The sequence below is a fragment of the Sebastes fasciatus genome, chromosome 3, assembly GCF_043250625.1.
Source record: "Sebastes fasciatus isolate fSebFas1 chromosome 3, fSebFas1.pri, whole genome shotgun sequence".
NCBI classification, from domain to species: domain Eukaryota; kingdom Metazoa; phylum Chordata; class Actinopteri; order Perciformes; family Sebastidae; genus Sebastes; species Sebastes fasciatus.
The window spans coordinates 25,037,128-25,106,511 of NC_133797.1; the positions used below are offsets into that span (position 1 = coordinate 25,037,128).

The 69,384-nt window shown below is 39.5% G+C and overlaps 2 protein-coding genes, 1 long non-coding RNA gene and 1 pseudogene across 4 annotated transcripts in view; 3 read left to right on the forward strand and 1 right to left on the reverse strand.

Moving 5' to 3' along the window:
• Positions 1-3,521, forward strand: part of LOC141764517 (NACHT, LRR and PYD domains-containing protein 3-like) — a 13,344-nt pseudogene extending 9,823 nt beyond the window's left edge.
• Positions 1-8,215, forward strand: part of LOC141764523 (uncharacterized) — a 20,742-nt gene extending 12,527 nt beyond the window's left edge. The window contains exon 2 of the long non-coding RNA XR_012593274.1: positions 7,972-8,215. This is a non-coding gene — a long non-coding RNA (uncharacterized LOC141764523). The remainder of the gene's footprint in view (positions 1-7,971) is intronic.
• Positions 5,479-8,215, forward strand: LOC141764521 (uncharacterized). The gene is made up of 2 exons (XM_074629818.1): positions 5,479-5,621; positions 6,399-8,215. The coding sequence occupies exon 2, from the start codon at positions 6,409-6,411 to the stop codon at positions 6,568-6,570; it is 162 nt and encodes a 53-aa protein (XP_074485919.1). The 5' UTR covers positions 5,479-5,621; positions 6,399-6,408; the 3' UTR covers positions 6,571-8,215.
• A 15,323-nt stretch (positions 8,216-23,538) lies between these two features.
• On the reverse strand, positions 23,539-59,581 carry LOC141764514 (protein jagged-1a-like). Of its 2 annotated transcripts, none has more exons than XM_074629811.1 (26): positions 59,239-59,581; positions 55,827-56,129; positions 44,720-44,777; positions 41,525-41,782; positions 40,643-40,703; positions 40,149-40,279; positions 39,808-39,927; positions 38,471-38,584; positions 38,264-38,377; positions 37,397-37,510; positions 36,812-36,858; positions 35,601-35,774; positions 34,023-34,173; positions 32,630-32,794; positions 31,954-32,067; positions 31,728-31,841; positions 30,776-30,889; positions 30,578-30,694; positions 29,578-29,605; positions 28,860-28,945; positions 28,187-28,300; positions 27,737-27,846; positions 26,961-27,068; positions 25,823-25,954; positions 25,275-25,422; positions 23,539-24,734 (listed from the first exon to the last, which is right to left on the reverse strand). In XM_074629811.1, the coding sequence occupies exons 1-26, from the start codon at positions 59,308-59,310 to the stop codon at positions 24,199-24,201; spliced, it is 3,603 nt and encodes a 1,200-aa protein (XP_074485912.1). In that variant the 5' UTR covers positions 59,311-59,581; the 3' UTR covers positions 23,539-24,198. The 2 variants fall into 2 exon arrangements, with proteins under 2 accessions (XP_074485912.1, XP_074485910.1); XM_074629809.1 differs by having other exon boundaries at positions 24,049-24,737.
• Between the last annotated feature and the right edge of the window lie 9,803 nt (positions 59,582-69,384).

A 69,384-nucleotide genomic window follows, 5' to 3' on the forward strand; every position in this document is an offset into this window, starting at 1 on the left:
ACAATCATCCAGGAGACTCGGGAGTGAAGCTGCTTTCTGCTGGACTGGAGGATCCACACTGGAGACTAGAAACTCTCAGGTATGAGCAAACAACAAGAACTCACACACCGTCTCTCTGTCACACTGACAAGCTGAGGACTGTTGGTTCACAGTCTGTAACAGCAGCACTGCTGATAACAGTGAAGGCAGTCACTGATGTTACTGAGAGTCCCTGTCCCCACTGAGACTGACCTCCTAACTGGTCTAATACCGGATCAGGATTCAGTGGTGGTTATACAACAACAACAACTATGACTCTCAGGATTTCTGTTGTGACTGTGAGTTTTAAGTCAGTGATATCATTAGAAAAGTATATATAAGACATATTTTTATTACTATCAGTCATGTAGCTTATCTCAGGACTTTGTTCAGACTGCAGCATTCTGAATGAGCTGCAGATATCTGATTTTGTTTTAAAGAGACTGACTCCTGTCCTAAATCTGAGAGAAGGTTTATGAAGATCATTGATGAGGAAGCTTCTGAAGGTTCATTCTGACTTTGTTTCTTCCTCCAGGATGGAAGATGGTGGAGAGCAGAGGCTGAAACCTGGTCTGAGGAAGTGTAAGTGTGTGTTCACTTTAACCCTCTGAGATCCATTGGTACCAACCATGTCACGTTAGCTTGTCGGGAAGGAGGTTAAATAACGCTCCAAAGTTTTGGTGAGGAAAAACTGGCATGGCCATTTTCAAAGGGGTTCCTTGACCTCTGACCTCAAGGTATGCGTATGCGTGCAGAATAAATGTGCCTATTCTAAAAATGGTGTATTTGAATGGGGTCCCTAAACAGTCTTTGAATTACATAAATTGGGTATCACTGTAAAAAGGAGACTTGTGAATCCAATGAGCCCAACTGTATTATGATGTTAGTCCCCATAGTAACCATTTCAATGTAGTGAGACCATATTTTGAAACTTGACCTCACTGTATAAACTGACCTGTGGTGACCTCTAGGATAATCACAGCCTCATGAAACTTTACAACCACAAACTACAGACCTAGAGCATTCAGAGGATGGATGGCTCCCCTAGGTAGATTGACATTAAGGGGGTTTCCGAGCAGTTTCCAGAACAGAAGTGCTTGCCATCCAATTGCCGAAAATTGCAGTTATTGCAGAAATCTCCAACTGTCAAAAGTTTTTGAAACCAAATCACAGCATGGACTTTTTCTATGGTGTTCCTCAAGGTCTTGGTGTCATAATGTGGTATTTTGGAGGGATTATTGATCATTTTTATCAATTCTCGAGTAATGGTTAAATTTAGCACAAAATCTGTGTAACAAATGGTATCGACCCAAAAATTGTTCTAAACCCTTATACACATTTACAACTTATTTTAATTAATTAATTAAATTGTGTTTATTTCTGATTCATGATGAGAAGAACTTGACACAGTGCTGAGCTGGGTGCTGGCATCCCCCCAAAAAGACAAAAAACTGGTCTATTGTGGGTCTCAGAGGGTAGTTTAAATCAAAAGTTGTGTATCTGCATTCAATCCTTAGTTTGAAGACCCAAAACAATGAGTCTTTGTGAAGTTTTGATTTAATAGTCAGTCTGTTAATAAAGCAGCAAATAAACCCATCAGGTGTGTTGGATGATAAACTGCTGCTGTATCGTGTCTTGTTCTCTCTATCAGATGCCTGTGAACTCACACTGGACACAAACACAGTAAACAGAAACCTCAAACTGTCTGACAACAACAGGAAGGTGACAGCAGTGACAGAGGAACAGCCATATCCTGATCATCCAGATAGGTTTGACTACTGGCCTCATGTTATGTGTAGAAATAGTCTGACTGGTCGCTGTTACTGGGAGGTCGAGTGGAGAGGAAGGGGTAATATATCAGTGAGTTACAGAAGAATCAGGAGGAGAGGAACAAGAGGTCACTGCAGGTTGGGAGGGAAGGATCTGTCCTGGAATCTGTTGTACTCTGATGTTGAAGGTTACTCTGTCAGTCACAACACGAAAAGTACATGCCTCCCCTCCTCCTCCTTCTCATCATCCTCGTCCTCCTCATCTTCTGTCTCTAACAGAGTAGGAGTGTATGTGGACTGTCCTGCTGGCATTCTGTCCTTCTACAGAGTCTCCTCTGACACACTGATCCACCTCTACACCTTCAACACCACATTCACCAAACCTCTTTATCCTGGGTTTGGGTTTGGGCTTGGGTTATTCTCATATAGTCCTTCAGTGTCTCTGTGTTCACTGTAGGAGGGAGAATCTCCTCCTGTGTGGTGAAACACTCACACTGCTGACAAACACACACACACTTTTTGAAAGTCATGCTTACTCATAATTACAAGAAAACATCCGTCTTCCTTTTCTCTTTCCAGTAAATACACTGCATATCTCTGATTTTAAATACCTTGAAATACCTTTCAAGAATGTTTTCATTTAGATTTTTGGTGTAAAGATGTTTTAGTACAGTATCTATTTTCAATAAAGGTTCCACACACACATGAGAATATCAAAAAATTAATGTTTTTCATCTTACTTTGTAAAAATATGATTCCTCAGTGTTTTGTATTTAGTATTTAGATTAGATCCTGATGGGCAAAGTTGGCACCTTGCATGGCAGCCTCTGCCATCAGTGTATGAATGGGTGAATGCTGACATGTAGTGTAAAGCGCTTTGAGTGGTAGGAAGACTAGAAAAGCGCTATATAAATGCTATATAAAAGTCCATTTACCATTTACATATAATGGAAATGCTCAAGTAAAGTACTTCAGAACAGTATTTGAGAAGCCAATTTACTTTGTTAGGCCTACTCTCCACTCCCAAAGCTAAACCATGGATGTATTAAAGATACTGTTTGTAACTTTTTAAGCGTATAAATGTACCGGGTCGGGACTAAGACTGAGATTTAATGTTGATCACAATAACTGCAACTTTTGTGAGACTGAGAGTGAAACTACTGATCATCTGTTTTTCCACTGTATATATTCTGTATAGCCTACATTCTGGGAAGATTTGCAGGACTGGCTGTCAACCAAAATCCAACTATGTGCCCCTCTCACAAGGGAAAATATTGTGTTTGGTATTAACATGAAGGACATTAAGAATGACTTGATATTGAACAATCTGATACTGCTGGCAAATTTTTTCATCCATGCATCCAAATGGAGGAAAATGAAACCCCTAATTTCCGTTTTCAAAAGGGATCTTGTGGACAATCATCTCAATGCTTTAAGGCTAATGAAAGGACAACATGCAAAGTCTCTCCTCAGAGCTTATGAAGAACTGAACATGTACAGTATGATGATGACCAGAGCTACTGTGGAAGAGTGCAGTCTTATTACTATTTAGTTATGCATTTCTTTTTTGGTCCTTGAATTATTTTCTACCTCCTCTTTTATTTTTGTTATTATATATATATTTGTTTTATAATTTAAGTTATCTTTCCTATCCAATTGTGCCTTGTATGTTAGAAGTATTGAGTTTAGATTACAATGCCTTAAAGTTTGTAAATTAATTATTTTCAATAAAAACATTTTTTTTAAATAATCAATGAGCCATGTTGTTTGTAAATTTGAATTTGTTCAATAAAAAAAAAAAAAAAAATTAGACAAAAAAATCTCCCATAAACTATCTGGAAAGACATGTGACCGTTATAGGCTTCTACACTGTTGCCTGACTGCAAAAGGTTATAAAATCACCAACGCGTTTTAGGCTTTGTTTGATTTGACATTTTAGTGAATTTTTTATGTACACTATATAACGGCAAACGTGCTTTATATTTCATAATATGGTTTTTGAACCGCTACCTGAAACGCTGCTGATCAAATTGTTCAGGCAGCTGGTCGGCCGCCTCGATCTGGACACCTCCACTGGTAGTGGCTAGAAGGGGAGCCCGCAAACTGGGGTAAGCTATCGCGAGATTTGTTAAGGTTAGGCGTTGACCTCGAATTGTCGATAGGTTCGCCGGGCAGCGAGTCTCGCGAGAGTTTTCGCAAGTTTCTGCGAGCGCCCTTCTAGCCTCTACCACCACATCATGGTCGGAGCAGGAGAAACAGCTGATCTCTGAAGGTGAGAGCTGCTCAGTTACATCATCACAGGTTCGTTTATTGTTTTAATTGTTTGGTAAAGTTTGATTTCTGCTGCTCAGCTGTGTAAAGGGACAATCAAAGAGTCTGAGTTGGCAGCTAACAGTCTGTTAACAAGCCTCATCTCACTGCTGGCTTTGTTATCTTACACAACTGCTGGCAGGTTAGATCACTGCTGTAGCTGTTAAACATGCTTGATTAGTGTCACAGTGTTTGTTATGATGTCGTGTTATTAAATGAGAGGATGTAGCTAGTTAGTTAATGCTGCCCTGGTGTCTTTACCTTGCTCACAGGCGTTTATATTATACATTTAGGTACACCCAGCTAACACTAAGGCAGTCTAATACCAGTGGTATGTAGACACATTTCTACTAATACCAGTGTTATTAGACTACATTAGTGTAGAAATGTGTATACGGGCACATTATATCAATGTGGAGTAGAGTCACCTGGCCAGTTTCTCTTACTCTTCTATTTGTTTAAGAGTATCTTGACAAGTAATACATCTGTATGAGTGAGTTACTCACACCTTTTTACTAATTTTGAGTCTCCTTGAGGTTTCATGTATGAAACAAAGTTATATTAAGTTCTTTTTTATTTGTTTGAAATAATATATAATGTATAGATATGTATTATTTGTATGTGATGCTTGAATTTAGTGGGGGTGAGATGTAACATATGCCTTTTGCATGTTACATTAGATACATCATTTAAGCTTTAATAAATTGTTACTCTTGTTACTATTCATATTTTTAGTAACAAGAGTAAGAATTTATTTGTTACTCTTGTTACTATTCATATTTTTAGTAACAAGAGTAAGAATTTATTAAAGCTTAAATGATGTATCTAATGTAACATGCAAGAGGCATATGTTACATTAGCTAGGTGGATAGTAGACCACTTACACACCACAAAACTGACAATAACCTGATATTTTCAGGTGGAATTTCATTCATTCATTAATTTCATTCTCACTGTGAAATATCATTTTCCACTTGTGCAATTTTGTTAATAGTCTGTTTATTGTCAATACTGTATTTACTGCTCCTATTTTTATACTTCCTTCTATTTAAATGGTTCATATTTTGTTACACTTTTTTTTTTTTACTGTGTTAGCTTGTTTTTTGCACTATCCCCTTTGCTGCTGTACACTGCAAATGTCCCCACTGCGGGACTAATGAAGGAATATCTTATCTTGTCTTATCTTATATGATTTTTTTGTTTTTGATGTTTTTGGTTATTGGGGAAAATGACACCAATAGATCCAGATCAATATCCCATATGAGCTGACATTCATCCTTGTTTATGTTTCCCAGCTCAGTGCCTGTCAGTCATGGGTCTGCGGGAGTTCTGGAAGAACTACAAAGTCTTGATTGTGATGGGCACGAGTCTGGGGTTGATCCACTGGGGCTGGTACAATCTGAAGGCAAACCCACAACTGCACAAAGCCAGAGAGGAGTACATTCCTGAGCCCGGCATCGTCGCTTACGTTTCATCTCCTGTTGCTTCTCCTGCCGCTGCCAAGAGCAAGTAACCCGGACTGAGGTATGAAACTCTGGCCCAATTCTAATCCGGTCTCTAACACCCTCAAAATTTTGGCGAGGAAAAAATGTCATGGACATTTTCATAGGGGGTCACTTTGACCTCTGACCTCAGTATAATTTTGTGTTGTTAATTGCTTTCCAATAATAAATATATGCACACATTTGCATAAAGCAGCATATTTGCCCACTCCCATGTTAATATTTTAATCGATTGACAGCCTTAATATAAACATAGCTCAGGGAAATTATATGAAAATAACAGCAATAAGCTTGTAAAAAATATGTGCATAACATATGGAAAAAATATGAATAAGAAATATGTATAACAACAGTGTAAATAATAATGCTGAAAATGGGATCTATTATCAAGTGTATGAAAATGCAAGAATAGTATGAATAAATAAATAAATAAGAATATTAGTTTAAATGTACTGTATAAATAAATACAGGGTTAATGCCAGAGTAAAGCAGATCATTGCACAGTTTAATTATTGCATTAAATCTCTGCTGTTAAGTCAGTATTGCACGGTTGAAGATATAATAAGTTTTGGGGTTATAGCTGCTGATAAGGATAAAAAAAGGATATGTTGTATAAATGTATAACACTTGACAATCAAATGAACACGTCTACTTTTTCTGGTCGAAGTACATCTAATCTCCTAACTAGATGCACTTCTCTAGTGTCTCCCCATGCTGATAGTTTTGGTCTCTTAGAGACTGTTGGTCAGCATTTAAACCTGCATATAAATAAAGTTGTTGTGTCTTCTTCCCCCTGCAGCGGTGTCAGTATGAAGCCTCAGAGCTGGCTCAGGAGGAACTGGATGTGGGCGGCCGGCGGGGCGTTCGTCACCATCCACCTGGCCACCTGGCTGATGCAGAGAGCCATGAGGAGCGCTGTGCGCTCTGAGGCTACACTCAAACAGAGTACTGCTGAAGAAAGACTGGACTGACGTTTAGTCACTTTTTCATACAATTCAAAAGGGGACAGGAACCAGCTTGTGTTGAACTCAGAGGAGGACTGTGACCAACACAACGATTGATTAGCACTCACAGATAATCGACCCACTGTGTCCCCTTGATTCTGACTTAGAATATTAAATTGTGAATCACATAACTGCAGTGAAAAGTCTGCTTCGTTGGACAGTTGTTGTGATTTCATCTCTATATAATTTAATGGTTGGGTGATGAGTGAGTTGTGATTTACTGTAAATTAAGGCTGTCAATCGATTAAAATATTTAATCACAAATTAATCACACATTTTTTATCTGTTCAAAATGTACCTTAAAGGGAGATTTGTCAAGAATTTAATACTCCTATCAACATGGGAGTGGGCAAATATGCTTGCTTTATGTAAATGTATGTACAGTATATAAAAAATATGCTGAAATCATAACATGGCAAACTGCAGCCCAACAGGCAACAACAGCTGTCAGTGTGTCAGTGTGCTGACTTGACTATGACTTGCCCCAAACTGCATGTGATTATCATAAAGTGGGCATGTCTGTAAAGGGGAGACTCGTGGGTACCCATAGAACCCATTTCCATTCACATATCTTGAAGTCAGAGGTCAAGGAACCCCTTTGAAAATGGCCATGACAGTTTTTCCTCGCCAAAATTTAGCATAAGTTTGGAGCGTTATTTAACCTCCTTCGTGACAAGCTAGCATGACATGGTTGGTACCAATGGATTCCTTAGGTTTTTTTAGTTTCATATCTTGATGAAGCTGTGAAATGTATTGCCAAAATATTCACTCAATTTCACAGTGTTAAAGATACGTCTGGTCATATTCTATACTTTTCTTCATGTTCAGACTCAAACCTGCAGTGAATGTATCTACTAACAAGTATTGTGTGTGTGTGTGTGTGTGTATCAAATCTGATGTATCTTATTCCATACATTTTATTTATACAGTTAACTGAAGAGTTATACCTCCTGTGAATTAAACTTCCCGACATGAAGGTGGAAGTGCTGTTTTAAAACCTTCACACTGAGGGAGTTAAATTAATGTACACAAATCTCCTGTTCAGACTCAAACCAATAACATGTTAGTCCATCTCTCAATACTTTCTGACTTCCTGTCTGTGGCTCTCGGCTCATTAGTTCCTACTTTAAAACCCAAATATACAGTATAGTTTAATTTAACTAGAAGCTCAGACTCCTAAATCAGCTGCTCGCTGTAGTTTTTAATCAAATGAACAGGAGGAAATAGTGCATAATGTTGGGGACTATTTTCAGCGGCGGATTAATCCACATGTGGTGCTCTAGTGAGTGTTAGTGGCAGCAGGATGGTGTATGTGGGATTGAGTCAAAATAAACTACAGTGTGTGTGTTCATGGTGATGAAGGAACAGGTCACCCAGTGACACAGTGAGACTCATTGATGTGTTTGTAATAGTTGTTGGACAACAATGGAGCTCTATGGCTCAGAATATATATCAGGCTTCGATACACACACAATACTTGTTATTAGAGATACTGTTGGTTGAGTCTTTTCATGAGATTTGTTGACTTATACTTTATATGTGTATATGTGTTGAGTCTAAAAATATTGAAATCAGCCTATTAAATGTCCACCATGTGCCTTTTAAAAAAAAATTAAAAGTTGATTAAACTCCCAAAGCTCCAGGAAAAAAAGGACATAGCTGAGATAGTAAAATAAAACTGCTCATAGTTATATGTATTTTATGAAAAGTATTCTGGGAAATTGTAATTAGTAAATTTTGATCCATTTATAGATTTCTAAAAATACTAGAATACCTTATGTTTCTGCATTGTTACTCTGAATCTCTTCTGTTTATTCTTTCAACTTTAAACATGAAGATGTGAAGAAGGAAAAAAATGTCCAGAGAGGTCAAAGTGTGGAAAAACATTTAGTCACCTCCTGGACTTTTGCACAGACTCTCCCATTTTAAAGGAGGTCTTACGTAAGCAAGAGCCACTAAATAGCTATTGGATGGACTAAATGTCCATCCAATAGTTGAGTTATTTCAGTCTGGACCAAAGCGGAGGACAGACCAACATCCATAGAGCCGTGCTGCTAGCAGGGCTAGACATGTTTTTACCAGAAAAGCAGTTTGAAGTTGTTAAAACTTTTCTGCATTTGCTTTATTTTCCAAATCAATAGCTTAACAAGGTCCCATAATTACACTGCAGGTTGTGTTTTGCTGAATCAGAATACAATTATTCATTATCATTTACAGGCGTCCAGAGAAACAATTACAGTCATTGATCATCCTCGCACCTGCAGACGTATGCTAACCACCAGCTGCAACATGTGTGAAATAGTCCATGTTTCCTATTTTCTTCATGTTACTGTATCTTGGATCAATGTATGACTGTAATGTGATCCCATACAGGAGCCTGCATAATGTTCATAATGTTCTTAAGACTGCGAGACCTGCTATTAAGTGTTTATTGTTTTTCAAGCAGATTATAGATTTAAGTCCCAGGATACATCCGTGTAAGCACATACAAAATCATGGTATACTTATATGAAGCATGGCATGGAAGAGGAAATTAAAAAGACAATAACAATGTTAAAGTGAAATAAAAAAATATATATAATAATACATATAAAAACATTTTTTTTTAAAAAAGGGCTCTAAGTTTTATTGAAAAGCACAGGTTTATATCTAGTGGCAAATTTATTTTTGTCTTGTTTAAGGTTATATAAAACATCTCACACCCATCGGCAGGAAAATGGTGGAGGGGGCCAACTTCCAATTTAAAGCTGGAGTAGGCAGATTGGAGCAAATATGATTCAAAAAAAATTATTTTTATAAAACGGTCACTATATCCTGACTGTAGTGCATGACACGGGTATCTGAAAAAAATTGCGTGTGTCCTCCGATGCTCCTATCAACTCGGATCAAACGGTCAAACTAGGCAGCGCTGATCAAATATGAATCAATATTCTGTTACGTTAATGCCTATTTTTCTCCTCAAATATTTTTTTGGAAACATCTTGTAGTGGACTGTTTAGCTGTAAAATCAGAAAGTGGTGCAGAAGTCTAGTTTTCTCTCAGAACTCTTGAATTACAATATGCTGAAAGGTTATTATGGATTTTTTGCCCAATGATACAAAAAATATACTGCCTCTACCTATCTACCTATCTATCTATCTAGATTGCATCTCTCCAATTCTTGGACACGTAAGAGCAGATTGAATGGTGAAGAACATTTATTGAATCTTGAGTTGATTTTTCTTATTTTTTCTCTTAACAGAAAATATAAGAGAAATTTAAGAGAATGTTGCTGCTTGAGGCCCATTAAGTGCATCCTTGAGCTCTAACAATCAAACATGTTGATAGTATTTAAAAGCTATTTGTTTACATTTTGCGTTCTTGACATCCATGTTTGCCTTTTTTGGTGCATGAGACAAAAAAAAAAAAACTACTCATGAAAAAAAAGGTCCAAAACTCCACAGGGAACCTTTAAGCGATCCTTTCCTACAACACGCTTGCAATGTAAGTAATAGGGTATAAAATCCACATGTATAAAGATACTCCAAAGTTTATCTGAAGATGAGACTTCAGCAACCTCATCTTTTTTGTGTAGTCTTAAATTTTGAAAAATAAATAAACAAATAAAAAGAAGGACGGCGCCTCGGCAGACAGAACCAGTCTTGTGCAGGGGACCACACATCCTGATAAACACAGTAGTACAAGGCCAGGTTAGACAAAGGTTGCCGGCTGTGGCCATAACACCAGGGTTGACTGCCGTGGTGAAAAAACACCTAAACATTTTGACCACTACGCTGACAAGATGACAAAACAACCATTCATTTTGGTGGCGTTGGCCAACTTACTGACACAATAACTGGGTTTTGAAGCATGACTGAAGTGTTTTGGGTGAGTTGCTATCTTTTGCAAGTATGCAATAGAGTTGAGATGTCCAATCAAACAGTTGTGACAATTGTATTTACAGTTGAGAGAAAGTTAAGACTGTTTCGAAAAATGAGCCAAAGCGATTTAGAAAAACTGTAAACAAAGAAGAAAGCTGCGAGAACACATGTTAGTCTCTGAGTCGATACCTGCAGTTTTGATGTATTATGTGGGTCCTATGCAGTGTTTTTTGGGGTTAAATAATCAGTCTAAAAAGACATGAAATTAAGTCAATACAACTTTTCTATCTGTTTAACAGTTTGACGTCCAGTCTGAAAACTTCAAACCCCTTTTTCTCAGCTCCACTGCATCTGTAGTTACTGCTCTCTGCCTGTGTGGGGCAGTAATGTTTCAAATGTTTATTGGCTGATATTATGGGCACTGCAGGAAATAATCTGCAAACAGATTGAGGATTTGAACCAGTAATCAGTTTTATCTTGATTTTATCCTCTTTTAACCTCTCAGCATTAAGAGTTGAAATGATCCTTCTGTTGATCCTGTTAACCAGCCTTAAAGTAGCAATAATCAATACTTTAATGTGAAGTGACAAACATTCATACTCAGATGTTTTACTTTTACTTCCACTAAACATAGAAATACTACAGTGTAAAAATACTCTTCTACGAGTCCTGCATTAAAAAAATTTACTGTACTAAAAGTACAGAAGTATCAGCATCAAAATATACTTAAAGTACCAATAGAAAAAAATAGGCATTTTACAGAATGGCTCATTTCAGAATAATATACTGTACATCATATTTTACATTATAATTATTGATGCTTTAATGTGTTCATCACTTTAATGTTGCAGCTGGTAATGGTGGAGCCATTTTAAAGGGGACCTATTGTGCTTTTGGGCTTTTTTCCTTTCCTTTTAGTGTGTTATATTTTTTTGTGCATGTAAAAGGTTTGCAAAGTTACAAATCCCAAAGTCCACGCCAAAGGGAGTTACTCTCCCCCACAGAAACACTGTTCCTGAACTGCGAAGGCTGAAACGCAAAGTCCCGCCTTTTCTTGGTGATGTCACCAAGTAACACATTTGCATAACCGCTAGTTTGGCACTCCCTCAAACAAAGCTAGTTAGAGCGGAGCTGAAGGGGAGTGGGAAAATTTGTATTCTGCTTTTTGAACATTAAAGCATGTAAACATATTCTAGTAGAAACCCAAAATACAGTACAATTATGCACCTGAAAACACGCATAATAGATCTTCTTTAATTACTTAATATACTGCTGGTTAGCTCGCCCTATACATCATATTTAATTGGTTGATTGTATTTTGTATTATTAATCAGAATCTGCAAAGTAACTAATGCTCAACAATAAATGTAGTGGAGTAAAGAGTACAATATTTGCCTCTGAATTGCAGAAGTATAAAGTAGCAGGAAGTGGAAATACTCAAGTAAGTACCTCAAATAAAAAAAAAAATAAAAAAAATAGTGGAGCATTTAGCAGCTAAAGAGACAGATATTTTCCTCAGGAGTTGGTGGAGACTAAACACAGAGCTAAAAGAGAATACATATTGGATTCAGTAGGTGAACAGAACCACCACTCATCACTGAGCTTGGTTGTTGTAGCTTGAACCTCGGTCTATTTGGCCTAAGCAAAGAGGAAGACTGAGCTGAAGGAAGCTGTGTTGTAGGCCTTCCTCTGCTTAAAAGCTTCTGTTACAGAAAAGCATTTTTTCTTCCTGTTGTGGTTTTCTTTGTCATCTTTGGCTTTTGCTTTTACTCGGCTTTGTTTGAACTCTCCCCACTTTTATTAGGTTTGTCCGAGCTGTTTTGACTTTTATGACTTTTATCGGCTTTGGTTGAATGGGTTCTCTGCCTTTTTTTTCTCCCCCGTGCTTTCGCCTGATCCTTTTACTTCCCAGCAGAATAACTGAGCCTCAGTTTAATCAGTGTTTTGGTTTATAGGTTCGGGGAGGAGGATGATGGGAAGTGAACGGCCCTGGTCTCTCCACAGGATGAAGGATAACTGGGTTGACTTGTCTCTGACAAACCAGCAGCAGCAGTGTTCAGGGTAAGAGCCTGTATTTCTGATTGACTTTTTAAAGAAGGTGAACAGTAGAACCGGTTTTGACCAATGACAGTTTTACTTTTGGTTTGAAATTTGAGGCTGCCGATTGCTTTTCTTAAAGGCTGACTTCTATATCGACAAAAAGGACTTATCTCACCACATCAAGGGAAACAGAAAGTCATTAAAACTAAGACAAATAAGATATAATTTGTTAATCAGTGAGCTTTAGAGATACTGGTAAGCTGATAGTGTGAGCTTCGAACAAGGCCAGGCTAGCTGTTTCCCCCTGTTTCCAGTCTTTATGCTAAGCTAAGCTAACCTGCTGCTGGCTGTAGCTTCATATTTACTGTACAGATATGAGAGTGGTATCAATCTTCTCTTCTAACTCCTGGCAAGAAAGCAAATGAGCATATTTCCCAAAATGTCGAACTATCCCTGTAAATTAAATAGAGATGCAACAATTAACAGGGCTTGACATTAACGCTTGCCCGCCTGCCGGGACAAGTAAACTCTGGCAAGTGGAATGCTTCATGCAGTTGTCCGATTGGGTAAGTGAGAAATAAATGTGATCTTTATTAGGGATGCCCCGATATTTGGCATTAATGCTTTCATTCGAGTGCCCAGAGTGGGCTCCGTCACTCCGAGAGTGAGGTGCTCTGAATAACTGAATGGTAAGGTTATACTCCAACAGCGCTCCGAATTTACAAGCAGTCCAGAGTGCGCTCTGGCGCTTGGAGTGACTATTTACGAATGCACCCATAGCGTGAAGCTACACAGTGAACAACAAATCTGTGTTGAAATCGGCAGAAGGAGAGCGAGTTAACATTAGGTCTTTCTGCCAGAACAGGTTTATTTTAACCTAAGCCATGATCTTTTCCTAAACCTCACTGACAAGGTTTGTTTCCTAAACCTGACAGAAAAGGCTTTCTGTCAGAAATCCCTGAAAGCAAACGTTTCCCATGTAAATATGGCACCTAACGGCTAAAGTTAACGGATGTTCCATTGGGTTACATTATGGTGCATTCAATATCTGCTCAATAAAAATGAGCATTAGGTGAAGGTAAATTATAACACTACCTTGATGTGTTCAAATGTAATCTTGTAAAATGTAGTTTTTGGATAAATCCAGTTGTCTGAAGGACGTAAAATTACTGTTTGGAGTCTGGTGGCTTTGAGGAGAGCATATTGTTTGTATGTTTTGTATGTTAATAAATTCAAGCCCTGATTAACCGGACAATATTTTGATAATCAGTGAATCGTTTGAACCATTTTTCAAGCAAATGAATAATTGTTTGACAAAGTAATCGGCAGATTAATTTATAATGAAAACAACTGTTAGTTGAAGCCGGGAAGTTTGTGAGTATTCATGCAGAGCTTTGGAAATACTGTATCTGAATGGTCAAACAAGCAATTTAGAATTTAATAGAGAGGTTGTCATCCTTATGTAAAACATCAATGATCTATTTTCAGTTATCTCACTCTTCAAATATTAATTTAAAAGATTTGATGTAGGTGGGCTGATTGCTGTGAGGATGAAATATTAGTTTCTCGAACTAAACTTTCCTCTTGGAGCAAATTTGTGATTCCCTTCACATCAGCAGCAGTAATTAGTCCCACATCTCTGAGAGAGTTAACACGCCGTAAAGATTGCAGCATGTTTGCCAGTTTAATTTGATATTGATCTGCTGGTTTGGTCTCTCAGAGGGAAAAAGAGGGTGCGTTCGTTTTAGTCAGTAGGACACACACAGCTGAATAATGAGCAATTATTATGGTGCCATTTGAAAGCAGCTTTAAATCATTTAAGGTCCATGTTCCTTCTTTTCTTTCCACTTTCCTTCAGCTTTTTTCTTCCCTGTGGGTAGGCTACATGAGCCAGGCTTTAATATGTGTTTTTATTATCTCGTTTTCTAATAGAGGTTATTCTGATTATGAGTGGAATAAAAAGCTCCATGTAAATGTAGTTGGCCTGTATTGTGCATTGGCCTTAAATATGTTTTAATTCTTTAAAGTCCTGTCCAGCTGTAAAAGTCAGTTCTTTAGCAGTTCAACTGTCCATTTTATAGAGAGGCGAAGTTCCGCCCCTTCTGAGGGACCACCATGGGACTTTATTTCGGAAAAATACATACGATAGTCAATGGTGAGAGACAAATATTTTTTTTCAAAATAAGGTCCCATGGTGGTCCACCGGAAGGGGCGGGACTTTGCCTCTCTATTACTCTGACTACACCTACGCTCTGCCCACAAAAATCCGTCATCATGTGTACTAACAGAAAAGGGGTCTATAGAAACTTAAAGGGACTGTTTGTAAGAATTAGAAATGCTTGTTAACAGCGACACCTGTGGCCGTTAAGTCAACGAAAGTCAGCGTCGGGCTCGCGCTTGTGCTTGCTCTACATAGACATGAACAAGCATCGCTCAAAACAGTGAGGCGACACACGTCAGCTAAAACCACAATATCACTCTTCACGTGCTTGGCAGTAATGTTAGCTAACCAGACGAAGGTCTCTCCATGAATCAATGCTGATCCTAGTGTTGGCTTATCCTGCCTCAGCCTCCCGACCGCGGCCGGTCAGAGACGATAACGTTTCTCTCTGAGGAGCCCCGTCACTTCAGAAGACACGGAAAATCTCTGTTGGTCTGGAGGAGCTGCAGCATTTATTTCTGCACAAACGTCCACTGTACATTCACTAGATATTCTCAGAGCTACTAACTCTTCTGCAGTGTGGAGTGTACGCGCATGAATGTGAGGTGGAGCAAGAACGAGCGCAGTGTGTGAGTGAAAGCAAGCAGGCAGGCAGAGGAGCAGAGTACAGCAGAGACTCCGGCCCTGGAGACCAAAGCTACAGTCTCCCCCGCGGACTACGACCGTGGCCAACACTGTTTTGCAAGATGGGATTCACTAGATATAACTTTGCGGTTTTGGTGCTTCCGTGTAGTTTGTGTTGGAGTCTTGTCTGAACAGCGTAGCCACACGCGAGCGCGCATGGGAAACGGACCCGGTTGATTTATACCTGTAAGAAGTTACAAACAGTCCTTTTCATGACAATGTGACCGATGGACAGATTATAGTCTAAGCTTTACAATGATATATGACTTCATGACATTGTGTGTTGGTTACCCTCTTTTATACTGGATCTATGTGTAAAATGACGAAAAAAGATGGGGAAATTTGAATGATGGAGGGATGAAAAAAGGCGTGATAGCACATAGAAAGCTACCATTGCTGCAATGCTATCATGCATTTCCCAACACTAGGGACATAGACCTTTAAAAAAATCACCATAAGACTTGGTCCCTCCAAAGTGGCACGACCAACCCCCTGGCTCATGGACTATCCCTTTTAAAGGAACAGTCCGACATTCTTCTCCAGAGAAGATAGGAATCAGTTTAATCTCTCTGCGTATCCCAGTACAGATGGTCCAGGACGTGTTTAGCCTAGTTTAGCACAAAACTGGAAGCAGCAGGAAACTCTTAGCCTAGCTCCATCAACAAACACCTTCCAGCGACTCCAAGTCTGTCTGATTTACATGTTGTATCGTATTTTGTATATTGAAAAGGTGTAGAAATGTTAATGTGAAAAGGAGACATAGTGGTTTTAGCAGCAGTTAGCATAGCCAACAACCGCTGGGAGCCGTGACCAAAGAACCAAAGAAGTGAAAGTCATTTGTTTGTTCCATTGCAACATCAGCGCCCAGCAGTAAAGCTACGCTTCCGCCATTTTGGACTGAACGCGACTACCGGTCGCCCTGACTTGTCTTGTCGATGATGGACAGATTGTGCAGACTGACTCGCTGACTTTTTGGTTATCATGCGTCTCTCAAACCACCAGACCACCCTGCTTACTGCCTGACCTCGCGTTGAGCTTGCAATGCTAATTTCCATTTTCTGACTTTGATCCTGACTTTGCCGTAACCATTTCACTTTCCTTTTTTTAACCACAACTCATTCATAAAACCCCAGTTCGTTCAGCCAAAACGCCGCTAATGCAGTTGGTGTCAAACTCATTTACATTTCTGCTCAAAGGATGTTGGTGTGTTGTGCATACCGTGGCTTGGCGGCCCGCAGTCCGCCCTCCCACGTGGCTTTCTTCCAGCTTTAGGATCCCTGCGGCTGGTGAGCAACACCGCAGATGTTTAACCCAAAACCAAAGCAGAGAAACTGCATCCTAAGCAATACTTTTCCTGTCAACGCTACCTACTGGTCCGTTTGGGAACAGTGAACCAGGCTGAACTCAGAGCAGTGGATTTGCATCTTTGTTCGAAGCAACAGACCACCCAAACCGGACTGATTCAAGTCATAACAGCGTTAGATAGTCAGTTTAGAAATGCCACCAAATTCACTGGCAGCAGACAGTTTAACAATGATTCATTTCAGCTGCTGAAGTTTAAATTGTGTTGTTCTTCATCATGTGGCTTTGGAGATGCACACACTTCAAAATCCAGCCATTATCTCATGAGTCAGACTGGAAACATACTCTGACACAAACACTCAGGTCGACACACAGCAGCATGTGGTAGTCATTACACCCGAAACTATCAAATACACACACACTCTCTGGGATGAGAATTCATGGTATGTATACGAGAGTCTCTGCTGTGGGTTCAGATTTAGAGTTTGGACGAGATGATCTGGCTTCAGGTCAGCTGGAGCAAAACTGTTGGCCTCAACACTCGAGTTTAGATTATTAGGAATTTTATTAATTATCAAAGGAGAAACTCTGTAGTTATCAATATGAATAGTAGAAAGAGTGCTGGACATAACACTGAAGATTAAACAGCAAATAATTATAATAAGACTAAAAGTCTAAAGCGCTACTAGTGTTCCCATAGAGGCTGCAGGGTTCATTATAGCTGTGATATAAAAGTGTTGGGCTGTTCTTGGATCCTCTAAGGGTCAAAATTTTCCCAAAGTTTTGGACACAATCTGCAGCTGACCTACTTCAACCATAAATGCATGAATCATTTTCAAAAGAGACCCAATCTGAAAGGTTCAGTCAGACCCAGGCGGGAACCTATGGTTCTGAAAAATGAAGTCAATGCTGAAGTGCCTTCAACTTGCATTCTTTCTAATAGCCAGCAGGGGGCGACTCCTCTGGTTGCAAAAACAAGTCTGATTGTATAGAAGTCTATGAGAAAATGAGCCTACTTCTCACTTGATTTATTACCTCAGTAAACATTGTAAACATGAGTTTATGGTCTCAATCGCTAGTTTCAAGTCTTCTTCAATACAGCATGACGTTCATTTAGTAAATTATGGTCCCATTTAGAGTCAAATAGACCATAAAGCAGGGTATGCTTTAGGGCGTGGCTACCTTGTGATTGACAGGTTGCTACCACGGCGTTGTCCAGTCTGTGAGTCGTCCGTGTTTTCGTCGTAGAACTTTAACCCTTTCACTGTGTTTTCAGTTCATGAAAGTTAATTGTAACTTATTGGCCACCCAAATATGTCTTATTCAGCGTTCAGTTGTACTCTCATGTCACTTCTGATTACAAAAACCAAGATGGCGACGACCAAAATGTCGAACTCGAGGCTTCAAAACCGTAGTCCACAAACCAATGGGTGACGTCACGGTGACTAAATCCACTTCTTATGATGATCAGACTCGGTCTGTAGAGGATAATTAGACCAATTATATCCAAAATGTGGTGCTTGATGCTCCACCAGTTAATTGTTTAATAATTTTTCTTGTCTTTTTTTGCTCTGCTATGCCTGCTGCCCATCTGAAAGATGCTGCAAGTGTTCATATAACAGTTCATAAGCTCCACCTCCACCCCAGCATCCACCTGCGTTCAATCCAAAGCCACTCTGAGTGTCACTGTCCTCAGAGGCAGGAGGAAAAACTATCTTGACCGAACTGATTGTCAGCAGAAATTTACTGAACTAAAGTTTATTTCAAGTGGGCTCCAGGAGGAGAATACAAGAAGTTGTAATTGATTCAGTGGAGTAAAAAAACACATGTCCTGTAGTCTGTGTGGTTGTAACAAGTCTCTTCCCCAGGTGAGCTGTGCTCAGCCTGGTGTATCCTTGCAGGGAGTGGTGAGGTCAGAGCCTAGAGGCCAAACATGAACTCTTATTACATATTTTGTAATCGCGTAACAATCCGCTCCATGTGAGTTGGCTGACTGAAATAAAATTCCTCCTACCTCCATTGTATGGGGGGTGAAGGCAGAAGTCTCAGCAGCAGAGAACTCTGTACGCCAAAAGTCAGAAGACAGTTTGATACTTGCCGATGAGGACAAATTTCAGGTTACAGAAAAGTATTGATATTCAGTACCCCAGCCTGAGGCGTGGCGTGGCGTGGCATGACGTCTCAGTTTGACCAGTTCAATACAAGAAAAAGAAACGTAAACCAAACTACTGCATGTAGAAGAAAGAAGTGTTTCTGAGGCGTTTTGCCTGTAACATGTGTTTATCCTCTGTGGGAGGTTTTTCTCAGAGAACGAGCTTCTTTGTGCAGACTTCTTTTTTTTGTTGTTTGCAGATTTGATTGTGAGAAATTGAGTCAAGATGTTAGAACTTTTTAGAAAACACAGACAGAAACGGAGCAAAGAGAACAAGAGTGCGACAATAAAACATGTCAGGAGGAATCGTGATGGGATCCTGAATCGCTGTTGTTTCATTTACTCCTCTGTGTTCAGCCTGCAGGGAGTTGACGTCAGTCCCTTTCTCCTCGCTGTCTCCAGACTCCTGCAGTTCCCACAACTGTTTCTGCACAGCTGAGTCATACTGCCGCACACACACACACACACACACACACACACACACACTTCAACCACACCCCTTACAGGGCAATTTGTGAAAACACTGAGTTCTTAAATTACAACATCCATAACAACCAGACTGGAGTTGAACTTTGAATCGATCCTCTCGGGGTTGAAACCTTACAGCTCCACATCTGTTCACATTATTAGTGCAGTTGGTCACAGCGGGCATTGCACCCCCAACCCCTTTGGCAGCGTTAGTGCCTTGCTCCACAGAGACTTGTAGCATCAAACCTTGCTCTCCAACCTTTAATGTCTCCGTTGAAATAAAGCGTCTGGCAGCTCCTTTCCTCTCCGTGTTCGACATAAAGGCGGACTCGGGTTTCTCAGAAGGATTAGTGGAACGTTGTGGAGGCGGGCAGGCGTTGGTGATCCTAACGATCACGTTAGCTCTGCTTTGCCAACTGCTTTGAAGCAGAGGTTCAGATTTCATGACTCGGACCATTAAAAACACCAAAAAAAAACGAAGGGACACTGGACTGAGTTTGGTGACTGGTGGAGCTGGCTTGAACAAAAGCACACACACAAGGCTGGGCTGTGTGAGAGAGAGAGAGTATGTGTGTGTGTGTGTGGTAGAGACAGTTGGGTTTAACCACCATGTTTTTGAGTGCCAAACGCTACTGATAGCTGGTGTTTCGTTCCAGATTCTGTATTAAACCAGTGTTGTTCAGCCACAAATAACATGTGTTTTACATTATTGATGATTTCAGATGTGTTTTCCAACCTTCCAGGCAGCCATTGATTTGCATTTACTTTAGTACACCATGAAAATCAACTTGCAGCAGACAATAGATTTATTTGTTTTTCACTCAGACTTGAGGACGGGGATTTCCGGTCTGTTGGTCCACAGCAAAATGTCTCGACTGTCCTGATTTCCATGATATCTGCTGTGGCTGTTCATGGTCTGCAGATGATGGATGCTGATGGATTTCGGTGACCTCTGACCTTTCCTCTGCTACTGGTAAGCCTGTACGATCAGCTAAACTCTCCACATGCTGTTTATCTGACAAACACGTTCATAATTTGGGGTTTAATGAATAGGGGTTGGTTCTGATAGACAATTCTGTTTCGGATCTAGTTCAAGGTTCCAAATAACATGTACTGTAAATCACAGTGCTCCCAATGCTGATTACCAAAACAACCATAAAATAAAACCATAGATAAAAACAAAACACCATATTCCATAACTTTTGAGGTTGCTAAAATACCCAACATTTTTGTTTTAAGACTAATTCTAAAATCGCTGCCAAAATTAACGCTGATATAAATGGCTCATTCTGAGGTAACAAAAACACGATTCTTATTATCAGGTTATTATACACTAAGGAAAACATACTCATTAATATTATATTCCATTTCTGCCAATAGATCCTCCTAATTGTTACACGCTGGCCCTTTTTGAAAGGACATTATCCTTGTGCTGGGATTCAATGCACACTCAGGTTAACCCTGATTCTCTGCTGTATTATAAATCAACCAATTAAAGGCTTACTGTGATGGATTATCTATCTGGAACATGTTTCGAGTTTGCCCGTTAAATGACGTGAATCCAGCAGCTGCCCTGACGAAAGAAAAACACATTTAAAATCTAACAACTCTGACAAAATTGTAGAATTGTAATTTGAATTTGGCTAAAACATGCAAAAAATTGTATATTCAGTCGTTCAAATATGTCAATAAAGTAAAACATATAAAAGTATTTTCCTCTGAAATAGATTTTCTTTGTCAAAGAAACGTAGACAGAAAGAGACGGAGTCTAAGAGTGGAAGTTGTGGTGTGGACCATAATGGCAGAGCGAGAGGAAGGGGAGGAGGGAAGATTGGCATCTTGTAGTAACTCAGAGCATGAAAACACACAGCGGTCACAAAACAATCCAAATGATCGGCCACATAAAACCCCTCTCTTATTCACTGATGGCGACTTTCTTTGCTTATCAGCATCTGATTTGGATTCCCCTCAGCCTCTGTTTGAAAATCACAAAGTTTGCATAACTTCAGAAGAATGCAAATAAACACGGCCTTCCTCTCTGAACCGACCACACTGGAGCAGTTTGGAGGAGCGGGGTTGTGGTTCCCCGAGCTCTGTTTGTTAGGATCAAAGTTTGGGTACCGGGGCAGAAATTCCTGCAGGAAAAGCAATTATTCAAAATGTCCCATGTTGTTTATCTGTGAGGGATGGTCAGTTGTGCTGTGTACAGATCTTTTATAAATGCTCTCGCATGTCTGCAGAGGACAGTGTGTGATAGAGATGAAGATCAGAGGATGGCTGGACAAACAGAGACAAATGACGTCTGTTCTCCGCCTCTGATAAACGCCTGTATGAGGCGAGATGTCTGTCTGGGTCAAAAGAGCAACAAACATCAACCAAACACATGAATGAAATTATGGATAGGATGGAGATGGAGACTCTGCTTTTCAATAGTGAATGTCTGGACTTCATAGAATGAGCTCAGTACTATCACTAGCTGACAGTATCTAGACATAAGCATGTATTGGTACAGTATTACAGTAAAATAGTGTTTTTATGTATTGGATCAGGCAGAATTTAATAAGATAAAAAGTTGGGGCAGATAGAATTTGAAAAAATCTTAGTCACTATCAAATATTCTCATTTAATCAGAACACTTGAAAACCGATTTAAAGGACCAGTGTGTAATATATTTACTGTAATAAATCATAAAATGACCATGATGTGTCATCAGACATACTATACTTTGTTGATAAAAAAGTAAAAAAAAGTCACAGAATAGTATGTCGAAAAAATTACAAAAAAGGTCATAGTATAGTATGTCAAAAAAGTCATACTGTAGTATGTTGAAAAAAAGTCATAGTATATACAGTAATATATTTATATACTATAGACTTTTTTTGGGACTTTTTTCAACATACTATGTCGATAAAAAAAAAAAAAAAAAAGTCATAGTATGTCTAAAAATAGTCATTGTATATTATGTCGGGAAAAAAAGTCATAGTATAGTATGTCAAAAGATTTCATTAAAAAAGTCATAGTATTGCATGTCGAAAAATATTATGAAAAAAAGGCACAGTATAATATATTGCCAAAAACTCAATGTTATTTCATAAAAATGTTACAAAAGTCATACTATAGTATGTTGAACATTTTTTTTAAAAAAAGTCACAGTATAGTAAATCGAAAAAAAGTTAAAAAAAAAATAGTGATAGTGATGATATATTTAGAAAAGAAAGTGATAGTATACTATGTCGAAAAAAAAGTCATAGTATAGTATATCAAAAAAGTCATCATATAATATGTCGAAAAGAGTATAAAAAGTCATAGTATTGTATGTTATAAAATTGTATAAGAAAAAGTCATAGTATATGATACTATATTATACCTTTTTTATATACTGTATCTCGTAAAAAAGTCATAGTATATAATATGACATAACATTTCATAGTATAGTATGTTGTATATGTGTGTAGTTGGTGAAGATGTTTCCTTAATTTGCAATGCGTTGAGCTCTAAGGGCCACTGTAGTAGAGTGGACTTCTAGCTTCAGGAATGGCATGTGAATCGTTTCTATCAAACTGGCAGAATCAACTGGAGATAGAAGAAGAAAATATTTCTTAAGACCACATATTTAGGAAATATATTTATCCAAAAAATAACAATTCACTGTTGCCAGTAACAAACGCAAAGAATTTTATTTGTCAATAAAGTGAAATGTAGGAGAAAAACATGTTTTATCATGAACTTCCATCATAAACTAAAGGGGCTGACGACTGGAATCAAACATGGTTTCACAGCCTTTCTTCAACCTCCAAATCAACAACAGGTAACATGTAACAAAGTTATTGTTGAACTCTCTTCAAGTTCTTCCTAAAAGGATCCCTGTGGAGTTTCAGATCTTTTGTTAGTTTTCACATGATGAGTAACACTGAATGTAAACTTTAAAACTTTACAAGAAAACTCCACAGGGCTCCTTTAATTACGCAGGTTTGATCTTTCAGATTGTTACAAACATGGAAACAGGATCGAAAGCCTGTTCTCAACTCTTTTTTTACACAGTACAAAATGTACAAATTAATAAAAAAAAAAGTTGCGTTCCTTGAAGAATTTATTTTCAGTAGCAAAAGCAATATATCTGCCACTATGTTGGTTTGTATAAAAAGACTCTGCAGCAGCAAAATCTGTCTCTGTAACCACCCATCTTTCATCCCGCAACCTCTCCATTTACGCCAACAGAACATCCTGGTAAACATACCAACAAAACAATGTACAAAACATTTAGTTGAGGCACAAAAAATGCCCAAATCCAAAAGGCTAAAAATAAACTATTCTTTAAAGAACACTTTTGGCGTTAAAAATATAAAAAAAAAAATATTTTCATCAAGAAGTCATGAGCTTACAAAGCCTCGACTCGAAACAATACTCATAAATTAAAAAAAGGAATATCTTAAGGCTCTTGACGATTAACTTAATAAATCAAATATACACAATGATTAATTAAAAAATATTTACACATCTATACAGAAACATTCTACGTGGACGATTCTTCATATTGACTCAAATATCCCCCGCAAGAAAAACAAAATAAATATTTTTTTTTCCCAAATTGGTCAGGTGCTGTGGTGCAACAAGGCAACAGCACATTCAAAAACAAAACTCATTCTTGTATCAAAGATGCTAATCGTGCACGCGAGTCTTTTAGGAACGTTCCGGCACGTCCAAATTCTGTCCTTAACGAAGGCGTCCACAAACTCGGAGATCCAGCCAACCGCAGTGGACCGTTCAGACCAGCGTCATAAATTAAACAAAAAATCCATCTGGAAATTCAGTCCTGATCAAAAGAAGAACGACATAAAGAAGACAAATAAAAAAAGTCCACCACCGGGGAGGGTCGAGGGGAGGGGTTCTGATCTCTGTGGACATCCAGTCATTCTGAGCCCCGTTGGTTATACAATATACTCCATCCTGTTCACACTCTGTGACTGCAGTTGCCTGTTGTCCTGTTTGCTAGTCCAGTGTGGGGGTTTGCCTGTAGTATGGTGGGGGGGTTGTTCCTCCCAGTCTACCAGCGAGTACGCCGGCGGTGCTCGGGGGAACCTCGCCTTCTGCAGCCTCTTATCCACCTCATCCTCCTCTGATTGGCTCCCAGTGTCCGACTTCCTGATCTTGGCGTTGACGGAGTTCTTGTCCTCGCAGAGGTGGTGATGGAGGAGTAGTTGGTGGTGTTGATGGTTCGGTGTGTTTTTCTCGATGGGGTTCTTGATGTGGTTGAGCTGCTCGCGGGCGGTGCTGACGCTGTTGTGGAGGGCGTTGTTGTCCTCGGCTGCCGGTGCCAAAGACACCGACGCCAACGCTGCCTGCGTGCTGACCCCCGTGTGGGAGCTCTGCTTCCTCCGCCTCCTCACGCACCACAGCAACATCAAGGCGATCGCCAACGCCCAGACAACGATCACCGCGGAAACCAGCAGGGGCACGAGGTAGTCTGCTGGACGGAAAGAAAAACAGAGGTCAGTTAACAACTCACACTTGATTAAAAACTCAACTAAAAAAATCTGTACGTCGCTTTGGACAAAAGTGTAATGTGAGGGGCCGTACACAGCTGGCGTTTTCCACGCATTTTTAGACGCGGCATGTGTACGGCCCCTAAAGGAACAGTTTGACATTTTGGGAATTTGTTTGCTGCTTTAGCCAACGTCACATAAGAAGATGGATATCTGTTTCATCTCTTAACTCAAAATCCAATTCCAAGATTTTTCTGGGGCTATCAACCACATCCCATGGTCTTAGCAGATGGAGCTGGCTCAGTAAATAGGTATCACATGGCTTAAGTGTGGAACTTTGGTACATGGGATGAGATTGAAACTGTTCAAGAATAGTCTTTGGCGTCAAAAAAGCCACTAAGTGCTCCTTTTTGTTTTGATATTTTGTCAAACTACAATTCCCAAAGTCAAGAATGAAGTTTCACGCTCAAATACATAAGAGTGTTGTAAAGCGTCGATGTTCTTTCGATTTAGTGGCTCACCGTTGGGGTTGCTCTGTCGTCTCTGGATCCGAACCTCGGCGATGGCGCTGATGATGGTGCTGTTGGCGCTCCTCTTGCTGACCAAATCCATGATTCTGTCTGTTATTTCCTTGACAAAGGTCAGATCTCTCCTCTGGTCCTCTGTTGACTGAAATATTCAACAGAAAAACCCCATTATGGTCTGTTTATCTGTGACATTTCAGTCTAAATAAATGCTCATGTTGGTACCCTCTAATCACTGATTCATGCAACACAATAAGTCATGAAAGCTTTTCCATTCCCAAGAAGAATCGTCTGGCCTACTGGATGCATTTTATTTTTCTGGCTGCAGTAGCGACAGTGTTGATGCTCTTATCTCCAAATCCCTGCTCCTTTTCCTTTTTATAATTCTAGACTTTTGGTAAATGTTAATGTGATCTACTGGAAATGAGAGGAAATCAACCAGATCATATCAGCTGATGACGGCTGTATAATCATTACACTGGACCACAAAGTGTTGTTTCTTAAACAACTAAAAATGATTGATTTTCAGACCAGACGTGACTCACGATGGCTACGTGGATCTCCTTGTTGGTGCTGAGCGACGGCTCGCAGGTCATGGAGACGGACGAGTCGGAGGACAGATTCTTGACAACGTAGAGGCTTCTGAGCTCACGACAAACCTGCTCCACCGTCACACCCTGTAACACCACACCAGAGGAACAACATCAGCAACTACAACAGCATGGGGGTATCAAATATTCTGTGTGATAGTAACTGCCAGTGGTGGACAAAGTATTCAGAGCCTTTACTAAAGTAAAAGTACTAATACCACACTGAAAATACTCAGGCCTTTTAATGTCCTGCATTTAGCTCCTGCAAGTATCTGTCAACATCAGGAACGTCAGGAGCGTGTGAAGGCTGCGTTACCCGTTTGGTTTTATGTTCGACGCGAAAAAACACGCGTCTCTTCTAGAGATTCGAGGTCTCGCCCATTTTTAACGCGAGCCGCGTGGCAGCCAGCAGCAACAGACAGTGAAAGTGATATTTTGACAGTATATTGACATGATACCAGCTACATTACTACAGTTTTGATGTCTCGACATCTGTAGAATATGTCACAGACAGTGAAGGTGATCTTTTGACTGTATATTGACATCAAATCAGCAGCATTACTTCACTTTCCATGTCTATATCTGTAGAATATGTCACAGACATGAAAAAAAGTAAAGATTTATTTTTTAAATCAACATTTCCTGCATTTCAAAATAAAAGCCCTCAAGCATTTTTGCTGTGGATAGAATTCCTTCATTTGTTAACACAAGGCTTTTATTCTGAAATATGTGAAGGACAGTGTTGTACAACATGCAGTGACTTGCACAGCTCCATGAATATAGTACGGGGTTTTAATTGTGGATTATTACTATTATTTACAAATTTCCACACGTTTCTTAACCTTTCTCTGTCTAAAATAAATATAAATGACATTTATAATGAAATGAAATGGCCATTATGAAAGCCAAAATCTATGTAAAAAGAAAGGGCTGACAGCAGCAGAAACGCAGCAGGTGTGAACACCCGACGCGTGAATCACGCAGCTGTTCAGCGAGGCAGCCGCCACGCACTCCTGACGTTCCGTGTGGACAAAGCGTACGAGTTGGACAGAGAGAATGTGAGGTGAAGGTGGAAGCAGGAAACCAAACTGACCAGTGCCATGACATCCTTGTTGAAGGTGAAGGTGACGTTGGCGCAGCTGCTCTCGGAGTGACACCTGGCTGTGGGCGGGGCCCGGTTGGTGGGGCTGCGGCACTCTGCCTAACATACAATAAATACATTGTATGTTAAAAAACAAACTACAGAACAGTGTGTAAAATGGTAATTAGCTCCGCCTCTACCAGTCCAGCCTAATGAGGACGTTTGATATTTGAAGTAAATTTGACTACTGCTGTACTTTCACTTTTAGAGTATTTTTACAGCCAGTTCAATATAACGCCCACTGATGTATGATTAAGCTAACATTACTACTACCTTCAGACACAGCCTGTTAGTTCTTCACACTATATAATTGTGTTGAAGTAGTTAAAACAAAACTTGTGAAAATGCAAGACCGCTGACAACAGCAATGGATGCTTTGTCTCCTTGTTGTCCTTTTTCAAAATCATGAATCAATTTATGTTTTCTACATTTTGACGTCATGCTTTTGAAAAACGTTGCTACACTGCAAAAAAAATCTTCCAACAATTAATTTAGCGTATAATTGAGTACTAAAATTTCTATATTCAAAAAAATCATCACACCATTTTGCTGAGTTTCATTAATTTCCAATAGAGATTGAATGAGAAGCAAGTGGAGCTCTGTGACCCTGTTAGCTTAATCTTTCTTGTTTAAGGAAAGCCTTGTGGGATGAAGAAGAACTGTGTAAACATTAGTTTCATTGATCATAAACATTGATGTCATCTGCAAACATTAAGCTTCAGTTCTACCTTCGTGCAGACGATCCTCCCGTTCTGACAGTGGCAGCTGCTGCAGTCTTCGTCCCATCTGCTTCCATCCAGAGCCACCGCCCCTCCGACCACACAAGGCCTCCCCGACGCTGCAGCACAAAACCACAAGCAGAACCGTCAGCACTAAACTCTGACTGATCAACACGTCTCAGTCCACAGAGGAGGGAATCTTCAGCTCACGGTAAAGGAGATTACATTTGCTTTATGATTCATTATTCATCTGGGGTGATTTGATTTTGTAAATCTGCATTTTGATGTTGGTGGTATTATTAGATTATTTTGTCGCTTTTTCGTTTATTGATTATTTTCTATTAAAGTGGCGTAATAACTGTCAGATAGTGATTTGTTAAATGGACGGTGGGTTTTTGCTCATCATGGTAAACTGACAGCTCTCTGCAGGTGAAGTGAAGATCATGTCTCAGGTTTTACCTTCTTGGCAGCGGGGGCCGGTTCTTCCTGGTGGACAGATGCAGCGAAAAGCGTTGATTTCATCCACACAGGTGGAGCCGAAGGAGCAGGGTGACGACTGGCACTCATTGATGTCTGAAAAGACATGAGCGACAGTTATTATTTTTGTCCACTTAAATGTTAATTACATTTCTCGGTCTTCTGTAACAGAGAGAGGCTGAGAACTGTTTTCACAGAGCTGTTAGAGAAAAGTCCCTGCAGAAGAAAATCCAACAAAACTGCAGCAGAGACAAATTTGCAACTGACTAGTTTTATTATTGATTGAGCAGTCGATCTTTTGAACTATAAAATGTCAGAAAATGGTAAAAAAAAAAAAAAAAAGCGATTCAGTTTAAAATGATGAAACTGAAAAGCATAAAATCCTCACACTGAAGAAGCTGAAACTAGAGAATGTTCTGCAATTTAATGATTAATGAATTACTAAAAAAAAAAAAATTCTATAAAATAAAGTATTATATTATTAGCCACGTAACTGAGGTATCGTATAGCTGCAGTACGGATCTAAAATAAGACGAGAGAAGAAGAGCAAGGCAGGAAATGAGAGAGGTGCAGATGAAGAACTACACTGGAGATAATGAAGGTCGGCAGAGGAGTGGAGGGGTATGTGAGGAGAAGGTTAAAGGTCAACACTCACTGATTCTGCAGTCTGGGCCGGCGAATCCCGGAGCACATTCACATCGATACCAGTTGTCTCCATCGACACAAGTCCCACTGTTGTAACTACAGGAGGACAGAGATGACTGTTGAGATCTACAGTATAACACTGTGTGAAATAATAGTATACCATTCAATTTCATTAAAAAGTCATAGTATAGCATGTCAAAAAAATAAAAATAAAAATCATAGTAAAGTATGTAAAAAAAAGTCATGGTATAGTATGTCGAAAAACAGTAATAGTATAGTATGTCGAAAATTTTTTAAAAATCATATAGTATGTAAGAAAAGTCATAGTATGTTGAAAGTTTTTTTAAAATCATAGTATATGATTTAAAAAAAAATCATAGTATAGTTTGTCGAAAAAAAGTCAAGTATAGTATGTCATAAAACTTTTATAACCTACTATACGATGACTTTTTATGCCATTTTTATAGGAAAAAGTCATAGTATATGATATATGAAAAAGGCATAATATAGTATCTCGTAAAAAAGACATAGTATAGTATGTTAGTAATTAATGTTATGGAATTTTTGCTTGATCACGCCAAAAAAAGTATTGCCTACCCCAGCTTTAACTGTGACTGACATAACACTGTGATTTTGTTTTTTATCTATATGTTATGTGTACATTATTGCGTGCGTGCGTGCGTGCGTGCGTGCGTGCGTGCGTGCGTGCGTGCGTGCGATGAACTCACCAGGGATGAGGACTGCAGTCGTTAGAATCTGGAAAATAAAGAAAGAAAATGTTGTGTTAGACTTCACTCACCGCGTTCGTCACATCACGAGGGTCTAAATCTCTACAGTCAGACCCTGGGCTGTATGTCAAATATCTTTAGTCACACTAGTAGTGTAGCTCGGACAGGGCAACACTTTTTCTCAACAACTATTGGACAGATTGCAATTAAAGTTTAGAAACAGACATTCATGGTAACCTGAGGATGGATCCTTTACTTAGAGCTACACATTTGGTGTTTTCAACAACACCAGAAACTAATGACTGAGTTCCCATCAGCCTCAGATCTATTTAGAGATTTTAACTAATATGCCAGTGTTTTTTTCCACTCATATGTTGCACCCTCATCTGTACTTTGCACTTCCCGTTATTTTCATTTAATTTCTTTTTATTTTAGTGTATATACAGTATTTATATTTTTACTTTATATGGCTATATAGTATATTTATACAAAGTCTATATCTACATATTTCAATATGTATATCAGGCATCTTGGGCACAATGTTTTTCTTTGCATGAATAAAGTTGTGTCTTATCTTAACATGCCAAATGATAGGATATTAACATGCCATACTTAATTGAAGCACGTTAGCGAGCATGCAGTCAACATGCTAACAAGTGTCACTGTCTATTTTCTTCATTTCGGTTTTTGTTTTTTATGTGTATGTGTCACAAAATTAGCATGTTACATGCTAAATGTAATTAACATGCATACAGTAATGATTTTAACATGCATGATAACATTATTAGCACATTAACACACTGTTCTGTTTGACAAAAATCTAGGTTACATTTAGCGCATAATGGTGAAGAAATGGAATAATTCAGTAACAATGGAGAAAAGTTGAAAAATGTCACAACAAATCACACAAATGAAAAGTTGACCCTCAACTTAAATCATGCAGACTGGACTGTTGTTGAGGATTAATGTTTTCTGAGGTGAGTGTTATGCAATGACTCACTGTGGCTGCAGGTGGTGCCTTCCCAGCCCTCCTTACAGACGCAGCTGAAAGAGTCTCCGTCCACCACGCAGGTTCCTCCGTTCTCACAGGGACTCGGCAGGCAGCTGCTGTTCTCCGCTGGAGACACAAACGCGACTGTTAGCTGTTTTCACTGAAACATGAAGACACTTTTTTTTAAAAACATGGCGTCATGCTTACCGATGTTACAGGTGGCGCCCTCCCAGCCAGCAGCACACAGACACTTGAAGGCGTCTCCTTCGTCGTAGCAGGTTCCTCCGTTGTTACAGGTGGCCTCGTCGCACTGACTATCTCCTGGAAATAAAAACAGAGTCAGAAAAATTAAATCAACATCTGGAACAACTGGGGGGGGTCTGCAGGGTTTACACAACGCACACATTCACACAACAATTGTATGGTTCTGTGGTCATGAGGACTCCCCAGCTCCTCCTGTCCACCAGTCCAAATGACACTAGAGGAAGTATTCAGATCCTTTACTTCAGTAAAAGTACTAATATCACACTGTGAAAATACTCCCCTTCAAGTCAAAGTCCTGCATTGTATAAGTATTATCAAGTGTGTAAGTATTATCAGCTAAATGTACTTAAAGTGTGAAAAATAAAAGGTACTCATTGTTCAGTAAAATGTTCCCTGTCAGTGTTTTACTATTATATCTGATGTTTCTGGATTAATATTACTGCTGCATTAATGTGTATCTTGCATTTTACTGCTGATGTTTAAGGTTGTGCTAATTTTAACTCCTTTATATACTGTTGGGTAGTTTAATCTACAGCAATACATCACATTCTATAAGATCATCACATGTTTGTAGCGTTGCTGTCCTGTGAGAACCACGTATCTCTAAAAAGTCCACTTTTCATGGTGTCAGAAAAACAGCCTGTTGCAGCTTTGTGACGATGCAATTTCCAGCTGATCCAAGAGGCTTTTTAAAAGTTTATTTAGCGTTAGAAGTAGGAGGATTTGGTGGTTTTTTTTTCACTTGACAGAAAAGGGGCTGTGGCGTGATGTAGTGGCGTAGAAGTATAAAGTTACATAAAATGGAAATGCTCAAGTAGACAAAGTGATAGCGGCCACACACACACTCACACACACACACACACACACACACACACACACACACACGTATACTCACTTGAGTGGCAGGTCTTCCCCTTCCAGCCGTTGTTACACTCACAGTAGAAATCGTTGACAAGATCTCGACAGACGCCGCGGTTCTGACAGGGATCAGAGCTGCAGTCATTGATGTCTGCATGACAAAAGAAACGAAACATCAGAACACATCCAACATGTCTGCTCCGCACGGTCTCTACCGGCTTCATCTGAGGATGAAGAGGGAGGAAAGAAGGAGGACTACTCACTGTTCTGGCAGATAGGTCCGTCCCAGCCGTCAGCACAGATACACTGATACTGACTGACTTTATCAATACAGGTTCCTCCATTCAGACAGGGGGCGTTCTCACAGTCATTTATATCTGACACACAGAAAAGGAAGATGATGTTATTAAATTTTTATTAACAATTTATTTTTTAGGAGTTAAAGCAAAGTTCTGAGTGGAAAAAACAAGATAATAAAGAATAGAGTATTATTGGAAAACACATTTAAAGATCCAGTGTGTAGGAATTGGCAGCATCTAGTGGTGTTGTTGCAGATTGCAACCAACTGAGTGCTCCCTTTCCAAGACTGCAGTAACGTGAGCCGCCGAGTGCAAAACCTTGGTAACGGCGTTCGCCTCACTCAGAGGCCATCCTCACCATAATAACACTACTTTAGGAGCAAAGGAAGTCAGACGGCGGCTGGCGCTACCACGGTTTAGCACTGTGGCTAAGTTACCACTATTTCACAAGCGTGTCGTAAAACTACTGTGGCTTTCAGGTCACGTAAAATTTTTAACGATTCTTGGTTTCAGGTGATTATACAATAATGAAAACATAGTTATGAATATTATTTTCCATTTCTGCCAATAGATCCCCAAAATGTTGCACACTGTAATGAAACCAAAACACAAAACAATACATAATAATTGATGTACTCACTCTCGTGGCAGTATGTCCCGGTGAATCCCTCATCACACTCGCAGCTGAACTGTCCGCCGGCATGACTCCGACACCGCCCGTGGGGGCCGCACACGTTGGACGAAATCAAACGCACCCCGCCCGGCGTGCTATTGGACGCCACCGCTACTGTGCAGCTGTCAATCACTGGAGGAGAGAAGGAACTATGTTTATATACTTTCTTAGCCAAGATCCACATTATATACTATTTCTTTAAAAACTTAAAAAACTTTTCTCTGTATTTTGTGTTTGCCTTCGTGCTCAGTGCAACTAAAAACATGTGTTTTTACTTTACATTCAGACAGGAAGCAACAATTAGCCTGAAAGTGACGTTATCTTGAGTCTTTTAGCTCTCTGACGCAGCAACATGTAGGAGGGAACAGTGCTTCAACTTTTCAGTTTTTTTTGGGAAATGCCTTAAAAGTTTTAAATCCACCATACAGAACTATAGTCACAGTCTTTATGGTTTGTACTTTTGAATTTGTCATTTTACGTGGGGGTTATGCAGCAGAGTATTACTTGGCTGTGACCAGTGACTTACTGGAGTCTCTGCTGGTTGCAGGTCAGCTGGTCAGATCCATCATTATAGGAAACATCCAAGTTATGCTCGCAAATAATTGGAATTAATTAATGCAATTACTACCAAATGATAAAATTCCTTTTCAAGAACCTTCCTATAGATTTATAGTTACATTTCAGTTTCTTTCTAGGAAGTTACAGGAATCTTGGGACCCATAAATCACAGATTAAAAAGTGTTTTGTAAATGTACTGTGTGAGCAGCGGAGGTGGAAGAAGTACTCAGAGTATTTCTACACTGTGGTGGTATTGCTACTAAGATCTGTTACGTTGAGTAAAAGTCCTGCATTCAAAATTTAACTCAAGTAAAACTACAAAAGTATAACAAATATATATAAAATCGAAATATGCTTAAAGTACCAAAAGTAAAAGTTCTCATTATGCAGAATGGCCCATTTCAGAATATATTATATGATATTATTGGATTATAATTACTGATGCATTCACATGTTTTCATCGCTTTAATGTTGCAGCTGTCAAAGGTTGAGCTATTTTTAATTACTTTATATTCTGCTGGATAGGTTGTGATATCACCCCTCAAGATCAATAAAGTTTTATCTTAACCAATAATAATACATCATAATAATGTATTTGTTGGTTATATTTTGTATTTATAATCTTAATCTGCAAAGTTACTAAAGCTATCAAATAAATGTAGTGGAGTAGAAGTATAAAGTAGCAGAGTATGGAAATACTCAAGTGACTCAGAATTGTACTTAAGTACATGTATTTAGTTACTTTTCACCACTGGTGAGCAGTCAAACAGGAATAACAAGTGAACATGGCGTGAACATGAACCTTTGCAGGGCGTTGTGCGGCAGTGGTCCTTCAGACGCGAGCAGTTCTTGCCCTCAAAGTCTTCGGGACATTTACAGATGTAGTCGGCCGCCACGTTGAAACACTGGCCGCCGTTCTGACACGGACTGTGGAGGCAGTAATCGATATCCAACTGTGGACAGAGAGAACAATTCGGCTTCCAACTGTGAAAAATGACACTCAGCATTTTACTGTTTCTATGACACCTGTACAATACACATCACCATGGTAACCACCTACAGATCGCCAACAGAGCTTTGAGAGGATGTCAGGGTACAAGTCAACTGATTTCAAATGTTAATAATAATAAGAATTTTGTCAATCGCTAAGCTACAGTTATGTCACTTCTTATTTATATGTCTTAATTAAAAGCAGTATTTATCAGTCTGGTATACTGTATCAGGAAGATTAAATGTGGGTCAGATGCTGGTGTTTTGACTCTTTTCAGCCATTCAGAGTTTAAACCAGACAAAGACATGGTGTAAAGTTGCGGCGATTATCTCAGAATATAATACAAAAAGGAGATGAAGAGGAGGATGACCAGCTGAACAAAATAAAAGAGGAACAATGTAGAGAAGGAAGAGGAGACACGGAGGATTTAAATCAGGCCACAGCAGAAACTAACATCTAAACAGGCAAAAACTAGTCCTGATGGATTCTAATGATTTTTTTTTGACTGATTTGTGTATTTTAGTGGATATATGGTTTGATGCTACCACGGTCATTGTAGGTAAAAATAATAATTACAGAGCCGTGGGGAGGGGGGGTAATATTCTTCCAAAAAAAAAATTCTTCCAAAAAAAAATTCCAAGTTTAAAGAGGTACATTTACGAGAAAATTTGGAATATAATTAAATCACAAATTTAGCCACGGTCTGAATTTCGTCGCCCCTAAAGTAGTTTTATTATGGTAAGGATGGCAGCTGAATGAGGGGAAGGTCCTTAAAGATACATATGCGTGTTTTCTTTCATGTTCTTTCTATGTTCTTTTAATGAACATAAATAAATACTAATATAATGAATATATTTTGCACTCGCCGGCTCACATTACCGCAGTGTTTAACAGCGGCGTCTGTGGTGATCCAACCTTGCATAGTGAAGCAATGTTGTTCCTTTTCTCAGAATATTAATCCCCTATACCGGTTCTGCAAGGCTTCTTTTTTTTTTTTTACCTACAATGTCCTTAATTCTCCATCGTAGGTTTGTGCAAACATATAATTACGTGCCTATACAGTATATTCTTTTATCCATTCCCAGTTTGTGTGATTATCAAACTTTTTTTTGTAAGATTTGGAAATTGATTTCCCCCCCAGTTTTAATTAATGATCACTTAACTAAACAGGTGGAAGTTGTTTCCAGTGCAGTATATTTCAAATGAAATGTCCTGACCTGCAAAGCCTGTGGATGCTGTTTACCAAAACCAAATGGAAAATTATCACCAGCTGATTGACAAATAAATGCTAAATGTTTGTCTGAATTTGGTCAATTAATACTGTTAAAAACGAAAAAAGTGAGAGTACACTTCCCGCTTCCGTTTACCGTATCTTAGTGACTAGCTCACCTGACAGCGACTTCCAGAAAAACCATGTGGACACAGGCAGTGGAAGCCGTTAACTTCGTCATGGCAACGGCCACCATTGAGGCACGGCCCGCTGGCGCACTCGTCCACGTCTTTCTCGCAGTGTTCGCCGGCGAAACCCGGAGCGCACTCACACTTATAACCGTTCACCAGGTCCTGAATGAGAGAGAAACGTTCCGTTACTATTTATAAACTTATTAGAATATCTATCTAAATACAGTGCATCCAGGACCATAGTGCAAGAGACATACAATTATATTTAAAAGAACATGTTGCAGCATGATGGTCAGTAAGACTGGAATACATGTGATGGCACTAACGTAGCTAACAGGCTGCAACACTACAAACATTTGACAACAGAAAACAAAAGAAGAGACGACTGTCAGGACAGGATGTAGGATTCATTAAATATTTAATAAACAAAATTTGTCAAAGTCTGAGTCGTGTATTGAAATATAATATTAAGAAATCCTGTTAGTATCAAGCTAATTAGCAATTTTGGAGTTGTGGCGGTCACACTAACTGTGTCAGAGTTCATTAAAAACGTTCTTCTGTATGTTCTGGTATAACTGAAATGTATCTGTCTCTTTAATGTCTTTATATATTTTCAGCGTAAAACAGTAACTTTGATATGTGAGCTCTTAGCTTTCTGCCAAACTAAGCAACATGTTCACAGAGGTCAAACTACTTCTACTTTTCTTTATTAAATTAGTCTTTTAAGTTTTAAATTCAGTACTTTAGATTTTGTTTCACGCTCTGAAAAATTGCCTGTTTTCAGTTTAGAATTGCTTTTCTTTCTGATTTTGTGACACTGAACCATAAATACTGTAAATCAAACTGAGCCTTGTACGTTGAACATGTTCACTGACAGATAATGCTGCTGATGTAATGTAATGTAATCTGGCTCCCATCAGTAAACAATAAACCATTGTGAGGAGAAGAATGGCAGGAAAAAAAAGAGCAATCAGCATTTGAAAAGAACGAGGACACACTGTTGTTTATCTTCTGTTGGGAAATGAGAAAGTTTGGAGAAATCTGATCTGCTGTTGTCATGGACACACACACACACACAGTCACGTCTCTGCCCTACATGCATGGCTCAGCATTTGTTGTTTATAGCTGTGGTGAAGACAAAGTGTGTGTGTTGCAGAAAGAAAAAAGGTCTGAAAACAAACTCCAAACAGGAAGCTCACCTTGCATGTCGCTCCGTTCTGACACTGACCTCGACAGTCATTGATATCTGCAGAAACAATTCAAGTTTCATGAGATTTTAATAAAAACATAAACAAAACAGAAAAAAATAAGATGTTTGTCCTGGAGGTTTGGTGTTATGAGGCTTCTACGTGGAGATAAATCTACCTGCTGCTCTCTTGTCTACTTCTTTTCTATATTTCAGAGCTCAGTTTCAGGCTGATGTACTTTGGTATTTTTAATAGCGACTACAATTTCTGAAATTGGCATACTTGCCGACCTTGAGACCTTAAAAACCAAAGCAGGAGTCAGTTGTCCACCTTAAAAACACCACAAATGACCAATGAAAACTATCCAGTGACATATCTGAGAATTTTCTTTTGGAGCAACCCCCCATCCCTAAACTAAGTTTCAAAACAAAAGCCTTTTGTATCTATACAAATAAAGACTAGTTATTTTAGCTTTCAGCGTTCACACGCATTTTCTGCAGGAAAGTTTGAATGTAAAGGTTGAATGTTCTGCCTCGTCCCATCTCCTCGTCATTACACAGTCTGATTATCATTGTGTCGTTGGAGCGTCTAACTCACTGGTGTCACAGTTCTGGCCCGTCCAACCTGGGACGCACTCGCAGAAGTATCCTCCGATCAGATTTCGGCAGGAGTTGGCGTTGACGCAGGGGTTGTCGTCACACTCGTTGGCATCTGAAACGAACAACAATAAACAACAGAATAAACAGATTAGAGAGAGAAAGCAGGAGTTTTTTTAACACTTGACCTATCCTGTAAATGCCACTCGAGGCCACAGTGGCTCCTTTTCAGGGTAAGTTACTTTTAGTCTCGCTTTAAATGACGCTTCGTTAGCTTTCATCATTTAACAAGTCAATGAACAACCGAGGACACGGATGTCAAAGGTCGGGAGGAGCAGCACCTGGACAACAAATGGAACAAATAGCATTCCTGAGTCACTGGAATAATGAAATGTAAACAGTGTTAATGGGTTAATTTGGAGGCCTCAGTTGCTATTCTGAGTCTGGCCTTGAGTGTCAGCAGGAGGAACGATGCGTCTAAAATCATTCAGCAGTGAAAAACAGACTCCAAAACGAGGGCCGACAGACCAAACTAGCCACAGTTAAAGGTTGAGAATTATGCGGCTGCCGGCTGGTGGTCGGCGGAGGATTAGAGCTGCGGTGAGGTGATCCGGGGCGCTAAGCCTCCAAACCACAGCCATTCCCCCCGGGATCATCCTGGTGATTAGGTAAGAAACCTCAGGAGTGCCAGTGAGAGGAGGTGAAGGATGGAGCTCCGGACTGAAAACGCCTGAGGAAGCTGATGCGATCTATTTGTTCATGAAATCTCCACAATGGAAGAGATGAATCATCAGTTAAATACAGTTTCCTAAAGAGCCTCACGCCACTAATTTTAAAAAGTCTCAAGAAGAGCCGAAGGAGCACTGACCGATGAGGCAGGTCTTCCCGGTCCACCGAGGAGGACAGGTACACTTGAAACCGTTTACCAGGTCCTGACAGCTTCCTCCATGACTGCAGGGGTTCACCAGACACTCGTCCACATCTGAGACAAGACAGAAAGTCCACCGGTTCATGAAGCTTCAGTGGGGGCTCAAAGAGGATTTGATAAAAGATAAAAGGTTTCATTAGGTCTTACTGGTGGAGCAGGAGGGTCCGGTCCACCCGGGGGAACAGCGACACTCAAAACCCTGACTGGTTTCCACACAGCTTCCTCCACTCAGACAGGGGTTGGACAGACAGGCATGGTCGGCTGAGACAGACAGAAACAGGAAAGAGGGACACGTTTTCAGTCGGCTCAGTGGTAAAAGAGAATTTAGATTTTTTTTTTTCTTAAAAAATGACTCAAACTGATTAATCGACTATGAAAATAGTTGGGGATTAATTTAATAGTTGACGACTAATCAATTAATCGTTGCAGCTCTACACTCACAGAGTCACTACTACGTGTTAACTACGTATGCCATATTTTGGTATTTCCAGGATAACTAAAGTTTTAATAAACATGTACTATCACAATTTTTATGACAGAATAACTTTTGTGAAATTTAAAATCTTTTTTTTTTTTTTGATATCTTTGTATATATTTTTGAGTCTATATTTCATTATACCATGAAAAGTATGGTTTCTGTTTACACTGTAACCATGGAAACGGACAACAATCACCTGGATTACTTTTGACAGTAAAGAAAATGTCTAAACATGATGATCATGAGGCTGAAGTTATACATGAGCCTCCTTTTCTATCATTTCTAGAATCAGAATCCGGTTTATTGCCAAGTAGGTTTCAACATACAGGGAATTTGCTTTGGTATGTTGGTGCATATCATAAACATAGTAAGAGAAAATTAAATTAATAATAAAAGCAAGTATCTCAAACATCAAGACTCAAATTTAGAATAGAAGAAAATTAAAAATTAAAATATGGAAAAATATTATAAAAATATGTACACTGTATCGGACTTAAAATGTAACTGGATTTAGTGGTAACTGGCAGTGTGTTTATGATATCTGTGTGTTCAGATTTGACTGAGATATGTGTGATTAATGTTGTGTGTTTTATATATTATGTTTATTTTTTTATGATCGTTTTTACTTTTTACCACAAAAAGCGCTCTATAAATAAATGATAATAATTTATTATATATAAAATAATATGTATTATTATCATCATCATCATCATCATCATCATTATTATTATATTATTATTATCATCATCATTATTATTATTATTATTATTATTATTATATTATTATTATTATTATGAGACAAACTGGGGTCATTAAAGGGTTAAGGTTAAAATGTAAAAGGTTCATCCTCTGGGAGCAGGACTGTGATCAGAATCAGGTAATCAGTATTCTGTGTTTCCCACCTCATTTTAATCCTGTTGTAAGTAAAAGTGAAGTTCTGATTAAACTTCACAAAGAGTTGAAAACTCTTCGTAGTGCCTTGAACCTCGGACCCGGCTCCTCTCACCTCTCTGACAGTTGACCCCGGAGAAGCCGTCCGGACAGGAGCAGTAGTATTTGTCTGGTCCCGTGTTGCTGCAGGTTCCTTCGTTCAAACACGGCTGCAGCGTCCCACACGTGTTCAGATCTGCGGCACAAAGACGCAACAAACATGTTCTCTGAATAATTAGCCACAGAAGCTCACAAAATATTAAGAAAATTATAAAAGATGTGTTCAGTTGAGCAGGAGATACTAATGTTCCCTCTGATATGGACAGAAATGTAAAAGAAAACACATTGAAGGTGGAGCCAATTATCTAAGGACTAGTGTGTCAGTGCATGTGTGTGTGTGTGTGTGTGTGTGTGTACCTTTGTCACACAGCTGTCCTCCATAGTTGGTGTCACAGAGGCACTGCCAGGGCTCCACACAGCTGCCGTGAACACAGCCGGGATGAGGGATACAATGATCACAGTACTCCCCTTGCCAGCCATACAGACACCTGAGAGACATCACACACAATTAAATCTATTTGTGGAATGAAGTCATTAATATTTCCCATCTAGGCCAAGAGACTCGTAAGAAAGTGATTTTTAATCTCAATAAGGTTTCCAATAAAAGAGAAAAATCTGGAGATTAAAATAAATAACATTATGATGAATGAAATAATAAAACAACTCTTGGAATAGTTGCTGAAAAGCTGAAAGAAACTAAAACAGTGTGTTACCACTTCGAGACATGTGTTACATGTCATACCTCTCTGTCTCTGCCATGTTTCCTGTCTCTATCTCTACTATCACTATCAAATACTGAAAAAAAGTTAGAAAGTGTGTGTTGCTTGTGTTTTGCGTGTGCTGGTTCTCACTTGCACTCTCCAGGAACTTTACAGGATCCGTGTTCGGTGCTGCAGCCCTGTCTGCAGATTGCTGCAGAGAGACGGAGACAGAAACTATGAGCAAACACGGGTGATGAGAAAAGTTCTGCAGAAACTGTTCTGCATGCGTGTCTCAAGTTTCCCACAAGCACTTGAACGCACCAAGAGGAAACAGTATCCCGGCTCTACGCTTCACCACACTACAGTGAAGTAACTTTAAAGTGACTTAACGTTGACAGTGATGGATCATCTCCCTCAGAAAGTGTTACTTCTCTTTTTATTGACTTTTATAGAGGGAATGAACAACAATACGTAAACGGATTTAACATGTGAACATGAAGACCAATAAAAAACTAAAAAATGGGATACTAAGGAGGAGTATTTCTGTTCTGAAGGTTGGGATGTAAATTATCCATATTGTTCAGTTCTCAACAAATGTTTCCTTCTGGGTTCTCCAGTTGAAAGTAATTCTCTCCATTATACCACCTATTTCTTTGTTATGGGTTTCTTAACAGGAAACCACAGTTCGGTCCTTCTTCCTCCAGTCAGCCAGACATTTTTCTGAGCATCACTAACACTCTGAAACGACTCTTTCTATTACCAGAATTTGCTCCACTTGTTCCAAAAACACTGGGAAAGTCTAGAAGAGCCGTATGAATAAATAATTTATTCCAATCATGTGTGCAGGGAGCAAACAGGAAGTCAGCCGGCTCGGCCACAGGAAGTTAATATAAATGCAGGAAACAAATGTCTGCCTCGAAGGAAGGACAATCAATTTAAACATTTTGATGATTTGGATAATATGAAAATGTTATATTTAATGGGCTGAACTGGTTTGTTCCCATAAATCAATAAAACCCTCAGAGAACTCACCAGTGTTGCAGTCTGGACCGGACCAGCCCTCCAGGCACGTCTTGTTGCCGTTGTGGTCGCACTCGTAGTGGCCGAAGAAGTCGTCTCGCGGACGGCAGAACTTGTTGCAGCCGAAGCCGTAGTAGTGATCGTCACAGCTGAGGCGGACCTGGAAGTGGAACTGAGCCACGGGGCCGTTGTGCTTTAGGCTCTGCCACTGACGGCTGGGGTTGATCATCCCCGAGTGGACGGCCTTCTCGATCATCGCCCCGCTGACGCCTGTAGACACAACGGTTTGGATCAGTAAGATAGTAAACAACAAGGAGAGGTGATGAACATGTTTAGTTGTGTTTTAAAGTAAAACAAAAACAAAAAAGAGTTTGTTTTAAGCTGAAGGAAACAATGCAGAGGGCAAAAGAGGGCTTTTATGGTGAAAGAATGACAGACTTAGGTAACTTGTTGCTATAAAGAGGGTTGTATAAATGACCTTGTATCTGAAGAGCAATGATCTTTATGAAAGTAATTACAACATTCAGCAAAAGAATTCTGAAATCAGAGATAAGGCAGTAAAGGATATTACTCTTTTAGGTAAAGATGCAAATACTACATAAAATAAAATGCTCATAATGATTTAAAATAACCTAAAGTGACATTTTCAAACTGTGTGTTTTGTTCACCTAAGCGTCAAAACATTCAGTTTATTATCATAGAGGGCGAAGAAAACCAGCAAATATTGACACTTCAAGGATTAACAGATCATTTATGATTATAACTAAACGATTAATAATTGTAGCTGTAGATTGTCTTTGAGCCTCGTTCTCAGCGGCTGGACAAACACAAACAGTTCTCTGCTGGTGTGTTTGAGGACAGTGGTGGTTGTAGCTACAGAAGGAGGCCGGTTGCTGTAATATTCCAGAGAGTTTGAAAATGCGGAGCTGCTCTGTGGTATTTCACCGGCGGGGTGGAAAGTGTGGTCGGGCCGAGGTGACGGCGTCTGTTTAACCGACGAGCAGCTGGACTGAAAGAGCCGAAAAGAGACTCCAGAAACCTCCGAGCAGGTAACACCATCGGCCTGGAAGCAAACTGTGACACTTCACATCGCGATGGGGAATAAAAAAAAAAGGTGATGAAAATGGCAGAGGGGTAGCAGATTTGAAAAATAGTTAACCTCAAAAAAAGGCTGGATCCGTTCCGTCCAGAATATTTGAGCAAATATTCAAACCTGGCACTTTATCGATGAATACCGGCTGAGCTGTCGAGGCAGCACCTGCCTGAGAGCTGCAGCTGCAACTCAGACAACTGGACTTCAGAAAAACCTGTTGATATAAGGTCCCAGAAATGTTTCTGAAGGAAAAAGAGTTTGCGTTTACTCCCTGCTTTGTTAAAACCTGTATTACAGACAGTAGAGAGATGACCCTGGAGCCACCGGGCGCCACTGAAGGAAGTTTTAATTGTAGATTTATTGAGCGTTTTGTAAAAGAACAGCTGTCTATTAACTAGTTGACACTTGAATATTAAAGCTGCATCCATTCTAGGGCTGCACAATTAATCAAACTTTTATTAAAATCACAAAATCGCTAATTACAATTTCCAAAATCGCAGTATTTGTTAAAATGCTAATCTTTGTTAAAGGCGAAATGTGTGTCAAAATACCTTTTTAAATTAAATATTGTGGTGCTGCAGAGATATCCTGACCTACAAATCATATTTTACAGACTTAAGAAAACATCTGTGTTTCATACATATCCCAGCAAAAATCACACCATAATCATTTTAATATGTTTTTCAATGAAAATGAGAATAATGATGATGAAAACTATCACTCCCTCTAATATTGCAAATCATATCGCAATTGCAATATCAGTCAAAATCATTGATATATAATTAATTTTTTAAAACTGACCACTTGATGGCAGCAGAACAAGATGTAAACACAACACCGACCTTATAAATAGTTGTGGCTAACTTGTTAGCAAACAGCTGCCTACTTCAACATCCACCAGTTACAGAACAACATGATCATTCATTAGGATGAATGTGTGTTTGTGTCCATGTGGTGAATGCAGGTCCAACATTCTCTCTTTTAGCTCCGTTTTTGGTCTCCACCAGGGAAATTTGTGTCTCTTCAGCTGCTAAATGCTCCACTATGTTCACCAGCTAGTCTCTAACCGTGTCTGTGCAGGTAGTGTACGGAGGGTTCCTGCTGCTGCACAGTAACAGGATGATGCAGGTGTTCGTTACAGACCACGAGTCGGGGGGCACTTAGCTTGTTGATGCTAAACTGAGAGGGTCAATATTTGTTCTGTCCTCATTTGGCTTGACAGCAGTTTCAGCTCTGTTTGTCTGCTGAAGGTTTCTAAACAAATTACCTCCAACTAGGGCTGTCTTCGACCAAAGGAAACTGTCTCATACGTTTTTTTTCGACTAATCGATCAGTTAATTTAATCGACAGATCTGTAAAACTGAGTTTACCCAAAAAATCTTGTGTTTACCAGAGATGTGCTCATATGTTTTTTGGAAATAAGTCATTCAGCACGAAAAAAGCATAAAAAAATGATTAGTTTACTACAGAATCTATTTCAACTAAGACCAAAATGACTGATTAAGAAGGGGTAGCCCTACCTCCAACATCATAGTATCTAGTATCCATCAACATTTTAACTTAACTAACAGACGGCACATTTCTGGTTCAATGTTTGGATTAAAACTCGAATGAACTGGACTCCCCCAACCCCCCGGTCCTCGCTGCCTGCACTGAAGCCCACCTGGGCTGAGGTCAGCCGACTTCACACCGGGCCTATAATGGTTCCCTGAGGGACGCCAAATACAGCACTGAGCCAACACTCTCGCTCCGACCTCCTCGCTGACCGCTGGGTGATAAACAGACGCTCAAACTAGAGTTGCCAGCTTCACTCTCTCCTCACACACTCTTTACAACCAGTTTTTCTGAATGGGACTCGTCCAGGGCATGTTAACACCTCCACAGGCTGGTGTAAGAGAGGGGGGGGGGCATTGTAGCACTGCAATAAACAAGTACAGGCACAGAAGCTAAGCAATGTATTGCTGTGTGGACGCCGCATTAGTTCGGATCCAAAAATCAAACAATAACACAAACAACATTCAGCGGTAGACCAGCAACTCCTATGTACTGCAATGTAAACTAAACAGAGCAGAGAGGAGTGAAGCAGGATGAACGATGATGATGATGATACTCACTGCCGGAGGACGAGTCGTTGTTGAAGTCCAAGGCTTCCACGATCAACGTGTACGACCTCTGCACACAAAGACAGGAGGAGAGAAAATTAATCAATAGAAATTTTCAAAGTAATCAAACAAACATTTTATCAAGTGAAAACAAACAGATTCAGTGACAATTTACTGCTTTATTAGTTTTTATAAATTGTATATTTTGTATCCCTATTGGATATTACCAGTGATGTAGTGGTCGTTGATGAGGTGGGTGTACTACTAGGTAGATGGGTAGGTTACCGAGACACGGAAGTGGGTATACAGATTTTCATCATTTCATGACATTACAACAAACATCTTCCTTATAATATAAAAAATGTAGGGCTGTCAAAAGCAAATTCGTTTTAACGCCACTTATTAACGCAACTTGCGATTTTTAGGCTGTAGTGGGCTCAGTTTTAAAGCTAGAGTGAAGATACTGGTATCATATGAAACTAGTGTCAGTGTGTCGCGAAAGAGGTTAAATAACGCTCTAAACTTACGCTAATTTTCGCAAGGATGTCATGGCCATTTTCAAAGGGGTCCTTTGACCTTTGACCTCAAGATATGTGAATGAAAATGGGTTCTATGGGTACCCACAAGTCTCCCCTTTACAGACATGCCCACTTTATGATAATCACATGCAGTTTGGGGCAAGTCATAGTCAAGTCAGCACATTGACACACTGACAGCTGTTGTTGCCTGTTGGGCTTGAGTTTGCCACGTTATGATTTGAGCATATTTGTTATGCTAAATGCAGTACATTGGAGGGTTTATGGACAACATTTGTCATTGTTTTGTGTTGTTAATTGCTTTCCAATAATACATATAGACATACATTTGCAAAAAGCAGCATATTTGCCCACTCCCATGTTGATAAGAGTATTAAATACTTGTCAAATCTCCCTTTAAGGTATTTTTGAACCAATAAAAAAATGTGTGATTAATTATCATGCAAATAATCGTGATTAAATATTCACTTAAAAAATCACTTGACAGCCCTAAAAATTGCTTTAACTGCACACAAATTGTCTGACTTTTATGAAGATTTTGGACCAAACAAGAAAAACAGAGAAAGCAACATTTACAACATGTAATTGCAAAACACATATAACATTTAGTGCAGATGTAAACAGAAACACATTTACTGAGAATAGGCACAGACAGAAATCTGTCTCTGGATATCTGAAGAATCAATGTTAGGCTACTTTAAGGAACATTGACAGATCAAATGAAGTTTTTTAATGAGAAACATTGGAGACAAAGTTCGCAGACGTCACTGAAAGATTCCGAAGACTCTAATTTTACAGTACAGTGTGTGTGTGTCCCATTATTTCAGCTCCACTTTGAAACTCTTTGTCTCTCTTAAGGCCACTGTCGCTCTCACCGCTATCGAATGACAGACAGACCAGAGCCAGAGAGTGTGTGTGTGTGTGTGTGTGTGAGTGTGTGTGTGTGTGTTATTGTGGTTTGAGGCTTGGAGGTCTCTCTCTCTCTCCAACATTCACACCATCCAAACTCAGAGCTCGACGTCAACAAGACTCCAAAAATAAGAGCAAAGACTGAAGAGTGTGTGTTTGTGGGCTCTTTGATAAAAGACTAATATGAGTTTTAAACCTGGAGAGTGAAGACATTTTTGTAGACGGATGGTCTGGTCATCACTTCTTCCACGGGTTGTTTCGGGGTTAAGACTTGGTTTTGGAGTGCCTGGAGTAGCCGAGTGGTTACAGCGCATGCCACATTACCGCAACATCCCGGGTTCGATTCCAGCCTTGGGACATTTGTTGCATGTCATACCTGTCTCTCTTCCCAAGGCAATATGTGGAAAAAAAGGTCCAGTGTGTAGGATCTGGCGGTACCTAGCAGTGAGGTGAGGAGTTTGCAACCAACTGAAGCCTCTCCTGTGTGCCAAGCGTGTTGGAGAGCTGCGGTGGCCAATGCGAAAACGCAAATGACCCTCTATAGAGCCATTTGTAGCAGAGCCAGTGCATAGAGTGCTGGTAGCGGTGAAGCAAGAGAGAAAGAGCGGCGGCGACGATGGGAACGAGTAACGTTATCGACTCCGGCCCAAGCAGGACCCCTCCGCTCCCTCCTTCCTTTCCAAGACTGCGGTAACGTGAGCCAACGAGTGCAAACCCGTGGTAGCGTTGTTCACCTCACTCAGAGGCCATCCTTACCATAATAACACTACTATAGGAGCAACGGATGTCAGACGGCGGCTGGCGGTACCATGGTTTTACACTCTGCAGCTCACATTACCGTAGTTTCAAAAGGGTGTTGGAGAACTACGTTGGCCTTCAGGTAACGTAAAAACGTGAAAGGCTCTCTCTAGAGCCAGCGTTTGGTTTGTCCGTTCTGGGCTACTGTAGAAACATGGCAGAGCAACATGATGGACTCCATGAAGAGGACCCGCTCCCTATGTAGACATGAAGGGATCATTCTAAGCTAACGGAAACATCTGCATTCAGATACTGTGGATAAACCATCACAATGAACACCATGTTTTGCTTTTACTGTTGTCACAGTTCTGTCATAGCTGTGTGATAAAACAGTGCAGACATTTCAATTTAATCTTCTGTTTTAGCTGCGATAAAAATGCTTTCATTTTAACTAGATGTTGCTCTAAAATAAAACCTGACAATAAATCAGCAGAGTTGATATTATTGATTATTATTGGCCAATATTAGCTTGCCGAACGGATATCGTATCAGTGTACACGTCGGTTGATTAGTAACAGAAATGCTAATGTTGTGTTCAGAGGTTGGACAAAGTCACTGTTTTTAAAAGTCACGAGTAAATAAATTCAAGTCTTGACAATTAAGTCCCAAGACAAGTCCCATGTTAAGATCAACTAAGAACGATGGCCAATATGTCTTAATCTGAGCTTTTAAAACCGGAGTAGCAATATCAATTATATAATTCTTAAAGGAACAGTGTGTAACATTTACGGGGATCTATTGGTAGAAATGGAATATAATATTAAAAAGTATGTTTTCTTTAGTGTATAATAACCTGATACTAAGAATTGTTGCGTTTTTCGTTACTTTAGAATGAGCTGTTTATATCTACATAAGGAGCAGGTCCTCTTCACGGAGTCCACCATGTTTCTACAGGAGCTCAGAACGGACAAACCAAACACTGGCTCTAGATAGGCACATTCACTTTTTCACATTTTCTCGTCAGCCACCGTAATTCTCCTACATGCTTGGCACACAGGAGAAGTTTCAGTTGGTTGCAATCTACAACCTCTTTACTAGATGTTGCTGAATCCTACACACTGCACCTTTAAGGTCTAGTATTTATGAAACTGTTTACAATTAATTACATAAACTCCAGTATGCCCGTCGTTCCAGGCTGTTTTCTCTTTTCCCGAAAACAGTCTACTACAAATCAGTGAAGCTCTCCTGCTAATATCCGTCCTGTGTGAACAGAGAGCTCAGCACCCGACCACCACAAACACTGGAAACACAAAAAACCTGCTGACTTAATGGGGCGTTGATGCTAAATCAAACTCTTTGATATAAAACTTGCTTTAAATGTTCCTGAACTTCAACCTCGGTGGTCTCACATCATCCTGTCCACATTTATCAAAGCCTGCTGATGTTGGCGTAGATCCACAGCAGCTAGATAAACCAACACTCAGCTCTGCAGGAAACCGCAGTCGGTCCATGTCGTTTACAGATTAGTGGTTAGCTCGGGCTGTGATGTCAGGTTATCGAGCGCCCAGAGCAGCTGACGGGATTATTGGATCATAATGAGCCATAACAAACATCACACAGGGGATTCATTCGTGTCGTATATGTTTCCTGTGTTCTCCGACTCCTCTGAAGATGGAAATATACGATGGATTTACATAAACAGATAAGAGAAAAAGCATTATATCTAGCTTGAACATACATCAGTGTGATAAGAACTACCTAAAATGACAGAAACCATCTTTGGGAAAAATGTATTTGACATGTGCTTTGACTTTTTAGTTTGGCCCATGTCTAATCTACTAACATGGAGGGGGCTTTATGACAAATACTGCAGCCAGCCACCAGGGGGCGATCCAGATGTTTGGCTTCACTTTTGGGGAGCTGTTATGTCGTCCATCTTTATATACAGTCTATCTGTAAATTTCACACCCCACAATACAATGTTTCCCACACATGGTGGACAAGATATGTGAATGAAAATGGGTTCTACGGGTACCCACGAGTCTCCCCTTTACAGACATGCCCACTTTATGATAATCTCATGCAGTTTGGGGCAGGTCAGAGTCAAGTCAGCACACTGACACACTGACAGCTGTTGTTGCCTGTTGGGCTGCAGTTTGCCATGTTATGATTTGAGCATATTGTTTATGCTAAATGCAGTACCTGTGAGGGTTTCTGGACAACATTTGTAATGTTTTTGTGTTATTAATTGATTTAAAATAATAAATATATATATACAGTTGCATAAAGCAAGCATATTTGTCCACTCCCATGTTGATAAGAGTATTAAATATTTGAAAAATCTCCCTTTAAGGTACATTTTGAACAGATGAAAAATGTGTGATTAATCGCGATTAGCTGTGGACAATCATGTGATTAATTGCAATTAAATATTTTCGTCTTCCGTCTACTTTGATGGTTGCGAATGCAAGCGGGGCCAAAGTGTGGCTGAGCTTCCTCAAAGACTAACGCTGCTCCACGATAACTGAGAGGAAGAGGTCTACAATGACTCAGCGTTTTCTGCAGCAGGTATGAGCATGCAATGAGTTTGATTTCTCCACTCAAAGTCCAGAATCAAAAGATGCAAGTACGTCAAACATGTCAAGATATGTATTTAAAGTTTTCTTTATTTTACCCTTTCACTAAAAAGCATCATCATTTATGATGAGTTACTGTTTCTGGCAGCTGAAAATAAAGCTGGTTTGTGCTTTCAACATATTTTCTTTTCTTACTGACAAGAATTTGAACCACAATCTAAAAGCAGAATCAATGAAATCCAACAAAGCTCGACCTCAGGCCCGGCTCCACACGGAGCGTCATGTCTCCAGTGTACCACAGAGCTGTTTACCCCGACGCCACATAACTGTCACTAATGCAGAACCGAGCTGAAGCTGGGACTGAGAACCCTCTGAACAACTCTTGCAACATCCTTGCGTCACCTCTCTGGCTGAAACCGGATCTGGGCGTCGGGTTGATGCCTCCTGACCCCGCAGGAAAAATAAAACGTGTCGCCCACCAAACACAGTGGGTGGCACCTCGAAACATTTTGGCAGCCAATTAGATTTCAAGACGTGAGCCTGGCAGCTGGTTACCTGCCAACAGGTTCCACTCACTTCTTGCCAAAACATCTACCAGCATTCGTCTGCAGGCCGTTGGTGATTTCCCATCACTCCCGGTCCCTTTGATTGTTTGATTGAGGAGGTGGAACTGCTTTCTCTGGCTGCAGGCTTAGTGTGGGAAAATAGTTTGGGAGCAGGCAGAGCCAGGCGACATGTGGAGGCAGGTCCGGGCAGGGAGGACGAGAGCTCCGAACTCACTCAAACTGCAGCCGAATAAAAAACAACTAAAAACTTCCTCTGTTTATGTTTTGTTTGGTGGTTTATCCAACACCTCGTCCAGACCGACTGACAACATGATGAGAGGCAGATGCAGTTCAGGCATCGCTCGTTCTTACAGTGAGAATCCAAAACAAGAACACTTTAGATTTCATTCAAAGGACTGAAGCTGTGACTAACGATTATTTTCAGTATCAGAGAATCTCTAGGTTATTTTTTCTGATCGAACACTAAAGGGTAACCGCTGTGTTTTTCAACCTGGACCCTATTTTCCAATGTTTGTGTCTAACTGACTAGTAGCAACAACAATTTCTGAAACTGGTCCAGTATTGAGGGATAACGCCGTAAGCGGCAGCCGCTAAACGAGCTGCGAGGGCGTCAATGTGACGTTACGTCCACTGAAAGTACTTGATTTGCCACTGACAGGCTCAGATTGTTGTTATAAGTGTATGAGCGACTGCCGTCTACAGTGCTCTGCCTCAATACTGGTCCAACTTCAGAAATTGTTGTCGCTATTAGTCAGTTAGACACAAAAATGTGGAAAAATGGGCTTGAAAAATATCAGTTACCCTTTAATCTATCAAATCCATCCAGCAGACTTTCCCAGAGGCCAAGGTGACATCTTCAAACTGAATTTTTCATCCGACCTACAGTCCAAAACTATAAAGATATTCAGTTTAACATGATAATATAATAATATGATATAAAACAGGAAAAAAGCAGCAAATCCTCACAGTGGAGAAGTTGCAAACAGAGAGTGAGTGGATTTTTTTTAAGAATCAGCCTCATTCTGTCTACACACACATTTTTTAAACTTTATTTGCATTAAAAATAATTAAATAATCTTTATTCATTTACAGATTTTTGTAGATGTTGAACAAGACTTTCACATCTAAATAGTAAACAATCTTTACTTGACAATTTACGAGACAATTTTTGCAAACCCATCAGTTTTTAGATGGATTGGATTACTGGATTTCAGTTGACTTCTTATAGAAATCAACTTTAGGAGACTTGAGAACTCATCCATCACATCGTCATTCAGTCGTCATCAGGACTGCAACTAACGATTATTTTCATTGTCGATTAATCTGTCGATTATTTTCTTGATTAACTGATTAGTTGTTGGTTTATAAAATGTCAGAAAATGGTGAAAAATGTCTTTCAGTGTTTCCCGAAGTCCAAGATGACGTCCTCAAATGTCTTGTTTTGTCCACAACTCAAAGATATTCAGTTTACTGTCACAGAGGAGTGAAGAAACCAGAAAATATTCACATTTAAGAAGCTGGAATCAGAGAATTTGGACTTTCTTTCCTTAAAAAAATACTCAAACCAATTAATCGATAATCAAAATAGTTGGCGATTAATTTAATAGTTGACAACTATGTCTGACCCGAATGCTTTGAAGCTTTGACTGTTGCCATGGTAATCACCCTCCAAATCAGTATTTGGATGCTTTGTTGTTGTTTTTTTAATATAAATATGTAATAATAAAGTATAAATCCACAGATAGCCCATGAAATAACACTATTATTCAATACTCATATTCAACATTAATTATTATTAGTTATTTTCAGGCGGATATCACTGTTTGTTGTGTGTAGAGGTGCTTGTGTGTACAGTAGAGCGGCAGCGGCACTGAAACGGGGGAGACGGAGACAGACAGAAGAACATGTCAGCCTGCTGCGCTGTGCCGCGAAGCTTCGAATACTTTCGGATATTTCTCCCCGAAGCTTTGAAGCCCAAAAAATGCTGTTCGGGACAGCCCTATTGACAACTAATCTTTTTAATCGATTAATCTGTGCAGCTGTAGTCGTCATTTACTGTTAACAGATGTGCGTCATCACTGTGTGGTAAAGTAGATGAGCGTGTGACTGGTTGACTGTTTTGAGAAACACGCGATGACAACATAACCGTGACAAACATCAAACTAACATGATGTTCAGTTTGGTGTCATACGGGAGCTACAGGGAGAGAGAAAAAGAAAGGGAAAGTGGAAGGAAGGAAAGAAGTATAATAATCAAGGAGCGTCTGTCAGCAGTGGGACTCAGTATGTCCATGTTTGGTCGACTAGTGGAGCCACATCTGGACTCCTCTGAGACCATCACATAAAAAAAAAAAAACGTAATTCACTGGGGCAGTCACCGGTCAGAAAAATGCAGACAGCCTGAGCTTTTCTTTCTCTCTAAGCTTCCTTCACTCGTTTCCTTTCTTTGTCAAATCTTAGTTACAAGTGGAGAGGTCAAGACGTAGGAACAGGACAGGAGTGGCTGCTGTCATCCTTCTGTTTGACATTAAACATGGAACTGATGGCTAAACACTAAATGTCAATAAAATGTATATTTATCATTTTAATTAGGCTTATGACTTTATCCTCATGACAGATTATTATTATCATTCTATCCTAAAATCAGGATCAATTATTCTCAGCAGATCTTTTGTTTTCAGTTTACCAGACAAAAGCTTTCAGACACTGACTGTTGGGCAACCAGTCATCCATCCAGCTCAACCCTGCATGGATGACTGGTTTGCGTGCGTGTGTGTGTGTGCGTGTGTGTGTGTGTGTTTTCGGGGTGGTCTGGTTAAGACAACATAATTTGTTCCAACTCAAACCTCAGCAGGATTAAACCAGGATTTATCTGACTAATTTGCTTCAGAGCAGAAATATCTCAACACCTCCTGGTCAGATTATCTTACCCCTATCCTGGTCATTTTGGTGACCTCCTGACGTTTCCTCTAGCGCCACCGTGAGGTCAAAAGTCCCCCTTGTACATGGGGAAACGTGTCATCCTCTGAATCAGCTTGTGCACAAAATCAAAAAGGTCAGAAATGTCTTCATCTCCTTCCTTCCTGCTCCTCAGAGGATAAACTCTTTAGATGAAGTTTCCACTGGCGCCACCTTCATAACAAACTTTACACTGTTAGGATTGAATCCTAATGTAACTGGAGGATTGCCCATTGCCCAGGTACAAATATGGGACTTTGGAAAATCTCTAAATTGATGCAGTATAAATGTTTGACTTTCAGCGTTTATGTAGTCAGAGATAATCATAGTCATTGTCAGGAATTATTTATAAAAATAAAATTCCAGCAAACCAAAAATCAAGAATGAAGTCACTTCTCCCACAAATTAGTGGTATTTTCTTTTTAATATATAAAGGGACATGTAACATATTTTATTCTTCTGGTGAATATAATCCAATTAATGTTACTCAGACTACAGCTAAAGCGGTAACTTCCTTCTACCGTCACATAGACTCAAATTAATGATTTATTTATACTGTTTTTCAAGAAATATTCTTCTTTATACCATTTTTGCATTTATATTTAACACACTTAATAGATCCCACTTCTCCGCATTTTGTATTTACTTATTTGCACTGTGGTTATGTCATATATTGCATGTCTTAATGCAAATATTTGCTTATATCATCATATCATCTTTTATTTTTATCTTTATTATTTACTTATATTTCTCTACGTATATTGTGTTATATATTGTAGCATTATGTAAATATTACATACTCCTTTATTTATATTTTCTTACATTTCTTTATGTTTATAAAAGAGCGACTGTAATCCCCCCGGTGATCAATAAAGTATTTCTGATTCTGAAGCAGCTATATTTGTTCAGGCAAATAGAAAATCAATTACAAAATCGTAAAAGAAAAAAACTTTTAAAAAACGCAATAGATAGGTGAATTGATTATTTTTCCTACTTCCACTACCATCTCACTCACGGTGGATACATTTGTCCACCATCCACCATCCACCCCCAACCACAACCCTCCGCCCCCAGCATTGTCCCATAAGCCCCGGCTGCAGCCCAGCCACGGCCCTGCCCATTGTTCCCACACTACTCTGCTGATATTAGAGAAAGCACACAGAAAGAAAGAAAGAAAAGCATCAGAGAGGATGAGACAGCAAAACAAAGGTGGAAAAACACAAAAAAAATACAAGACAGCAGGAGGGAAAGGGTTTTAAAAACACAAGCGCTGTAAAACTACTAGGAGGAGGGTGGATGAACCAAAAGGTGGAGTCTCTTTGGCACGACTTTACACATCCTGAGCCGCCATCACAGCTCCAATAAACACGACTGACGCACACAGAGAGGCTGTTTGGGTCGGTCTTGCCAGTTTAGATTGAGGAGACAGAAAAAAAAAAAAGGGAACAACAACAAGAGAAACCTCATCCTGCCCGACGACCACGACGGCTTCATTTAACATGCCAGTTACCAGGGTCTACAGCAGGAATGTCCTGCAGCCGGCCGAGCAGAGCCGCCAACAACGGCCCTTTATCCCCCGCCACGCTGAGAGGTCAGGGGAGATAACTACCTCAACAACACAGGGAAGAAAGAAGAAGAAACACTCGGCCCGCCCGGTGTCTCTTCCTGACGGCTCGACCGGAGCAGTTTGTCCTCATTTGTAGGTCCAGGCAGGAAACCGCAGCAGCCACTGAGGAGCACATGAATCCTCAGGCAATGTCTGCTGAGCACCACAGGGACCTGGACTCAAACCAGATCAACCCTGAAGATGATCAGAGCTCCAAGTCTGCTGCTCGCTCCCACCGGGAAAATAAACAGGAGATAGACATAAAAACTCTCTGAAGAACTGATAATTATCGGTCCAACCCGGCAGACTTATGACTCAATCAGCAAATTGATAATTATTACTTATAAATCAACTTTATGGCTCCGCATCTTTTAATTACAACTTACAAACTCAAATATGAGATCAAAAGGTATCATAATGAAATTCAATAGGCCTACTCATGAAGCCTGTATCAACAGAAATGCAACGCCACAACTAAATTCAACTAACAGCACAAAAGGTTGCAGTGCAGTGTTGGTTAACATCCACTGCTAATCTAGGAAATAATCAGCAGATTAATGAATAATGAAAATAATTGTTAGTTGCAGCCGTAATTGTAACATTTTGGTCGCCTAAAAATGTCTTATTCAGCGTTCGGTTGTACTTAACTCCACCCTCTCGTGTCACTTCTGGTTGCGAAAAACCAAGATGGCATCGGCCAAAATGCCGAACTCAATGCTTCAAAACCATTGATACAAACCAATGGGTGATGTCACGGTGACCAAGTCCACTTCTTATATACAGTCTATTGTCACAACTGAGTCAAAGATTTTCATTAAAACCATCATGAAGCTTTCACCGTCCCTCCCTTTGTGGTACCAAACCAAAAGCCCGTCCAGCAGTTGGCACTGTACAAGTTAGTGAGCTACGCGTCTCCATGTCAGCCAGCTAAAGTTCAAACTCTCTTTCCTAAAGCCTGTTAGCTCCTGAATCTACTCTTCTGACTGATGTGAAACAAACAGCAAGAGACTGAATGAACACCGGAAACAGACGTCATCATCTGTCTGAGAACACCAGACCACAGCCAAGAACTTATTTGCACGTCCTGGTGTTGATTCAGTTCTGATCCAGGTCTTGACTCCAAGAGCTGAACATCTGGTTGAAGAAGCAACAGAAACTTGTACCAAACCAAACCCTCTCAGACACAAAAACACAACATCAATGAGACAAACTGAAGAACTGTTGAACTCACCGGCCACGCGAAGCTGAACGGCATCACAATCCTGGCTTTGTCGCTCCTGGCGTTGCGTAAAGAAAAGCTATTCCCACCGAGCACGGGCGTGGAGGCGGTGCCGAAGCTGCAGGGCCCGGCCGAGGAAATCTTCAGCTGGTACTCCTTCAGACACACCCGGAAGTAGGTGTCGCATTCGTCTGCCGTGCACCGCCGAGCCGTCACGTCCCGGGGTCCGTCGCAGCAGGCGCTGGTCTGCAGCTGCCCTTTAACATTCTGCATCGATAAAATCTGAAGCTCAAATTGTCCTGAAGCTGAGGAAACCTGCGGAGAGGATCGACAGGTGAGTTCACAGCGGGTAGAAGAACAAATGAAGGCAGCAAGATCCGACCAAGGACCGAGTTGGGTCTAATCAGACTCAAGTAGGGTCCCGTGGGATTGCTGCAGGTCTCAGGTCTGTGGGTGTGTATAACACCTAAAATTCAGTGTTCTCTCTCGACCAGATTTTAGGGTCCAATCATCCTCAGAACCGGGTCTGACTGTCTGCAGGTCCCTGTTGGATCGGGTCTCTTTTGTTGAAAAGTATATATGTAAACATCAGGTTCAGGTAAGTTTAATTATTCATTAATAATATAATAATTATAATTAATTAATTTTTTTATCTGTTCAAAATGTACCTTAAAGGGAGATTTGTAAAGTATTTAATACTCTTATCAACATGGTAGTGGGCAAATATGCGGCTTTATGCAAATGTATGTATATATTTATTATTGGAAATCAATTAACACAAAAGTACACAGGCACTGCATTTAGAATAAAAAAATATGCTCAAATCATAACATGGAACTGAAGCCCAACAGGCAACAACAGCTGTCAGTGTGTCAGTGTGCTGACTTGACTATGACTTGTCCCAAACTGCATGTGATTATCATAAAGTGGGCATGTCTGTAAACGGGAGACTCGTGGGTACCCATAGAACCCATTTTCATTCACATATCTTGAGGTCAAAGGTCAAGGGACCCCTTTGAAAATTGCCATGCCAGCTTTTCCTCGCCAAAATTTAGCATAAGTTTGGAGCGTTATGTATTCTCCTTCACGACAAGCTAACAATCACAAGTTGTGTTAATGCATTAAAGAAATTAGTGGCTTTAAAACGAATTCGAGAAAAATAAACTTTGAAATAAATGGATAAAGTCCAAAAGCAGCATTCGATGATGGACCTCTAAGTGCCTTTAACCTCTTGAACTGTAATTTTGCCCACAAATCCCTCCTGAAGTAGCATTTAAGAGGTAACGCTACTTGCAAGAGACACATTACAAAGAGTACGGTCAAAATTGAAGCAGCAAAGGTCGAGCTATCCTGACTTTTAATCCTTATGGGTCAAAATGCTACATCCTACATTTCCCATAATGCAACTCAACAGCATCATTTGTTAGACTTCCCCTCGCTAGTGAACCCCCACATCATTCAAACTCCACAGCAGCTTGTAACACAGCCTTTCTGTCGTAAATTTGTAGTCATGACATCACTATGATGTCATCAGGGGGATGTTTCTACTCCAAATGACAAGTAAACTGAACCTCATGTTTAAAATCATACGATTGGCCCTTTAAAGTTACAATGACGATGTGTTATGTTAGTGTATTATGATGAGTAGTGTGAATGTCTATTTTTGTATTGTCACCATGTAAACTGTGTGGACCCCAGGAAGAATAGCTGCTGCTATACAAAAGCTAATGGGGATCTAAATAAACAAACAAGAATATTACAATCTCATATTTTTTCATTATATCATTGTTGCAGCTTTGATTAAGCTACTGTAATATGATCTCTAATTTTAGACACAATAGCCAAAAAATTCAGCCTGAAACATTTGGTATCTTTGGAAACTTGGATCTCCACTAAAAATGTTTAATAAAGTTGCGCAAGTTTGAATAAAGTTTGAACAAAACAACATGAATCTGTAAAGAGAGCAGACATGAAGATAAAGCTGGAACTGATTAATAGATTAGTGGATCGACAGAAAGTATATCAACAACAATAAATTATCAAGCAAAAGAGTCAAATATTTTCTGACTCCAGCTTCTTAAATGTGAAGATTTGCCTTTTCATGACAAGCTACAAACGACCGCTACATGTTCTGCCCTGGAAATGTTTAATTAAAAGGTCAAATATAAATCAGTGAGAGGACAGTTTAACTTTAGAAAACCAGGTGAAAAGTGGGAGCACAGCTGTTGAATTAGTGCTGTGTCACAGAGTTCAGCTGCTGCAGGAAACACTGAGCTCTCTGGATACTTTACGACTTCAGTGTTCCCTGCAGGATCTCATCCACACAGAAAACTGATCGCAATGAATCAAAAGAGAGATTCTGATTAACAGCAAACATTGTCAATGCAAGTCCAACGATTGATTTCAAACAGCAGTTTGTGGCCAGTGCAATGCATGAGCTTAAATCACAGTCCATGTGATCCAAAGCTGACCAAAAACAAATGGAATTCATTTATTTATGGAGCAAAAGTCCCATTAAAAATGACTTATTCATGCACACAACTGTAAATATGAACCAATGGAGCTTTAAAGTCCATAATTAAAGTGTAAATTTAAAGTTAAAACCCCCAAATCACTGATAACAGAGCACACTGAGGAGCAAAAGTAAAATTTGGTTTGTAAAACATCAAATTCTGTTGTTTTTTTTACCCTTAAAAGTAACTTAGTCAAACACAACTCAACTTTATGATTTTTTTTTGTAAATAATGTTTATTGTTAATTAATAATAAAATTATAGGATTCAGTTTGTTTTGGCCAATCCAAAGCAAGTTCAACAATGATGATTTATCATCTTTACTCATGTTGGTTCAATTGGAAAGCAGACTGAGGAGCATTTAAATAACTTAATTTAGTGGTTTTATCTCTTAAAAGTCAGTTTTTTCCAGGAGCATTGCATCATAATATCTAGGAACAATTTGATTAAGTAATTAACAGATTTAAGCTCACTTTTACTTGGCACAACAACTTTTCTCAAACTTTGTGGGAAAGTAACTGCTTATTTATGAAGTTGTCAAGAGGGATAAATCCACATAATTTTATCCAGAACAGGAGATAATGATTGGTTCAATGTGAAAGCAGACTGGGGAGCATTTAAATAACTTAATTTAAGTGTTTTAGCTCTTAAAAGTAAATTTTTCCAGGCACATTGCACCATAGTATAAATAGGAACAATTTGAGAAAGTATTCAAAGTTGGAAATTAAAAGACAACTCTCAAACTTTGTGGAAAGTAACCTCTTATTTATGAAGTTGTCAGCGAGATAAATCTACATCATTTTATCCAGAACATGAGATAAAGGTTGGTTCAATGTTTCAGTCTCTTTGCTCACAACTCAGCAAGCTAAAATAAGCTTAAATGGTGCAATTCTCAGCGGGAGTCTGGTGTACCTGGATGTGGGTGGAGAGCAGCAGCAGTAGTAGCAGCTCCAGAGTGAGGACCGGGCTCTGTGTGAGCTTCATGCTGGCGGCGGGCTGCTGCTTGGCGGGTTCGAGGATCAGTAGTAGTCGGTGCGACCCTCCACTCCGGGTTTATACCCCTCCGGATGAAACATGCACAGATGCAGCTCTCCTTCTCAGAAAGATCTCCACAAAAAGTCCTGACAAGAAGAGATGCCTCCGTCCTGCACGGTGAACCTTTTGTCTGCTATTGTCCTGGTCTTCTTTCCTCGCAGCTCCGACTGAACGCACACAGAGAGACCGACTGAATGGAGCTGAAGCGCGGACAGCACTCTGATGAAGCACCGGAGGAGGCTGGGTAATATCCACCACCACGAGGGGCGGGGCCAATACAGCAGGCCACGCCCACTACTGAATGATAATGAGCAGTGGTTTGTTTACAGTCAGTTCACATGGAGGTGCAGAAGTGCCTTCACACATGGAGGCCAAAAAAATAAACTGACATGAGAGGAGTTTAACGTCTGAATGATAATTGTAGTACTGTTTTTAGATATTATGCAAATACTGTGCTTATTTTTTCACATTTTCTGTAACTTTCTCAGTGATGTTGTAATCATGCTTGCATCCTATACGGTGGCTCTGAAATGTCCACAAAAAAAAACATTTAACTGAAACCAAAATTTGATTTAATGCAGAGAATCCATAACATCTGAATGATAATTGTAGTCCTGCTGTTTAAGATATTATTAAAATACTGTGCTTATTTCTCACATTTTCTGTAACTTTCTCAGTAATCATGCTGCAACTTGTACGTTGGCTCTGAAATGTAAAAAATATATATATATTTAACTTAAACCAAAATTTTATTTAATGCAGAGAATCCATAACGTCTGAATGATAATTGTAGAAACAGAAGAAGAAGAAGAAAGTAAAGTCATGCTGTTTCAGATATTATTCAAATACCGTTCTTATTTCTCACATTTTCTGTTCTCAGTGATGTTGTAATCATGCTGCAACCTGTACGGTGACTCTGAAATGTCAAAAAAAGAAAGAAAAACATTTAACTGAAAACAAAAGATTTTTTTTCATTTAATGCAGATAATCCATAAAGTAAGGAGCTCTGAAGTCCTGGAGGATAATACTTTTTTAAATGTATTTTTTACTAAATTAATTGTGTTTTTTATTAATTGTCTATTACTTGCCCCAAACTGTATGTGATTATCATAAAGTGGGCATGTCTGTAAAGGGGTGACTCGTGAGTACCCATAGAATCCATTTTCATTCACATATCTTGAGGTCAGAGGTAAAGGGACCTCTTTGAAAATAGCCATGCAGGTTTTGCCTCACCAAAACTTAATGTAACTTTCGGAGCGTTATTTAAACTGAGTTCGCTGCAACCCCCGAAAGATGGATTGCGTTAATGCGTTAAAGAAATTAGTGGCGTTAAAATAAATTTGCATTAACGCGTTATTATCACATTAACTGTGACAGCCCTAATATTTATATCACATTTTTGTTGTTTTTTTATGTGGGGGTTGGTTGCAGGTTTGTTGGTTTTTGGCATTTTTGTTTTGTCGATATATGAAGTGTGTATGTTGTGGGTTGATATATATTAAGAAAATGAAACGAGTCTTTAAAATCATCTTTTAGCACAAAATAATAAATATAGATTTTTTTGGGACTTTCACAACCACAACAATAAATGTATGAAACAAATGAATAAAGGTCCTTATTTCAGTGTCCTGTGTGTGAACAACTTTTAAAATAAAAGCCCTCATTTGTGTAACAAGTCATCCACAGATTCCTGCAGTTACTGTCAAATAACCACCTGATGATGTCACATCACCACCATCTTCATCACTACCACAGTCACCATCATCATCATCATCTAGGTTTAACACCACTTCCATGAACACACTTTTATAAGCTTTCTTATTTATTCAACACATTTATTCTGTATTTGATGTGTTTTTACTTTTTATGCTTCTTATTCTGAACTTAAAACATTAATTTTGTTTATTCTTACCTCCACAACAGTTCCCCATAATATATAATCCTTTATTCATTATAATTGTTTGGCTGATCAGCAGCAGAATAAGATTCAGGTATTCAGAAAACAAACATTATTAGGTGCAGACATCATGATCCTTATAGAGTATTTCTGTTCCAGTAGAGTGATCAAAGCAAATACTAAGAGACAGTGAAAGATATACAGAATATTTATATTTTCAATATTTTATTTTATATTTAACCACTTTTATGTATTTATTTGAGAAGATGTTAAGATAGCAAAAATGGGAGGTCACTAAATGTGTGGACCAAAAACTATGAAATGTACAGATAAACATGTAAAATATATATTCATCCTTGACAAAAATGCACACTGTATGATATAAAAGATGAGATTATAACAAAAGATTGTGTAAATCTATAGAGGGAAGTATCTTAATGTGCTAAACGTTGGGAGTGGAGGAATGAAAGGAGGCGGTGGAGGGGCTGATGGGAGGAGGGGGAGGCGGTTGAGGTGGTTGATGTTTCTTCATGAAATAGAGCCTGAGCGACAGAACAAAGGTGGCCTCCTCTTTATTCTCAAATTAGAGCAGCTGGGCTCTTTTCCCTTGAGGAGCCCCATGAATAGATTATTGGACTGCTGTCACTGAAAGAGAGACAAAACACTCCCCCCTCCTCCCTCACCCCCCCACACCCTAACCACCAGCCCCGCCCCCAACCCCCTCTGCTGCTGTGATGATCGGACGGATCCCCGAAACCCTTGAAATCACAAGGATCTGATGTGGACCAGGTTTGAGGTCCAGAAATTCCCAGTCAGCATCAATTCTGAACTGGGTCTCTGGTCTACAGACTCCGCTGACATTTTTCTATTTTGGCTGCAGATGGATGCACGATAAATAAAAATATAATAAATAATAAAATTAATAATTAATAAAATTATAAAAAATCTCATCACCCACATGTTTCCACTCTGATTCTACTGTTGACGATGAACTCAGGCTATTAAATAGACGTTATCAGTCGCTATACGTCTCATAGACGTGGGTCAGTAGGGGCCTACTACACCCACTAGTAGGTTTTATCATTTATTCACATGGTAGATCACCGAAAGAAGGTATACTGTAGTAATAATGACAGGAGCAGAAGCGGAAGTCAGGCGCTGTCGTATAGACTGTGTGACTTTCACCCAGGAGACTGGAGTTTGCATCCCGTGTGAAACCAACAATGTGTAGTTATTTTACCCCAAAACACAATGTTTCTCCCTAAACTTAACCAAGTGTAGCTTTGTTGCCTAAACCTAAAGAAGTTATAGTTTTGTTGCCTTAACCCAAAGAAGTTATAGTTTTGTTGCTTAAACCTAAAGAAGTTATCGTTTTGTTGCCTTAACCTAATTGGGTTTTTTTTGCCGAAACCTAAAGAAGTTATAGTTTTGTTGCCTCAACCCAAAGAAGTTATAGTTTTGTTGCCTAAACCTAAAGAAGTTGTAGTTTTGTTGCCTAAACATATAGAAGTTATAGTTTTGTTGCCTAAACCCAAAGAAGTTATAGTTTTGGTGCCTAAACCCAAAGAAGTTATAGTTTTGTTGCCTGAACCTAACTGGGTTTTTTTCCGCCTAAACCTAAAGAAGTTGTAGTTTTGTTGCCTAAACCCAAAGAAGTTATAGTTTTGTTGCCTAAACCTAAAGAAGTTGTAGTTTTGTTGCCTAAACATATAGAAGTTATAGTTTTGTTGCCTAAACCCAAAGAAGTTATAGTTTTGGTGCCTAAACCCAAAGAAGTTATAGTTTTGTTGCCTGAACCTAACTGGGTTTTTTTTCGCCTAAACCTAAAGAAGTTGTAGTTTTGTTGCCTAAACCGAAAGAAGTTATAGTTTTATTGCCTAAACTTAACTTTTTTTGTTTTGCCTAAACCTAAAGAAGTTGTAGTTTTGTTGCCTAAACCTAAATATCACCCAGCTGTCTCCCTCGCAGTATGTTTCTCTGCATAGAACAGTAGTTGTAGTATAAAAGTAAACCCACATTACAAGGACAGCGGTGCGTCCTGTGAATGAATAACCAGCTCTGCTCTGTGAAGTCAGCTCCTCCTTCTGTGTGAAAACTTCCCACTCTCTCTGTCTCTGACCTCGAGGTCGACGGCGTGGGGAGGGAACGAGTGTTTCGAAACAAACTCCTCGAAACAACCACAAAGGTTCAACAGCGGCCAGCAACAGAATGACTCGTCTGATTTAACCACAGCAAGCTGAAGACAGTCTGTCGGGCTAAGACTTAAGTCTCCCTCTTGTCTTTTTTTTGGTACTGGATACGTCTAGTGATATGCTACATTTTTATTATTGTCAACAAATTGTAGTATCATATCTACTGACAAGTATCGTGTTTGTCTGAATATACCTATATTCACCCTCTGTCTGAAACGCTCTGATTTAGCGCCTGTCTCTTGAAGACCCCCACCTGAAAAAGCCCAGTCTGCTTTGATTGGCTTGTGAGAAAAATATGGCGCACCTTTGTGAAGGTAGTTCTAAAGCTGTGGGCGATATATTCTAATGAACCTGCATGTGACATAGGAAGGGGAGCCAAATCTGAATAGCTTGTTGAATCACATGTTTTCTGATTTAGACAGCCCACAATAAACTGACTGGGTTGTCTTATTTCACAGTTTGTGGGTTGGTAGGAACTCCAGATACCCAAATGTATGAACACAATCACTGCAAAAGTGAGTTTTTCATGTCCCCTTTTACCTTTTCCACTCCTGTCCTCTTTTTCATAGAACAATTTTTGTCTTTTTTAGGGGGGTACAGGGGTTCTTTAGGGGGAGATAGCAGGTCAACAGTAGGTGTCTCATAGAAGTGGTGTACATCATCTGGAAGCTGGAAACATGAAGATTAATTTGAGATGCAGCTCAGCACTGTGTGTCAAGTTGGTCATGAATCTGAAATAAACATGAATGAATTCATTAATTAGAACATTATGATCAAAGTATATGATGTCCATTCCCATGCTCTATTCTGTCTCATAAGTTGCTGCAGCAATTTTTAGGTTGATATCATTTGTTACACAGATTTGACGCTAAATTTAACAATTTTTTACCACCTGAGAATTGATAAAAAATTATCAATAATCCCTATAAAATACCACATTAAGACAGCAAGACCTTGAGGAACACCATAGAAAAAGCCATGCTGTGATTTGGTATCAAAAACTTTTGACATTTGGAGATTTCTGCAAGAATTCTTTATTGTTGATCGGATGGCGAGCACTTCTGTTCTGGAAACTGCTCAGAAACCCCCTTGTTGTCAATCTAGCTAGAAAAGCCATCCATCCTCTGAATGATCTAAGTCTGTAGTTTGTGGCTGTAAAGTTTCATGAGGCTGTGATTATCCAAGAGGTCACCACAGGTCATTTTATACAGTGAAGTCAAGTTTCAAAAAATGTCTCATTACAATGAAATGTCTACTATGGGGACTAACATCATCACACATGAATAAAATTGGACTGGAATACGATTGTACTGCATGCAAAAAAACAGCATGGTTTTCGGCCCAAACTGAAAACTGTCCTGATCTGAGCTCTAATCTTGATGTGACAGCAGTAAAAACTTCTTGTGTCCTGCAGACTGAAGCTTCTTCTGCCCTCTGTTTACTGACAGATGCCTTACTGTCCTCACTTTGTTTGAAGGAAATGTCATTAGATGAAGCTGCTCTTTGCTTTGTGAAATGAAGCAGCTCTGTAAACAGCAGCAGCCCTCACTTGATTTACTGTGACATGAGTTTAAAAAAAAACAACCCGTCTGAGCTTTAAAGTAAAAGAGTTGATCAGGGCAGCAGACTGGATTTACAGCAGAGGGAAGATTCCTGTGAGTAGAGGCTGTAAATGTCTGAATAAGGAGCCCTTTATTCACTCTTATTGGCTCATTCAGTTTTTGAACGGGGTCAAGAACAGTTGATGCTCTTCATCAGCTCTATTTTAACCTTTTTAACCCATCTTGATTAAAGGGATGTATAGTTTTCATCTATTTCTCTAGATGTGACGTAAAAAGCTATGAGGCTACTAATCAAATATAAATCTGGATATGAATGAGATACAAAGATTTCTCGTGTAAACTGACATTAAGAGCACACAAAGAGAGCGTGTAAGAAGCCGTTCCCACCACCAGTTTCAGATCAGCTGATGTTGACTTTTGCGGTTTGATGCAGTCGCATCAGGAATTTTCTCAGCGTGCGATGTGGAAAACTTGGCAAAGCTCCATCATCAGCTCTTGTTCGCTTTGAGGCCTTCTTCTGCAGCGTCGCTCTTCTGGTCAAAAGAAAACACTCACACAGGCTCTGCGCCGTGGCTGCACATATTGAGGCCGACAGTATCTGTGTCAGCACGCAGCGGGAGGCCACAAGTCAGAGAAACTCTTCTTCTTCTCTTTCTTTAAAATATTTAAAATAAATCTTTCAAGTTTGTCTATGTCAACTTAATATTACAACCTGCTCTTATTTTTTTTATCAATTATGATAACATTTATCTCACCAAGTTAAGTGCAGAAGTACAGTATTACTATTACAACTGTTGACAATCACCTATGTTGTGAACAAATCCCCACTTTTAACATACTTATTTTGAAGAGTAAAAACAAACATTACATTTTACCGAAACTGTCAGTAGTAAACCAACTTGTCTGATTGTGACCTACTGTATTGTTGTGGGCAGTTTTTTTTAACAGATTATTAAAAACAGAGAATCACAATTAAATTCATTGCAAATTAGTTTTTTATCTGTTCAAAATGTACTTTAAAGGGAGATTTGTCAAGTATTTAACACTCTTATCATGGGGTGGGCAAATATGCTTGCTTTATGCAAACACATGTATATATTTATTATTGGAAATCAATTAACAACACCATGACAAACATTGTCCAGAAACCCTCACAGGTACTGCATTTAGCATAAAAAATATGCTCAAACGGTAATATGGCAAACTCAAGCCCAACAGGCAACAACAGCTGTCAGTGTGTCAGCGTGCTGACTTGACTATGACTTGCCCCAAACTGCATGTGATTATCATAAAGTGGGCATGTCTGTAAAGGGGAGACTCGTGGGTACCCATAGAACCCATTTTCATTCACATATCTTGAGGTCAGAGGTCAAGGGACCCTTTTGAAAATGGCCATGCCAGTTTTACCTCACTAAAATTTAGTGTAAGTTTGGAGCGTTATTTAAACTACTTCCTGATAAGCTAGTATGACATGATTGGTACCAATGGATTCCTTAGGTTTTCTAGTTTCAGATAATCAGTATCTTCACTCTAGCTTTTAAACTGAGCCAGCTACAACCTTCGAAAGATCAAATTGCGACCAGGCTTGACAGCGGCACATTTTTAAGAGGTTAATCAAAATTTGCAAGTTTCGTTAAAGAAATTAGTGGCGTTAAAACAAATTTGCATTAGCGCGTTATTATCATGTTATAACTTTGAAAGCCCTAATACATATATATATATTGATTTCTTAGAAAAGATGAATTTATATTTTGGTTCCACTTTAATGTAGTCAAACTCTGGGTTGGAGTGCGTATGTATGCCACACAGACTTTGAATTCAATCCCAAATATCAGTCTCTCTAACTTGATCTTTATTTCATTGACAGTGGGTGGGAAGCCGGTGAGTGATCATGTAAATGTTAATAAGCGACTCTCAGATTCTCACACTGTTTGGATTCATTCAGGGAACACACAGTTTTACCACAAAGTACAGCTGCCTGTTTATTTGTAACAATCATGGTATTAAAACGTTTGACCTGACTGAATACTATCTTACATCTAAAAGAGAAATCAGCACACAATGCACTCATAAAACCACAGGTTCTTTCTTTGCATTGTTCTGGTGTCCCTGAGCTTTGCTTTGGCAACAACGAAGATTATCATTATGCAATCTCACTGGAAAGACAAGCCCACAATCCCCAGAGGTGATGCGGTTAAATTAATGTGCTGAACTGAATGTAACAGCTGGAAGAAGACCAGACTGGTCGGCTCACCGCTGCCAAGAGCTGAAACCAGTTCAGGATCTGTCAGTCCAATACGGATAAACACTTCAAACTAAATGTACAAACCTTGTTTCTGTAGTATCCATGTGGCCTTAGCCACACCTTCTGAAACTACAGAACATTTAACATGTTTGGATTATTGATTATGTTTGAATATATTTGTTTTCAGTTATGATTCATACAGGAGGGATATTCCCCTATCCTGTGACCTGTGACTTTTGTTTTTGTCAATCCTGCTTCCCTCCATTTCAGACCTTCTACCCAAAGACATACTTGCCAACTTTGAGACCTCAAAAATAGGAAAGATTTTGAAACCAAAGCAGGAGTCTGGTCAGAGTTTCCTTCATTCTGGTGACTTTTAAAGAATGAAAATAACAAAATAATAAGTACACTGCAACAGCATTTTTATGTTAAATAGGCTTACTTTTAATTTTACTTTTAATTCTCAGGAAAGAAAACTGAATAATTTTCCCCTCTGGCGTGATTTTGTGTGAATCTCTGGCATAATATTCAACAGTATTTATTCATTCATTCATTTTTTTTGCCCCTGCTTGAGTATATCGTTCTCTCCATCTCTCACTCACTGAAGGCCTTTTTCCCACAGCTCTCTGAAACACCTTATTTCCAATGGCTTGCATCACGCTACGACAACTTTTCGCTGCGTTGAGCAAAGCCCGACTTTGGACTCAAACTGCGTTGTGTTACGAGCATGTCAACAACATAAGGTGTAGCTCTATTGCCGTCCAGGCGGAAACACTCTGGCTTATACACCTGTACAGCGCCAGAAACGGGTTGAGATAACAAAAAGGGGAAAAAAAGTGTGAAAATTTGCCATAAATCGGGAGAAATACAGGAGAATTGTGACCCCGGGAAGAATCTGGGAGAGGGCCATGAAAAACAGGAGTCTCCTGGGACAATCAGGAGGGTTGGTAAGTGTGCACAAAGAACCTGGTTCTCACTAAACATCCCTGTTTGTTCTAAATGCTTAAAACAACCTACGTGTTTAGAGTGTGTTTGGAGTCAGCTGTTATATCGATACCTTCAACAGTACCCATTCAAAACGTGTCTGTTCAGAATGGGCCTGTGGTGTTGCTGCTTGCTCATCCAAACAACTTCACACACTGCACTTCCTTGGGTCCTGAGCAATACACCTGCCATGACACAGTTGCATCCGCTAGCAATGCGAGAGTATACCAACCCGTTCACATCACAATTCGTCATACTGACGCTTTGTCGGACCCCACAGTGTTACATGACAGAGGAGAATACTGTTGGAACTTTTTCCGTTTTCCAGTCCAGAAAAGTGTCAGTGAGTTAGTCTGTTTTTCTTTGGGCCCTCTGCAGTCTACTCAGTGGTCAGATTGAAGTCCTGACTTGTCGCAATTTAAATCTGCACACATTTTGATGCTCAGCTTCTAGTTTCTTTTACCAATGACTGGTGATTTCTTCTATTTTTGTTGAGCATTTTGTTCTCTATGTACAAAACAAACCCTTCATACAAAATATCTATTTGTAAAGACTTTCTACAACCTAAAAGCATGAGGGACCATTCAAACGTATAGATTATCCTCTCAAACATCTGACCGGACCCAATCAAGCTTTGTGGCAGGAAATACCAATGCACGTGCTATTAGGTTTGAGGAATTCTGCAATTTTGACTCATTTCCAAAGTGATACTGATTTTGGACTCTCAACACTAATTGTCTCTGACAGGCTTGAAGGAAATGAACAACAATGTCCTGAAGGAGTTTCAGGTGTGAACAGGAGAGATCAGATAACCCCAGCTGTCTGCTGTCAATACAGAGGAGAGGACGAACAAAGAGAAATGGTAGTTTTTGTTTATAACACAAACACAGAACATGCTGGAGATTAATTGACAGTCATTTTTCTTCCTGAATCAGAACTAAAATTGTCTTTGAGAAAGCACACACACCTTCCTGACTCCTGCAGTAAGTTGAAGATGAGTGGAGGGATAAAAATGTTAACTTAATAAGAAAGGGAGAATCAACCTTCTGTCCTCCCTAAGGGTGCGTATCTTTCCCAGAATGCACTGTGGCCGCAGACACAAGCCCTCTCTCTGTGTCGGCGTTCCCACCGTCGGGAATCACA

Coding starts and splice junctions, on each gene's coding strand:
- LOC141764514 (XM_074629809.1), bottom strand. CDS start 59,310: ATGAAGCTCACACAGAGCCCGGTCCTCACTCTGGAGCTGCTACTACTG. Junction 38,585..39,807: donor CGGGGTCAACTGTCAGAGAG/GTGAGAGGAGCC, acceptor TGTCTGTCTCAG/CCGACCATGCCTGTCTGTCC. Junction 36,859..37,396: donor GGGCCAGAACTGTGACACCA/GTGAGTTAGACG, acceptor TTGTTTCTGCAG/ATATCAATGACTGTCGAGGT.
- LOC141764521 (XM_074629818.1), top strand. CDS start 6,409: ATGAAGCCTCAGAGCTGGCTCAGGAGGAACTGGATGTGGGCGGCCGGC.